Source organism: Meleagris gallopavo, chromosome Z (assembly GCF_905368555.1).
Source record: "Meleagris gallopavo chromosome Z, MGAL_WU_HG_1.1, whole genome shotgun sequence".
NCBI classification, from domain to species: domain Eukaryota; kingdom Metazoa; phylum Chordata; class Aves; order Galliformes; family Phasianidae; genus Meleagris; species Meleagris gallopavo.
Genome location: NC_139435.1, coordinates 25098090 through 25159037, shown reverse-complemented (window position 1 = coordinate 25159037; position 60948 = coordinate 25098090). Strand labels below are relative to the sequence as shown.

Genomic DNA, 60948 nt, shown 5'->3' with positions numbered 1-60948 from the left:
CTCTCTTCTCTGAGGCTGAAGCCATACTCCTCCTCCAACACTGCCTGCACCCAGGAAGCCGGAAAGAGATCACCCCCTCCCACTGCCAGGTGTCGAACCACTAGAGGAAATCTGCAGTGCCTCAGATAGGCCTGTCTTCAGTGCCTTACAAGCTTCCAATTGTGCTGAAGTGTTTTCTTCTTTTTTTTTTTTTTTTTTTTTTTTTTTTCTGCCCAGAGAAGCTGTGGTGCCCCATTCCTGGAGGTGCTCGAGGCCAGGCTGGATGGGCCCTGGGCAGCATGAGCTGGTGGGGGCAGTCCTGCCCACTCAGGGGTTTGGAACTTCCAGCCCAAGTTATTCTGTGACTAATTCTATGACTTTTCAATTACTGAGCTGTCGCATCATTTATGTTGGAAAGAGTCTTTAAGGTCACCTAATCAAAACACTACAGCACCAGCATGTAACTGTTACCTGTCAGACCTTCATACTACCAGTCTCAGAGACATGAGTTCTACAAACCAGAGCACAGAACCCTGCTCAAATGCCAGGGCAGGCAGAAGGAGCCCCACAAAGGGGCTGGCTTCTCCAGGCCACGAGAGGCAAGAGGGGACTCAGCATGAAACCCAGCTGGCCAGGTCGAGGAAATCCTCGGCCACGAGGAGCCTTAGGGGGCGGCTGACGAGTGATTAAAACAACACAGCGCTGTTCAACTGATGGGCGCGCTGCCAAACGCACACCTCCACCCGCACACCCCGCAACCCCGCAACTCGGCCGCCCATCTCTGACGGCCGAGCGGAGCCGGCGTGGGAAGCCGAGGCGACCGGAGGCCGGGGGCCGCCACCGGGCGGGCCGTCCTTGGCGGGGCGGGCATGGACGGGGCGGTGCGAGGCCACTGCCTCCACGCCGCCTCCGCTCGGGTGCTCATAGCCGGGTCAGAGCACTCAAGAAAAGGAGCTGGCTGAGCCGCTGCTCGCGGGTCGGTCGGGCAAGGGCGGGCGGCAGCAGGAAGGAAGGAAGGAAGACAGGTAGCACCTCGGTCGCTCTCTCGCCGTCTCTGCCCGCACCTGCTCCGCGGCTGTGCTGTGCGTGCTGCCGCCGCGTACGGCCATGGCGGGGTGCGGGCAGCGCTCCGGGTACTGAGCGGCGGGAGGGAGTGAAGATGGCGGGCGGTGGTCCTCGTGCTGAGGGACCGCTGCGAGGGGCGGCGGAGGCCAGGGGTTCTCGGGGGGAGTCGGCGGTCCTTCCCCTCCCGGACTCTTGGCACCCGGAGGTCAGCCTGCTCGGGGGGCTCCCCCGGGATGGTGCTTTTCCCAAACAGTGCGAAACTTGATTGCTTGTCTGTGGCTTATTGCCCAAGGGGACCTCAAGAAACTCGTGAGAGGAAGCTCTGGGCTGCTTTTGGGGTTGTGCGTTTTCCTGATGGTCACAAATGTATGATCTCGAAGGACTGTAAGTCTGTCTGCCTCTGCTTTTTGTCGCTTGATGCTCATTACTTCCTTCTATAAGTTGCTGTGGAGTGCTCTGCCTTGCTACATGCTGTGGCTTTAATCGCGTGCATGGGCCTCACTTCCCTCTCATATCTCGCTGTTCTCCCTACAGGTGCTCCCGAAAACAAGAGCTGCTTTGCTCCTGTCTGCTGCGAGTGTCTCGTAAACAGCATCCCATCACCGGGGACCCCGCAGAGCTCTTGTTAAGCGTGAGTCCTCTCCTCCTTTTCTGTATGGCATCCAGTCCATCAGCTGGTGAACTCTGTCTTGCAGGCTCCTGTCTCTGGCCACGCACCCTTTCTTATGTCAGTGTCAGGGCACCTTCCCAGCCAAAGAAGGGAGTGGGGACTGCTTGTAGACTAGTTTGCATTTTAGCTGTTTTCTCTCATAACCTGCTAGGATGATGTTGGCAGTTTCTTCAGGAACTGTAGCTGTGTCTGGCATCGGACAGAATCCCTGATGCTCTGCCAGTCCGTGGATTCCTTGTGCACATGTGTCTGAAGACTGGCAGGGTTATTCTGCTTAATGAAGTGTCCCTCTGTAGCTGTTTCCCAGCACTTCACACACAAGTGATTAAAACATCAGAGGGAGATGCATGGGAATATGGTAGTAAATTCTAGCTTATCTTAGGCTGACCAGCTGAGTTCACAGAAGAATGCCTATGCTGCCCTTGAAGCACTGCAATCTTAAGGGGAAAAGCTGTGATACACGATAAAGAACAGAAAATGTGGTGGGGGCAGATGCAGATGTGAATGGAGAAGGAAGTTAGATGGAAGGGCGGTGAGGTGGAATGCAGAGCCTGTTAGAGTTTTTGTGTGAGAGTTATATTGAATAAAGTTGAGAGAACTTCCTCCAGATAGCTTGTCCTATTAGGATTTATGGTTTAATTTCTATCCTGAATTAAAAAAATAATAATCATTGGAGAATCATCACTGGAGAATAGCAGTGGTAATTTCCCAGTAGGAGGTCAAAAATGGGAAATATGGAGGAAAAGATTTAAAAGGAAAACTGAAAGAGAGTACGTTACAGTTGTGGACAAACAGTTTTTGAAGTAGTTACATGGTTCTGATCCTTCTCCATGAGAAAAATGGATACTTCTGCAAGGAATAGTAGGAATGAGGCCTGTGGCATGAAACACAAAACGGACAGACAATAGTGTTTTAATTCTTCCAACTCCTTTTTCTTTTAATCCTCAGTTTCTGAATTCATGTAACTGCATGAGGATATTAGATTTCATGTGGGTAAATTTATAGCTCTGGTATTTGCAGTGGAAATCTTGGAAAATACAGTGGTTCCAACAGAGAGCAAGAAGTCTTGGGTTTATAAGAAAAAAACTGTACTTTTAAATTTGTGGAGATGCCCATAATGTGAAAGCTGTGATACAGCTTTGTTACATATAAAAACAACAGTGTTACTTCCTCTTCTGTATACCTAGCATGGGCTAGACTTAAAAAAGGGTAAAGCACTGTATCATTCTGTCTTATAACCAGACCTCCTTTACAGGTGATGTTTCCATTTCCCTCTTCCCTCATGCTTAACTGTCTCTTTGCTGTTGAATTCTGTTCTAGCAGACCTGTTGTTTCCATGTCCGTTCTCAAGCTTAGGGTAAATATAAGGAGAAGACTCCCTTATGTCAGGTATGCATGTGGAGATAACTGATCTAGTGGAAGTATTTCAATCACACAATCAATACAAGCTGCTTTCTTAAAATACTTCTTGAAACACAAGAAATGCAGCTTAATCTTAGGTTGGATTTACTGTCAAGATTTGGTGGTAGCACAAATAAAAATTAGTCCTCTCTTGGATATTGCAGAGTAAAATCTGTCTTTTATCCTCAGAAGCACAACAGACTGTTCTGAATGTTCCTTCTCTTGAAAGAATTAAGAAAATATGCACGTGCACATGCACTTCTAATGTGTGTTTTAACTTAATCTCACAGAACAAGATTAATGGAAGTGAAGCAGACACTGTATAGGAGCAGTGAGAGCAGTGGCTATTCTACCAAGTCAGCCTCAGCTCGCAGTTACTCCAGCCATTCTTAGCAATGAGAGATTGCACTCAGACAGGGAAGAAGTAACTAAAAGACCTAATTGAGTGGAGCAATGGGCTTGATTAGGGCAAGTCCCTTACTGTTGCTATTTGAGGTAACCAGCCAGGAGATTTTGTGGCTTCCTGCAGTGGCCTTATTGCTGTTGTACAAGAGCAGCTTGTTTCTTGCTCTTCATGTCCTGAGCTTGCTGTGCCTTTTGCTGACATGCTGCTCTTTGCCTCCTCCTGTGCTGCTTGAGGTCCAGCAGTAGAAGATCCAGTAACTTCGTCACTTGTGTCTGGCAGTTCATCCCTTTCTTTAAATGGAACTCTGCTCTATGAGTCTCTAAGTAAAGTGACTCAGTGTGTTGCCTTGTAGTGAAGACAGATAATTAGTTAATTATGTATGTGAGTGACTGGTGGGTTTTATGGTTCTGTTTTGTTTTCATCCCAGTGGGACACTGCAGTTCCTGGGAAGTGACAGAGAGCTTGTTGTGGCTGACACATGTTCAACGGTTTGCTTCCAGAAATCACAGAATAGTTTCTTGTGGAATGACTGCTGTTGAGGCATATGTAAGGAGGAGTCAGTCTAACTTGACTTGTAACTTGCAGTTGTCTGAACTCAGTGCAGGGCAGTGGAAGCTGGTAAAGGAGAGGCTAAAGGTTAGCTAATAAGCAGCTGTAGCTAAACCCATTCTCATTTCCATCTGTGACAAGCTACTCCAGTAGTTGTCCTTATGATATTTCCAAGTCATAAGCAAAGAAGACTGACCTGGGAAACTGCTGGTGTTTGGAAGAAAGCCATTAAAACACTGCAGTGCAGGCAGGCCTGAGTGCCTCCTGCTGTCAATAAGAGATAAGTTTTACCATGGTGTGCCTGGACTTGCTGTTTTCCAGTTTGAAATTTTTCTTGCTTTCAGGTAGCTCCTTGTGCAGAAGATTGCCTCTGTGATTGCAGGTATCATTCTGATCCCTGTGTCAGAACAGTACAGACAGTACAGACTTTCCTGTTAGTAATGGCAGCAGTGAATTTTTTCTAGAGCTTACTGAATAGCACTCTGTTCCAATTTTCAGGAAGGCTTTCCCTGCCCCGGTATGTCCACATCAGCAGATTGGTTGTCCATATGCACAAAACTACTACTGGCCTCAGCACTAGCCTCTGTTATCTTTTGCTTCTGAATCTAGGCTCTGACGGGCCAATGGGCTTGAAACCTTGTGGGACCATCTTTGTTATTCTTTTTAAGGCTTTCTTGCAGCAAAGAGTGAAGGTTTTGGAGCGGGGGAGTTGAATGAAGTGTGGGAACAGCATACTTACCAACTCTGACCATGGAATCAGTGAAACTTGGAGTACAATCCTTTGCATGCTTTTTTTTTTTTTTTTCTTCCCTGCAGAATAGAACCAAAAATCTTCCAAGTACTTGCTCTTGTGGTTATGTAGGACAGGAAGCTGATAGGAGAGAAACTGATAAACTCTCTTGTGCCTCTGGAAGGAGAAACAAGATCTATGCTCTGATTTATGTTAGAAGATTTACTTTGTAAAAAGTCTGGTAGTTATCTGTACTTGGTTGCATTCAGGTTCTTTCTTTCCCTGGTTTTCTTCTCCTACTGTTTACTACAGAAATTTTGCCTAGCTTTCTTCAAGGGCAAAGCTTCTCCTTGTTCCAAATATTCAGACTTAGATATTAATGTCCCATTAATCATACAACTGTATTTCCAAAGATACAGTTCGTTGAGTTGTACATCAGCAGTTGTGTTGTTTTCAATCTAACTGTAGCTGGCTTCTCATCTGTTTCAACAGCAACAAACTTAATCAGGCTCTTTATTCCATAACAAAGTTACTGCAAAAGGGAGAACGTACCAAGAGCATGCAATACCAATAGGCTCAGTAGCAAGCATAGTAGTAAAAAATCACAGTAATTCATTCTGCTATTTTTTTCTTCTTTTGTCTCCTGTATTTTCACATTCACAGAACTACCGTGGATTTCCGCCACTGAATCCTAACAGGAAAAAAAAAAAAAAAAAAAAAGAAAGAAAAAAAAAAAAAAAAAAAAAAGAAGAAACCAGAAACCAACACATCAGTCTGAGGAGATTCAGTTGTAATGTATTCAGTGACTGTTCCAGTACCAGTAGGTGAAGAAAATAATGGACAATATAAGAAAGCTACTTTTTTCCTTTTTCTTTCTGGGGCCATATTGCTCTGTGGTGGATTCTTGCTTTCAGTTTACACCCTACTGTCATGCCCTTTTGAAACCTTCAGTGACTGTAGTGCAATCCTGAAGGCTTCTGGGCCTATGCTGGGTGTAACTGGATTGCTTTGCGTTTTAATTGCAAGATCAAGGGCCAGGCTTTATAGAAGCCAAAGACAGTTGCAAAATGAGCAAATGTGTCACCTTTTTTGTTGTCGAGGGAACTGCCAGTTTGTCCAGTTTCTCATCTTTGGATTCCTGTTTTTGACAAGTGGAATGCTGATTACCATCCTGGGCATTTGGGTCCCTGGCTGCAGCCGTGGCTGGCGCAGTATACAGCTCAACCAGACTAGCAGTTCTGACGGGGACCTCCAGGGCTGCGGATTACTGTCATTTCAAATCCTGGGTCCCTTCATTGTGTTTACTGGGTTGTGTTTCTTCGTGATAGCTCATGTTAGAAAGAAGCAAAACTTAAATCTCAATGAAGAACCTTCGGAAAATGAAGAACGTACTCAGAGCCCTGAATCTTTTCAGGTTACACTAGGTGAGTAAATAATGTGAGAACTTTTAAACTTTCTATTTGCCAGGGATTTACTCTGAGTGTTACATGTTTGAGCAGTAAGCATACAGATACTGTCATCTCCCACCAGACAAGCCGATGGGCAGGTTGCTTTGTCTTATGTTTTCTGTGTGATCAGTTCAGTTGCCTTTCTCCTGAGGAGTTAACCTTCCTTTTGGCAGCATCTGATTTATAATGTGGTACAAATGAGTCCAATCTCAATTCCTTTCCCAGAAAGTGTTGCTAACACTCCAAATCACATATCTCATGGTTTCTGTGACTGGAACTCTGTTCGTCTAGAATTCTGACTTCCCACCACCCCCTAAAAAAGCTATTCATTAGCTTTGTATTATATTTCCCTGAATAATGGCCACCTCCTCTATCAATCTTCAGATGTAATTGTAACATGGTTCTGTTAATTGTAGAGCGTACTGTACTTAATGAACTATTAAGAGGGAATGATGCCCTAAGTAGTACCCTGCTGTTAATAAACCATGAATTTATTCAATATATAGATTATTCTGATAACTTTCTAGTTCTGAGGAAGGATGAATGAGTGAATTATAGCATTGCTCAACTGTCATCTGTCAGGACTTGAAGTCCAGTAAGCAAGGCAGTTGCTCTTCTGTCTGTCAAACTGCTGTACAGACCAATAACCTGATGATCCTCAAAAAAGATGAGGGTTTAGTGTCAATTTTGCATGATAAATCAAAGGGGCATAGAGAATCAGTCAGATTATTTCTTAAAGGCAGTAAAGCAAATTTTGTGGATTTCTTCCTTTCATAATTCCATCAAGAAGCATAAAACTCAAAGGTTAAAGAATGAGGACTTAATGACAGTCACCACTGTGCCAGAATGTGCCTCTCCCTAACTCAACATCTGTTATGTTCTGTGTCTTGTCAGTGCAAATGGCAAAAATAATAATAAAAATAATAATAATGAATGTTTATATGAATTATTCAAACTCAGTGACTGATACAAACTTTATTTTTAAAAAACAAAAATGTAAGCTTCTCAAATGCAAAATTGAATTGACAGGTAAGCAACACAGTACACTTAAAACTGAATTATTTATCTGTAGTTTTGTGGTACTCATGTTAGTAGTGTGCCTGAGTAATTTGGCAGAGAAACTGTCAAAACATTCAAAATCACAGAATCATAGCGGTTGGAAGGGACCTCTAGAGATCACCTAGTTCAGCCCCCTAATAAAGCAGGTTCCCTACAGTAGGATGTGCATAAAGTGTCCGGATGGGTTTTGAATATCTCCAGAGAAGAAGATTTCACAACCTCTCTGGACAACTTGTTCCAGTGCTCTGTGATCCTCAAAACAAGGAACTTTTTCTTCATGTTCACATGGAACTTCCCATGTTCCAGTTTGTGCCCGTTGTCCCGTGTCCTGTCACTGGGTACCACCAAAAAGAGGGTGGACTCATCCACTTGACCTCCCCACCGCCCTCCCTTTAGGTATTTATAAGCATTTATAAGATTCTCTCTCAGTTTTCCCTTCTCTGGATGAACACCCCCAGATCTCTCAACCTTTCCTCATAAGGGAGATTCTCCAGGCCCCGGACATCTTTGCAGATTGCAGATGGACTCCTTCTGAGTTGTCCTCTGTCTTGAACTGAGGAGCCCAGACCTGGGCACAGTACTCCAGATGTGGCCTCACCAGAGCAGAATAGAGGGGGAGGATCACCTCCATCAACATGCTGACCATACTCTTTCTAATGCACCTTAGGATGCCATTCTTGGCCACCAGGGCACACTACTGGCTCATCGCCAACCTTTTGTCCATGAGCCTTCTCCACAGAGCTCCTCTCCAGCAGGTCAGTGCAGGGTAGGGGCTGATGTGTATGGTTATTCCTCCCCAGGTGCAGGACAATTCACCTGTCCTTGTGGAACCCCATTAGATTCCTTTCTGCTCAGCTCTCCAGCCTGTCCATATCTTGCTTTATGGCATCACAGCTTCTGGTGCGTCAGCCACTCCTCCCAGCTTTGTATTATCACAACCTTGCTGAGAGTACATTCTATCTGTTCATCCAGGTCACTGATGAAGGTGTTCAACAACATGTAATCATTAATCAGGGCTATCTGTGACTCAAATGTTTTTTATTCTATCAGTATCTACTTCAAGGCTATACTTAGAAAGCGCCTGTTTTAGATGCATGAGGAAAAACCAAGTACTCATCTGCTCTTAAGTTGAGCCAACAGTAGCTGTTGTCTTTGTACATGTTTCTGAGGACAACCAAAGTATAAGAGATATGTCTCTTTGCTAAATGGATCACTTCCTTCCACTTAGTGGTATTTTCTAAAAGAAATATTCCATTTATGATTGTGCTGCTTTTTTTTTTTTTTTTTTTTTTTTTGAACGAAACTTCAGTGTACATCTGCACTGCAGAATATAACAGATCCTTATGTAGCATCATTACTTTTTGTCTTAAAAGTTAAACAAGTACCAATACTGTAATTCTGAAGACAGGAAACATTCTGAAATTCAATTAGAATAGACAGGGAAGTTCAGTTTTCCAGAGGTAGTAATTAGTGTTTCTTTTTCATAGATGATGCTGTGTTGATGTTCCCACCTCCACCACCACCATATTTTGCTAACCCTCTGTCTTCAGCTGCTACACGTTGCCCTACGTCAACTGCTTCACCTGCACCTCCACCATACCATTCCATATTCAGTGATGGGTAAGACTGTTTAAATATCTGTTTTGTTGTAGTTTGTTTGTTTTAAATTCAAGATAATTTTTCAAGGTATCCAAGATTATGTTCTTTAACAATCACTATTAACTCTATGCTAGGCACTATGAAGTTTTCTATTCCATCACTGAACTTCCTTTAAATACTTTGCTTTACTGCTATTGAAATATCCTACTATAAAAGAGGAATCACATTCCAAAATATCTTTCACAAAAGTTAAACTTTTCAAGTTTGTTACTGGATGGGATGTCTGATGATATTCTGTGGAGGTTTTTATGTTTGTGTGTATGTGTGTGTGTGGTTTTTTGTTTAAGCCTTAAACCTGTGGCCTTATTTAGATATTACTTGATTGGAATTCTTCTATGGACTGTCAAGGAAAGGTTTTCCTCACAGCAGTGCCCCAGTGACATGGTATCCATGCTGCCAGATTTTAGGAAGCCTCTGCAGAGCCAATGCAGTGAGCACTTCACAAATATCCAGATGCCCTGTGATGCTAGAAGTGTTACTTTAGTTTGTGTCCTGTTCTCTTGGTGACTCTTTTGGAAAGTCTGTGCTGGCTTTCCATGATCATTCAGTGACAGTGTGGTGTGACAAGATATATTGATAATGTGGAGGAATAGCAGAGAATGTTCCAGGGAGCTTAAAGTGAAGGTTGCAAACCCAGTTTCGTCTCAAGATAAGGAGGGTGTCCCATGCAGGCACTTTTCCACACACTGAGCATAGGTGAGTTGCTCAGTGCTGCCACCACCAAGTTTGTGCAGCAAGAGTTTCTGAATGAAGAGTTGCTTGCATCATAAGAACTTGCAGGGATACCTTCCCTGTGGGATCCAAGCAGTGGGTTCCTATCTTGAGGGTGAAAGAGGCCACATACCAGAATGGGTAAGGCTAGGAACTAGATACCAACATACCTCGAGCCCTCAACTTGTTTTCATGCTCTTGATGATTCAGCATTGAGTAGGCTTTACCCTTTGGAAGGTCCTCTTTGAGTCTTTTAGGACTTGTTCATCAGGATATCCTTAGTTTACAAGACTACGCAGCATATGAAGCACCATCAATGCAGCAAGAACCCCAGTCTGCCTAGCTGTGTCCACTTAGTAGTAGCTACTGGGTCATTTCTATAATAGCTTTCTACTATACTCCAGACTCTTCTGCTCACATGAGTGGTAAATTCCAAAGCATCCATACCAGCTGTCTGCCTCATGTCAGTACTTCAAAACTCTACCATCTTCCTCTCAAAGCAAGCAAGCACAACCTCGAAGACCTAAATGCCACAGGAGGAGATTTATGATAGCAGTGGTGCTTATTCCTGTTACCATACTGTTTCAATCCATGTTTGTGCTTTTCTATGGTAAATTCACACACAGCTTCAGTGCTGTTACAGAGAGGTGAGGCGACTATGCTGTGTTCCTGCTCCTCATGAAGAATTGTTTGGCATAGAAATGTATACGTGACATGAGATGGCTCTGAAAGTCAAACATAAAGAATGAGGTCTTTGCTTTTCTTGGAAACTGCTGAAGTGTAATATGCTGAGGGCCATCTCTAAGGTGAGATGAGCAAGGTACCAGAACAGTGTTGGTGCAACTAACTGAGATCCTGTTGTAATGGTCAGAGGAAGGTTGTGAATACCTCGCTGCTCACTTTTGCTTTCATTGTGAGCTTAGTAGTCCACTGGTGTCCACGTACTTCTGATTCTCTGTCTCTCAGCAGCAGTTAATTGCATATGTCTAATGCATTGCTGGAAAACTTATAAAAACTTCAAGTTACCCGTAGTTTAAGATCTCAGACAGCTGGGAATTTTTGTTTCAGTGATGCAGTTCTAAGTCTAGCAAATATTTTTCACAAGAAAAGTGGAGAATGGACTGTGGTAGACTGCAAAAATGAAGATGCATTAGGAGTAAAGGTTCGGAGGTTTAATAGGATTGCCCTGCTAGAAGCAGCTAATACCCCTAAGTCAGGCTATGATGTGAATTTGAATGGAGCTGTTAGCTCTTTCTTGCTGAAATAATGGAATTTTTGTGTCATAATGAAATTCTAATGCCTATGTAAGTTGTTTCAGGGATTTCTAAGAGTTGTGCATTCATATACATTCTTGCTATAGAAGAAGGAACTATATTAATACATAATTTTCTGTTTTATAGAGCGCAGTTTGCGGATGATCAAAGAACAGTTGCTGTTAGAGATGATGAAACTATATATACAATTTCTGGGTGCAGGTCACCTTTGGGTATCTCCCCAGTGCAGTTTTCCTTCTCTGAACCACCTCCAGGCTACGAAGAAAAGACATCAGTGGAAACTAATGAATATTCTCTTTCTTCTCCTCCTTCATCTTCTTCTGTAGTGACTACTGACACCAGCTCATAGAGTGCTGTCAGGTAGACCGAATCTTCAGATGAAATTGTACACTCAGATTTATGATCTTTAAATTTATTTACATTTTCTAATAAAATCAGTAACATTGCATTTGTCTGTTTTTTCATTAACAAGCATAAATGATGAGTTTGGGTTTTAAGAAATAAGAGAATGCTGGGCTTTTGAGTTGTAAGAAAGGATTCAGTTCACTGCAAGAATGCTGAATGTTCATCTTGTTGTTTCAGTTTCTGTATTTAGTTCTTTATATAATGAAGGCAGTAAGTTGTGACTATTTTTTTTTGCTTTTTTTAGTTAAACCTCTTGGAGTTTCAAAGAAGAAATCATTAGAAATTGTTTTTATTTCTGTTTTTGTATTACTTTGTGGTAAATACTTGTCTGCTGTTACTGACTTCATATGTTCTCTAGAGCATCAATGATAGCAGTCTTAAAATATGGACCACTATAACATGGGGAACTAATATGCTGTGGAGACCTTAAATCTTGGTCTGCCTGGTAATAAACACAACGTGGCTTAATTTAGACACTCTCTGGTCCTTGTGTAAGTATAATCTCCAAGAAAATAACCTTCCTTATCCAGAGGAAGAGTCCTGTGGCAACACTGAGGATGGTTAATAGTCTAACAGTTTAATTATGGTAATGACTGATTTCAGGGAGATTATACTACTGTTGCATATTGTTTGTGGTTTATACAAGCAATACCAATTAACTTCAAGAATGAGATCCACTTAACAACAGTATCTTCCAGGAGCAAACATTATTTACCAGCTAATGCAAGACATGCTATTTCATAGAAACACATACAGCACATGTTTATAGCTGACAAAGCACTTTTACACTTCCCTGTATTTCTTTCAGAAATATGGCTTTCTTTAGGCTCATCCATACCTGTGTGGCTCCAAAAGTCAGTGGTTGCTGCCTGCCGTCATAGATTGACAAGAAGGTGCAGGTCCACTTTAGATGTTTGCACCTGCTCCCAGATTGAAAGCTGTGCTTGTAGGAGTTGAGGATAATTAGCAGGAATTAAGCTGCTGCTGGCCTTTGGCACTGTGTGACTTGCTGTGAAGTCTGTTGCAATCTCCCAGTTTGAAGAAAAACTGACATAATTCTGTGCCCAGAAACTGGAGGTGACAAAGCTACTATTTCTGCTAGATTAAGTATGAACTTCTACCAGTGTCATGGCACCCCACAGAATTGGTCTGTCCTCACCTGAGTCTCTGGACATCTGCATGCTATGGGACCTCAACTGCAGTAGGACTTGTTTTCTGTCAGGATGAATTCAAGGAAGTTGACTGTAACAGAACACTCAAGCTTTGAATTAATCAATCAGGTTCCCTCCTCTGCCTGGGAAAGGCATTTGTCCTATATTTCATATGAATGTGCTTTTCACCACCAGAGTATGGCAGGGAGATGTTTATTAACTTCTGCATTTGGCCATTTGTTTCTACTTATGTGTTATTCTCTCAGCCTTGCTGGGGTAGCAATTTCTGCAGCAACATGAAGAAACAAACTGGTCGGTGACATGGAGTTGTATTTAGTCATCAATAGAGCTGAAAACCAGCCAGTTATGAGGGAGGTATACTTATTCAGCAAAGAAGCTGAGGAACTCATTTTCTGTCAAGGTTAAAAGTCAAAGACTGCTTAATCTAATACAGAAATATGTCTTTAATTGTGTCATAATCTTTTTCTCTCTTTCTTTAAAAAAAAATACAGGCATATATGATTGCTAACTGCAAAGGCCTTGTGAGCTGTCTGCAATTTGTTCAATCAGTTTTTCCTGAGGTGTATCAAAGAGATCAGGCACATCAAGTAAAATATGATGACTCCGAGCTGAGTCTTCAGGATGTGAAACAATCTTACTGTTTTTCTTCAAAGTTACTGTTCTTTGATCTTCTACTGCAGAGTCTCCTTTGTGGTTCACTTTATTTCTGAAAACCAGGCTTCAAGGAAAGCTCCTTGGAGGCAGCTGAATGCACCTGAATTTCCTGGGAGTGATGGATTTACTTACTCTTTAAAATGAGACTTCAGAACAAAAATTTCCTAAATATCATCCTGAGAAAGTTGCCCACTAAATAGTTCATCTTACAGCTGTGCAAGCACCTTCTATTTTTGAATTGAGTGGTCATTCCTTTAAAATTCCCTGGGTGTGCTCAGTGCATCTCCATGGCTTTTTGAACACTGACAGCATCAAAGCCAGGGCAACAGCATTTGCTTATTGAGTTGTCAAAATCTATTTCAGCAAGGTCGGAAAATGTGAAAAAAGACTGGCATCTCCGCATCCACCACTGATGGCCACCACTGCATGAATAACATTAGTAGGAGGAATTCTTTTATGTGGTGAGTAGGGGTAAAATACCCATACTAGAAGGGAAGCAACACCTTGAAAAACTATAAAAGTAGCTTAAAATAGTACAGAATAGCAATTTTATTGAGGAAATGACTTACTTTACTATTGTAGTAGTGATATTATAACCACCTTAATACCTTAAGGTTAGCTTAAGTGCTTGACATGCAAATTCTAGTAAGCAAATCAAGTTAGTTACTAATTCACATACTTAAACAGGCAATGTGGGAGATAAGGACTGCTTATCCTCTCTAAGTGAAGTTAAAGTCTGTTTGCACTGTCATTGCTTAGCTCCTAATGGGATCAATATGGCCATTTCAATATGAGAAGGATTCACAAATGCCTGAAGGGAAACTCTTTTCAAGGATAAGCCTCTTCCTGCATCACCAGCACCCAGAAAGTTTGAAAACAAACTCATCTGTAAAACTGAAATTGCAATGATTTTTTTAAATGGTGGCATGTTTTTATGATAGCCCCATCCTTGACCTCTGTCACTTATAGCATCATATCACACTATCCCCTTTCCATCCTACCACTTAAGGTCACCATTCATGGGTCACATCTGTGTCCAGGCAGACATTTCTGCCAATGCTTCCATGCTTCTGCAGTTGATGTGTCAGCCTTCACGTAGAACTGTGCTCCTTCCTCAACTATACATGTGTATATCTGTGTGTTTGTGTATGGAAACACCTTTTATTTGATTGGACATCTGGCATGACAGCATTCCCTGGGAGGTATAAACCCATCCTGTAGCTAGAAACTGCTGAGGGCAGCTGGCTGAACTGGCTCTATTTGGCATGTTTCAGCACTGGGGCTGGCACTGCAGCAGTATAGGACCACAGAATATGAGGCTTGCTCATGGTTAGTTGATAGTCTAACATGCAATTTGTGTTTTTCACTGAAGATGCCAAGTACAGTTTCCTTTCTATAGGAAAAAAAATTCTTTTAGTCCAACCACTGGCTCTTTAGCCGCTTTGTAGTTAAAAATCATATGAAGTTGTATTTTGTGCCTGCTCTTTTAAAATAAAACCTAGCTGCTTTTAAAGGTTCTATAGCTAAGCCCCTGATTCTGTGTAAGAAATTTAAGAAAACAAAACCTTGCTATGTCAGGCTGATGTTGTGAACCATGGAACAATTGATAGCAGATAGGAGAAAGGAAAGATGACCTGAGAACCCATGAGTATCTGCTAGGAAAACTCTTAAACTGGGTTAGAGAATCAAGAAGGTGCAGGAAACCTCAGAAGAACTTCTTCCCACAGCAAGACAGTTATGCAGAAGAATAGTAAGCAAAGCAGTGGCTGAGTTCAGGAGTAAGATCCCTGAAGCAGGCTGGAGTAACATTGGAGTGAGGTCTGAAAACAGTATCCATTTTGAAAAAGGATCCTGAAGCCAGCCTTGGAGTTACCTGAAGATAATGGGGATACAGTCTCCCATTTCTCTGCTTGACAATACTGAGAGTAATATTCTGCATGATGATCTATTATAATTAGATCAGAAAGATTTTAGAAAAACATATTCAAGCCCATTTCCTGTGTTTCACCAGACTGTTTTCACCACCATTCATTTAGCAGTTATTCCAATTAAAAGGGGTGTGTTTATTAAATCACCGTTTGTAAGTAAGTTCCCAGAACATCCATTTGGAAAAGGAAAGTATTGGCCTTAAAAAATCAGTGTGATTTGGTAATCTCTTAAGACCTTGACATCTGCCTGGCTCTGAGGAAACAGTGGGAAAAATGTGGGGAGGGTTAGAAAAAATTGCTCTTTACAAGGAAAAGTGAAATTTTCATTTAGATCTTCCTGTACCAAACATCCCATCATCAAAGATGGGAGATGGCTGATAGATGCCAAGCCCCTCTCGGCCATCTATCAGCGCTCCTGATTAACTGGAGAGGTCCCGGAGGATTGGAGGCTTGCCGATGTGACTCCCATCTTCAAGAAGGGCCGTAAGGAGAATCCGGGGAACTATAGGTCTGTTAGCCTGACCTTGATACTGGGGAAAGTAATGGAGCAAATCATCTTGGATGAGATTGCATGGCACGTGCGTGGCTTCCAGAGGATCAGGCCCAGCAAGCATGGGTTCATGAAAGGCAGGTCGTGCTTGACTAACCTCATCTCCTTGTATGACTGGGTGACCAGCCTGGTAGGTGAGGGAAAGGCCATTGATGTAGTCTACCTAGATTTCAGCAAAGCTTTTCACACGGTCTCTCACAGGCTTCCTCTGGGGAAACTGGCTGCCCATGGTCTGGACAGATATACACTTCTTTGGATAAGGAACTGGCTAGAGGGCCGTGCCCAACAGTTAGAGGTTAATGGAGTTAAGTCCAGCTGGCGACTCATTATGAGTGGTGTCCCCCAGGGGTCGGTAGCGGCGCCCATCTTGTTTAATATCTTTACTGATGACCCAGATGAGGGGATTGAGTGCACCCTCAGTAAGTTTGCAGATGACACCAAGTTGGGAGGTGGTGTGGATCTGCCTGAGGGTAGGGAGGCCCTTCGGAGGGACCTAGATAAGCTGGATCGCCAGGCTGAGATGAATGGGATGAGGTTCAACAAGGCCAAGTGTCGGATCCTGCACTTTGGCGAGAATAACCCATGCAGCGTTACAGGCTTGGGGATGAGTGGCTAGATGATTGTGAAGAAGAAAGAGACCTGGGGGTGCTGGTTGATGCTCGTCTGAACGTGAGCCGACAGTGTGCCCGGGTGGCCAAGAGGGCCAACAGCATCCTGGCCTGCATTAGAAATAATGTGGCCAGCAAGAGCAGGGAGGTGATCATCCCCCTCTACTCAGCACTGGTGAGGCCACACCTCAAGTATTGTGTTCAGTTTTGAGCCCCTCACTACAGGAAAGATGTTGAAGCTCTGGAGTGTGTCCAAAGAAGGGTAACTAAACTGGTGAGGGGTCTGGAGCACAAGTCTTAGGAGGAGTGGCTGAGGGAGCTTGGATTGTTTAGTCTGGAGAAGAGGAGGCTCAGGGGAGACCTCATTGCAATCTACAACTTCCTGAAGGGAGGTTGGGGTGAAGAGGAGTTCGGCCTCTTCTCCCAAGCAACGAACAGGACCTGGGGAAATGGCCACAAGTTGTACCAGAGGAAGTTTAGATTAGACTTAAGGAAAAACTTTTTCTCTCAGAGAGTGGTCAGGCACTGGAATGGCCTGCCCAGAGAGGTCGTGGAGTCACCGTCCCTGGAAGTGTACAAAAGGCATCTGGACGAAGAGCTGCGAGATATGGTTCAGTAGCTTGTGGTAGCAGTGGTAATGAGAAGATGGTTGGACTAGATGATCTTATAGGTGATTTAATGATTCTATGAAAATTGAAGTGACAATCAGTCTTGGAAGAAATCACTCGTATTCTCCAGCTTTGCTGTGCGCGTCCTCAGCAGGAAATATATTATATCCCTGGCCACAGACAAGGAACATAGCCCAAAGAGTGCTACAATACAGGAAATCTCTGACTCCATACAGCATCTGAGCACCACCCCACAAAAGGCCCAAGGAAGGGCTCCAGAACAACTCTCTTGTAAGTAACAGTTGCAGAGCACTTGAATGACTGAGAGTAAGAATGTGATACTACATCTCTGCATACCATCAGACAACAATCGTAATATGTTGATTTAAAGAGAATGTTGGAAAGCTTGGAAGATTAAGCAAACGGAGGCAACAATGATTCACGGTATGGGAAAACCTGACACACAGAAAGCAGTAACAGAAGTTCATTCCACTTATTTTACCAAATAAAAGGTTAAAGATTATGTAGGTTTATAATTACCAGTGCAATGATGGCTTATCTAACATTTCAGCAGTTCCTAATTTGTAGTGATATGAACCACTGCATTGCAAACCCTGACCATCTCCTCAGGTCTTTACCTGGTGCTGGGAGAAGGGCAAATCTGTGATCTTGTCAGAAATTTTGTTGGCATCCTCGGTAATAGAAAAGCCATAATGATGACTCTGAAAATTTCCTGGACATTTTAAAGGCAGTTCAGCATTAACATTTCTCAGGGTCTCTCTGCTGACAAATGAGAAGAGAAAGATGCAGCAGTATCTCAGCATCTCTTCAGAAAGTTTTGGTGAGCAATCGTGTTCGGAACTGATGTTAGAGCACAGTAGACTCAAGGCACTTTCATTAGTTGTGAAGAAGGCATCCAAAAGAAGGTGAGTTTTCTAGAGCTATTTTTGTTCCATAAACCTCAGGATAGGCTTGCTTCCCCAGAGCTGCTGGTAGCAGGAAATAGCATTATGCTTTCTACCTCCTCAGGAGTAATCTCTGTACTGCATGTGCTTCCCTGCTATGCTAATCAAAACAGATTGAGTAGTGGAAGATTCTTCTTCTGTAAGGAATTGCACAGAAGTGTTCTACCAGAAGAGACCGGCAGCAATTACTTTTGTCTGAAATCATCTGGAAACAGAAAGTCTCAATTTTCAATTCATCTGTCTGTTTAATATATGGGAGATCGGTAAGTAACCCTGGTGCTTTCTTGCATAGAGCCCCATCCTGCTGTGATATTTACTGTAGTGGGAGAAGATGGGAACATTATTCTGCTCACAGTTCAGGTGCATGCTGGGTGCAAAACAGCTGCCCTAGGACACTGTGTTGCCATTATCGCAATGCCGGCTTCAATCATGAAGGCTAGGTACTCAGGGAAAGGACAGGATATACCAGCCACACACTGCTGTCAGAAAGGATTCCAACTGATGAAATAATTTCCGAGAAAAAAATAATGTTCCAGGTAGTGCTGAATACAACATTTACCCTACAGGTCAAGATCCCTTGCTCTGCCAACATTACAGGAGATATTTCCCCACAGTGACAGGACATCTGGGCTTTATTCAGACTAAACTCTGAGGAAGGAGTGTCAATTCCATAACAGAAAATGTCTACAATTAAGGGGAAATCACAGAGTGATTATGCTGTCTTCAAACAACCCCAGCTTTAGCTGAAGGGAAACAAAATTTCTACAACAATCAGCAGTTTCTGCAGTTTGCCCTGTTCTTGCTTACCTCCCCACCCACCCACCACTCACTCCCTCTCATCAAACTCTCAGAAAGCTTCCTATCTGTATAAACCACAGAAGCTCTAGGCTGCAGGACCAGCTCCAGCATGGTCTGGACATGGCTGTAACCATCACACTTCACAGGGCTCTGAAGCACAGCAGCGAAGGCTGCATATCTTCCTGTAGACATGAGCTGCCAAATTGGTGGCCCAAGGAAAGTGAGTGAGTCATTGTGCTGCTATGGAGTAATGTATGCTGTCCATATGTTGGATGCATTGGCTGGCAGGGGGCCCAGGATAAGCTTCAGGGACCTCAGCTTCCTTTCTCTCCCATCTGGCACAGGCGGGGTGAGGAAGTATTCGTGAGTGCCAAATCAAAGAAGAGGATAATCAAAAAGATAAGTAGCCATGCAAGGGTGAAGCCGTTTCGGAAGCAGTGGTGGTAAAGCAAGAAGTCTTTAGTGGTCACTTCAGGCTCCACTTCCCAGACCTTTATTCTTGTAAGCAAAGTTTATTCTTTCACATGATGGACTCTGTTAACCATACACGCACAGCGTCCTTGTATAATTAACCTGAACCTTCAACTTTTAATGCTCTGCAGAGTACCTTGCAAACCCCTCTCTGCTGAGAAAGATTCATGATACTCGGTGATGGAGCAGAACAACAGCAACGTAGAAGATTTCTCCCTGAACGTGTTTTCTGTCACTCCTTACCCGCCGAGTAGGTCTGATGCCCTGGTGTCAGATGGGGACAAAGCTGGTGCCACTCTGCTTTTCTCAGGTGTGTTCTTGGGACTGGTGGGGATCACATTCACCGTGATGGGGTGGATAAAGTACGATGGCCTTACTCATCTGGAATGGACTCAGTTACTAGGGCCTATCCTGCTTTCTGTCGGGGTAACTTTCATCCTGATTGCCATTTGCAAGTTCAACATGCTTACATGCAAGCCCTGCAAAGAAAGAGAGGAGAACACATTAGACATCGAACAGAGCACAAGCGGACAGTCCTTCGTGTTCACCGGAATCAACCAGCCCATAACTTTCCACAGTGCCACAGTGGTGCAGTACATCCCCCCACCTTACCCAGCACTGGACAGTGCGGCCGCCAGCCCTGGCTACCTGCACCCTGTGCTCAGCTGCTGTGGGACAGTCTCCCCTGGTGTCTCTCCCATCCCCAGCCCCAGCTCTGCTCACTTCTGCCCTGCCTACTCTCTGGACAACCCTGCTTTCACCTGGGATGAGAGCTGTGTCAGTTACCTCGCAGAGAACACACGGAACCAAAGGTACATCTTCTGAAAAGTCTTAGCACGATTGGGCACGGGCTGTATGTGTTTTAAGGTGTAAATTATGCTTGCAAAGCAAAAAGCACCTCCCTTTGTATGTTCTTCTCCAGACTTTTTTTTCTCTTGGTTAGGAGTATTTCTTGAGTAGAGAATATTAAGACATAGAAAGCATTTTAGTTCAGGTTAAATTCACTTAAGAATTCCTTCAATTTTCAAACTATGGAACATCTTGTTATTTTTTAAGGTATTTGTATAAATGCTCCTGTGCCTGCCTGTTTTTTTATTATTTTTTTTATTTTTATTTTTATTATTAATAGAATCATAGAATGATATTATATTGAAGAGAACTCAAAGCCCACCCTATTCCACAATCCTTCCACAGGCAGGACTACCCTCATCAGCTCAGGCTGCCCTGGGCTCACCCACCCTAGCCTTGAGAATGTCCAGGCACATCCACAGATTCTCTGTATGGTTGTGCCAGTGACTTATGTTTGCTTGTTCTTAACATTTCTCTTAGCCTCTTCAGAAGATTGTTTTTCCATGCCCAGGCAGAGGGTCCCACACAGGCAGAATCACAGCATAGGAGAAGCCCACAAACAGCATTTTCATGAAAATGAAAGGGTGCCAGGTGTTCTCCCTGCCAGTCACCCCTGCAGCAATCTTCCAGCCACTATCACTGTCCTAGTTTTTAAGGTATATACAGCATCACTGGTATTACAGCTCAGTGTGAAACTGCGTTCATCAGTCAAAAGACAATCTTGTAGTTCTTTATTCTTACAGGAAAACATTCAAATTACAGGACTTACTCAGAATTATATCTTTTCTAGAAGTAATTCTGTTCCTTTATCAGAGTCTGCTTGCAAGCAGCTGGCAGCCTGTTGTCCTCAGCACTGTGCACAACAGACATGGGCAGCAGGAAAACAAAGGTCACCACCTGACATTTTTGTACTTCAGTAAAAGATCAGAGCCTATTGCTGAATCACAGTAAAATTTCATCTTTTAATGTTTTCCCAAGCAAAAGTCACACCAAAGTCTGGAAGTTCTTTGCCCAGAGGAGGCTGACAGGACAAAGAATGGAGGTTACTTCGTGCTTTGTATTTGATTTTTTATTATTATTTATTTATTTTCACCCTCTTCCTATTATCAGGTTAGAAGACAGCTCTGATGAGCCAGAAGAACTTCTGGAAGACCCCTGTGAAGAACTATCACCTCCCCGTTACGAGGAAATATACCCATTGTCTTCATAAAGTAACTACTGACAACAGACTCTGCTTCTGAGAGACACCAACTTCTTAATCCTTACAAATCTTTTCTTTAGCACTTGCACGATACGCAGGTGCGAGCAGAATGATTTCAGCTGTACTGAAATGTGCTTCAGTATCACTGAAAACATTTAACCAACCTCTTCTTTTTGTTCCTCATGCTATTTTCTTCCTTGCTATGCAGTTTGATAGCAAAACCAATTAAACTCAATGATGTAAATTCATTCAAGTTTTTCCCAGTGAGGATCCCGAATTCCAGACTTGCTGAAATAGTGTGAACACTGAATGCACAAGATGTCGCGATTACTCCTGGACTTCAAACATCACTAGAGAACATTTGATTTATTCTCAGTGTATTATTGCCGCTTGATTGTTTGGGGAACCTCAGAAGTGCCCATAGTGTCTTTGCTCAGCCTGATTCCTTAGAATGGCTTGCTCATGAGCAAGTCCACTCCACAGGTTTGACTTCCTCTGCTTTCACCCAACCCCATAGGCAATTTCAGAGCATTCCATTGAATCAGAGCGTCCCAGACTGGAGAAAAAATCCTCTGTGTATCACACACAGTTCCTTTCCCTGCCAATAGGGCACAAAGCATTGTCTCCCACCACAAGTACTGGTGATGGCTAGGTTAACACCACAAAAGCAAAAGGCACTGTTCTGGAGCGTTGGCAGAAATACGTGGTTCTATCGGTACCGAAGGCATTAGCAGGCCATGCTGTGACCCATAGCAGTCTCATCTTCAGGGGGGTCTGTTCAGAGGTGGTTCTGAAGCACACAGCTTAGGCTGAGGTTCTCTCAGATCACCATGACAGCTACATGCTGCAGTGGACTTTCTTGTTTGAGTCTAGCTTGCAGGACTAACAGAGTTCCATACATTACATCTACAAATGGATCTAGATCTAACAATGTGTGGGGGTTGGCAAGTGACAGAATCTTCAGTGTGAAGGTCCTGGAAAGCTCTGCTCAAGAGTTGTCTAACCTTCAGAGCAATGAGAACAGTCTGCATGGCCTCACTAATGATGATGGTGTGTATTTGAAGGGAGAGGTGCATCCAGAACATCATCCATCTACATGGGAGCTTCAGGCACACATCTGCCTCCTGGTCCTGTGTGTTTTGAGCATGCCAAGAGATTATTAGTTTAGATATTAGGAGGAAATTCTTAACTCAGAGGATGGCGAGGCACTGGCACAGGCTGCCCAGAGAAGCTGTGGGTGTCCCATCCATGGATGTACTCAGGGCTAAGTTGGATGGGTGCTGGGCAGCCTGCGCTGGTGGGTGGCAGCAGTGGGTTTGGGCTGGGTGGACTTTAAGGTCCTTTTCAACAAAACACACACTGTGACTGCAAGAGTCTACGAAAGCCTGTGGAGGGATGCAGGAGAAAATTCATGGTAGAAGTGCTACACACAGTGGTGCTGCAAATGGCACTGAGAGGCCACATTTGTAATGCAACATTTAAGCTGATTCTGAGCAGGATAAGTAGCTGCAGCAGTAGCTACTGGACAGTGTCTGCAAGACATGCAAGAAGTTTTCTCACTAGGGCAATGTGGAGCATGCTGACTTTCAGCAACCTGGTGTCAGCAGGTAGCTGGAGAGAGGCCAGCAAATGATGCTCAACACTGTCTCAGTGGGACTGAGTGAGAGAGACGTAAGGTTCCCTTGTGGAAACATCTTGCTCCCCTTCCAGAACTGACATGGAGATGAGCTCATCCTCTGCAGCAGCAAGCTGGAAGTTCCCAGGTCCCTAAGAATAGACACCTGCACTTAGCACATAGTGCTGCTGGGTCCAGAAGCACTGCGGGAGCACAGAGGATGGGTGTGACGGGTCCAATCGCAGGACTGCAATCAGCATTCCTGCCTGATATCTCTCCCCTGCAACAAGAAAATTCTTTCTGTCAAAAACCACAGACTTGCCGCCGCTCTTTTTCTTTCCCCACATACATGACATAAGCGTGATTTCCAAGGAAATCAGAGGGTTTATTTTCAGGGCATCTAATTGCACTGATGGAGTAAATAAAGGAAATCCAGAAGTTTGCTCCATGGACTTGATTTTTAAGGTTTATTTTTGAAGACGCTAAGCTTATTGAAATAGTCTTGCGTTTCCTTTTTTGGAGAGATTGCTGAATGAGTAATTTTTAATAACTATGTATTAAAATGATCCATAAGATGGATTCTGTCTGGATTCAGTTGCGGTTTTATTGCTGCATGGTTATCTGGAAATCTCCAGCCTGAGGACTTTTCCTTGTTGTTCTGATTGACTTTCAAAATTATTCTTATTTATTTAATAATGAGACAACACCCTACAAAGGCATTTCTTCTTCCTCTTCTTTCTATCTTCTACTTTCATCTTTTCTCCAATTTAACAATTCTTATTCCTAACAGCATTTTTTATTTTATTTTATTTTATTGCTTTTAGTGAAACAAGCTCACCTTTGAGCACTATGGTCTATTTCTTCCTTACGGTGAGTGACGGAATAAGCACATTTCTCCAGAACTTTCAAAACTGAAGCGAGGTAAAACCTGGGTAAAAAATGACACCTCAGAACAGCCAGAAAGTTGTAATGGAGATGTTACTTAATATATTTATCATTTATACTATTGCTTTTGAAGCAAGATTATTGCTTTTCTCAAACCACCTGCCATGCTGTTGCGCACCTTGCAGAATAACACTTTAATAAAGTTTTAGACATAAGGTTTTAGCCACAGTCAGAATGTTTGGTGTGATTGGCCATTTGGATTTTCCCCAATACGATTCCATTTGTAGTATTTCCACTGTAAGCTGGCTAATATTTAAAATTGGTACAGATTTGTCTCTTACTACAGGCAAAGATAAGCACAATGTGTTTTTTAAAGCAAAAATTCTGCACAGAGCATTTCAGGAACCTGTCTCACCAAGCCGAATGTGACATGCGAAATGCAGCTGCAGGCTGCCAGTTTCTTTTCAGATAAAATCTAAATCACAGCTCTGCTTTTAAAAGTCACATCTGTCGTATCTGAGGGCTACGGGAGCCAGCGATTGCTTTCTGACAAGATCCTAATTTCACCTGCTGTCTCCATCTCTCTTCTGCCGGTGCTCCCATATACGCACACAGGCGTAGAAACACTAGAGGAAACTCACGGCGAGGGAGAAGAGCTGAGACACTATACGGCGTTATCTTTAAACTGAAATCGAATTTCGGAAACTGGGGCCTCGGGGGTGTAAATCAGAACTCTAAATGGTTCTGCTCCCCCTCACCCACCCTGCAGCACGGCGGGGAGCCCAGCGCGGCCCCGAACCCTCGCTGGGAGAGCCCCGTCCCGTCCCGAGCCGACCCGGGCAAAGCCGCCGCCAGAGGGCGCCACCAGCCCCGCCACTGCCCGCCCGGAATCTGCTTTGCGCCGCCACTGCGAGGTTTTCTCCTTTGCTATGAAAACTAATGGACTAAAAAAAAAGCACCCTGAGTTCTCGTGGGAACGACAGTTGACTAGGAAAAGAAATACCTCATAGAGGATAACACAGTAAAATAAAAAACAGAGTATCAGGGCCCTCACTGGAGGAATGGGCTTTTTTAAGGAATTCAGCCTAGGCAGAGATGCTGTACTTGCAGCTGTCCTCCTCTTCCTTGCCCCCCTCAGCAAGGAGCAGGGGGAGCCTGAGGGTGAAGAACTAGGGCATGCTGTTTGTACACAGCACACGCTTCAGTTTGTGCCTGACGCAAGTAACACTCTTGGCTCCACTTCAACTGTCAGAGCGAATAGATGTCAGCAGGATGTGCTGAGCATTCCTTGGCCACCCCATCCCCAGGCAGGAAGCAGCAGGTCCAGGAGCAGAGCAGGTGGGACTGAGCAAGCTGGGCAGGCCTGCAAAGCAGGCACCAGGTTCTGAGATCCCAGTGTGCATTCACTGCATGTTGGAGAGCTTCTGTCAGACTCTGTCCTGTGAACTGGGTGCCTGCTAGTGGCTGAAATACATGAGCTGCTCTCCCAGAGTTTTCTGGCTTGCTTTACCCATTAGGCATTGATCAGCTCACTTGCAGCCACCTACAACGTAGGGGAACTGGAGGCAGAGTCTGTCCTGCTGTGTCATGCAGGCTGGGGGCTGGAGTCACCCACAGGAGCCTTCCTTGCCCTCACCACCACCATGTGACAACAGTACAGGGTGGGCAGACCCACACAGGCCAGCTGGCTCCTGGCAGCCTCTCCCAGTTTGCTACTGCTGCTGTCGGAACACCTCTGTGACATCTCAGGACACAGTGTTACCTCCTTCAGAGTCACTCAGAGCCTGGTTGTGGGATGCTGCAGTCCTATGTCTTCCTGAACGGCATTTACAAACTGACAGAGAGTATTTTCCTTAGGGAACAGACCAAAATGTCTCCCTCACTCAAGCAATGGATCGGGAAATGCTGTTCTTGCCCAGACTGCCAACATGTAACGACAACATGGGGTCAAGGGGAAATTAGTAACGCCACAGCTGCTTGTATCTGTGCCATGTGTGATAACTGTAATGAGCAATTGATTGCACATACATGCACTGTTTAGCAAACACCACGGGACACAATGCAGCAGATCAGCTGCTGTTCATCTTTTAACAGTTCTAGAATGAGATTATTGCTCTCCCATTTGGATTATACTGTGTCAGATTTATTTAGAACACAGCAGGTGCTTTTTGAGCCACCAGACGCCACGTGAAGCTGTACTCACGCTCATGTTCTGGTGTGGGGCTGGCCATGCCTACTGCATGGCCTGATGTGGGGATTAGGCCAAAGGCAGGGCCAGCCATGCTCTAGGATCTGGCAGGGCAACCAGCATCCCCATCACCACTGAGCCACCACTGAGAGGTCTCCCATGCAGAGGGCAAATAGGACTCACCAGGGGCTCCCTGAGCAAAACACAGACCTTCCATGCCAAAGAAAGCCTTAACAGGATGCAGCCTCTCTGAGGACGCAGGCAGTAGCAGACAGGCACTGTCTCCACAGCTATTCCTTCTTCCCACTCTGGCCGTGCTTCAGCCTTGAGTTTCAATTCAGACTTAGTGCAGGGGGAAGCAGACAGATGCCCAGCTGAAATACAGCAGGACAGCAGGTGCCACAGCACATCATAGCTGTGTTATAAGTCTTTTCAAAAACCTACTACTTTGATGATCAATTGACCATTCTCTGCTTATGCCATCTTCAGGGTGGGAGGAAAATAATTGAAACTAGCAGGACTTGGGCAGAAATTAATTTTTGCAGAACTGTGAAGATGGTTGTTGTTGCTGTTGTTTTTGCCACAGAAGAACATTTCTGTGTAACACCCTCCATGGAAATGGATTCAAAAAGGCAAACAAATTACTGTGAATGGTGCTGTCACGTAGCTCCAAATTTGTACATGTGTAATGCATTAACACTGCGGTTTTACTAATCTCGATAAAGCATTAAGGGAAAATAAAGGTTATTTTTACCACATTTGCTCAAATAAGGCTTACACATTCCCCTTCCCAGATGTTCCTCAGAAAAGCAGAGGCTTTTGAGCTCTTTTCAGTGTGCCAGCAATCCGCACTACTATAGCCTGTTCTCTGCTCTGTAGGATGGGCACGTTGAGGCTACGGAGGTTGAGCTGCCCTGCATCAGGGCTGGCTTTGACCCAGGAATCCTTCTCCTCAGGCAGAATGTGCCCCTTCACCATCTTTGCAAATCAGTTGTTCTTATATTTTGTGGACTTCATCTGTGTGTGACAAATATTGAGAGGCATGTGACCATAGAATTCCTGACAGAATGGGTGAGGACAGGACTACAAAATGTCTAATGCTTCTCCTGTGTTTGCAGCCTTCTGAAACCTGGATGTGCCAGGAAAGAGCAGGAAGGAGCATGGAGAAGCAGTATCAGTGCCTTCTATAGATCTTTCCCTTAACTTTAGCAACCTCAAATTCCATCCAGCACCAAGGAAACCACTGTACAAAGGCATAAATGGGCAAGAAAGCTAAAAGACAAAGAAATGGGGAACTGCAGGAACAAGCATAGGACATTGGTAATGGAGAGGGGATCCTCAAATGATGCAAGTGAACACTTCCTTAAGTAAAATTTCTTCAGCTCTTGCAAAGAGACATGTTTGAGATTTCCTCCTAAGCCTGTGTTTCTCTCTGTAGTTCCACTACATTCAAAAAGTTGGCAGTACAAATGTGAGAAGCATCAGAATATGTGATATACACAAAACCCAAACGCACATGCTCACAGAGCAGAATAACTTGCTTACATTACCCATCAAAGGCTGTACTGATGGGAACTGAACTAATGTAACAATTGATGAGTGGCTGCAGCACTGGGAGCACTGAAATGGAAAAGATTTGCACAGTTCCAGCTGGGATAAACAACTGCACAATCCCTTCCACTAATTGTTCAAGTCCTATGCTAACATTAGTTAGGATTTTTCCCTGCTTTTGCTGGAAGGTATGAAAAAGTCAAGAAGAGAAAGTAAAGTAAATCCCAATAGTGCAGAAAAGAGAGAACTAGTTAAAATATAGGGGGAAAATATACTCCTTTTACACATTATGCTACCTGCTTTTAATGCCTCCACCTTCTCAGCCTGTGCTCTGTGTGTTGCACTTAATATTGACAGTAAATCAAAACCAAGCAATAAATGTGTTAATGTTTAATGTTTACTTAGCCCTGCAGAACAGGAGGTGGTGACCCACAGGGCAGCATTGCTAAGATGTTTTGGTTTTACATTACATGTTCAAGTATTTTATGTTACTTTTCCATTATTTTCACAAAAAACAAGCTCTCCTCCATCTGCTTAGTAAAGAAAAAATATCCAAATGAACTTCAAAACTATGCCCCTGCTACAAAATGAATAATGAAACTTTATCCTATAAGCATAACTTCCCTCATCAGAGTCAGGCTTGTGGTTTAATTGGATAATATTTCACTAATAATATCATATCGAAATGATTATCAGCACTTGTTGGTGCAGGTGTAACTTAAGGAGTTCAGGCTCATTTTATCTGGCATTAATCTGCTTATGTTGGTATTGGGAGCATTAAGATCCCCAGTTTTTCATAGCAGGCAACAAAATCACACTTCCACAGAGAAATATAAATCAGAGACTCTCTAAGGTGCCATAAAACAACTAACAGAAATGTTTATGGTTGCCAGATTCACTGAATCACAGAACTATAGGGGTTGGAAGGGACCTCTAGGGATCATCCTGTCCAGTCCCCTAATAAAGCAGGTTCCCTACAGCACGTTACACAGGAAAGTATTCAGGTGGGTTTTGAATTATCTCCAGAGAAGGAGACTCCAAAACCTCTCCGGGCAGCCTGTTCCAGTGCTGTATTACCCTCACAGTAAGGAAAACTTTCCTCATCTTCATATGAAACTTCTTGTGTTTCAGTTTGTGCCCATTGTCCCTCAAACTGTCACTTGGCCAAGAAAAGCATTGACCCATCCACTTGACCCCTCTCTTCGGATACTTACAAGCACTGATAAGATCACCTCACAGTCTTCCCTTCTCCAGGCTGAATACTCACAGATCTCTCAACCTTTCCTCATATGGGACGTGCTACAGGCCTCAACCATCTTTGTAGCACTCAGCTGGACTCTGTCCAGTAGTTCCCTGTCTTTCTTGAACTGAGGAGCTCAGACTTGGGCACAGTACTCCAGATGTGGCCTCACCAGGGCAGAGCAGAGGGTGAAGATCACTTCCTTCAGTGTGCTGGCCATGCCCTTTTTAATACACCCCAGATACCACTGGCCTTCTTGGCCACCAGGGCACACTGCTGGCTCATGGCCAACCTCTTGTCCATGAGGACACCCAGGTCCTTCTCTGCAGAGCTCCTCTCCAGCAGCTCATCCCCTGACCTGTACTGATTCATGCAGTTATTCCTCCCCAGGTGTAGATCTCTAAACTTGCCCTTGTGGAAGCTCATTAGATTTCTATCTGCTCAGCTCTCCAGTCCATCCAGACGTTGATATATGGCAGCACAGCCTTCTTGTGTGTCAGCCACTCCTCCCAACTTTGAATCATCAGTAAACTTGCTGAGAGTGCACTCAATCCCTTCACCCAGGTGATGAAGATGTTGAACAAGACTACAGTACCAACCCGATATATCACTAGCTACAGGCCTCCAAATAGACTCTGTGCCACTGACCACAGTCCTCTGACCTTTTATATATCCACAAAGCAGAACCGGTTATAACAGGTTTTGCTGTCTATTTCCACATAATTGTTTCAACAGAGTATGGAAAGTAATGTGGAAAAGTAAGATGAATAGCCTGCTCCTGAAGAGCTCTGTCAAAGACAGAGCTGATAACTTGAACCTGAATGCAACCTCTGCAATGGAACCTGTGTTTCAGACAAGTCACATTCATAGAATGAGTCATGAGGACAGAAAACAGCCTGTGTGATTTCAGAGTCATGTGCCCATCTAGAGCAACTTGGTGTGCGTGAGTATATGTAGCTGATCTGCACACTCATGGGCAAGCCTAGTAGCTCATGACTATCATTAGTAGATGGAGACTGATAAGAACAGAAACATTTGTAAAAAATGTTTTTACATTTTGTAAAATGTAAAACATTTGTAAAAAAGTACCCTCTGATATTTTTCAGAAGTTAATATTTCTGCTCACTCTTTACCAGAGCATGAATTATTCTAATTGTTCAGTTGTAATAGAAGTTATTATGATAAGGGATACGCCATACAGCATAATATTTCTGAATTTGTATCTAGTATATGCATATTTCCCATCTTCCACTCACTAAAGATCTATACAGTCTTACTTGGATGCTACTCAACAACATACCTTTTTATTTTGCCTAGCTTCCATGCCTCTCACCTTTGCCCAGCCTGGCACTGAGAACTGAGAGAATTTCTTTTGCGTCAAAAGGGTAAAATTGAACATTGCCTGTCATGTTTCATACATGAATACATTTTCAGCCCTCCGTGAAAACTTTTATATGCTGATTACCTACCATACCACTACTAATTCAGCTGTGGTTTCCTGGGTGCACCCATTAAAAATATTGTCAGTTGAAATCAGAAAAAAAACTCACTTCATTTCAAGCATTCCTTGTCATTCACCAGCGAGCTACGAGAGCTGAAGACAACGATCATTTCTTCAAACCATTATTTAATAAAATATTCTTCAGAAAATGCCCCAGATAAGGATCATTGCTGCTGCTGTAAACAACCTGTAATTAACATACAGATAAACAACATATATGAATTGTCACTGGCTTATCTGTTTTCTTTGGGAAATCAGTTAAAATCTGAAGCAAGTGTTCCTTTAGAAAGTTCATTTTGTTTATAGAAATAGTCTTAGCAGTTAATGTCTGGAAAAGCTCCAAACTGAGAACTACATTACACTGATAATTTAAGTTTATCTTCTTAAATAGATCCAATTTTAATGTATGAATACAAGCAAAGCAGGGCAGAGCTCAAGGAATTACCTTTAACCGGGCTTTATTTTGTCGCATGAAGATTTGTGATTCCTTCTGTTTTTATTAATAGCTGTTAAGTGCTGACAGCACGCTTGGCACAGAATAAAACACAGGAGCATACATGGTTCTTGTTAAGGGTGGCCCTCAGGAGGCCATTTACTGTGTGTAACAACAACAACAACTTTATTGGGGTAGTAACCTACTCATGCAGCTGCAGCTTGGGTGTCAGGAGATGTCGCTGTTTAGACAAAATAGTGATGCGCACATGCATGCGGATATAACTTGGCCAGGAATTAATTTCTGTGACGGGTAATGGGACTGTGAGCTGAGCAAACAAGACCTTTGAGGGCAACTGGAGCCCAGAGTGCCATTTTTTAAGTTCCCTCCCTCAGCAGCAGACATACAGAGCATAGGATGGGCCAAGCAGTTGGTAGCATTGCAGTGATGGGCGTGCTGGAGGGACATGGGGTGATGAAGGATGACCTGCAAGGGCAGAGTCAGGAACAATGTCGGGTGTGGGTTGAAAAGAAATGGCAGAAAAGTGCAGGTGGGAATTTCAAGTAGAAGACTATTAATGCTGCCTCACATTGTTGGCTTCATTTTGATCCAGGAGCTGCGGAGGCATTGAACAAAAGGGATTTAAAGGGACTGGGAAGATAGTATGGGAAGCGGCTGCAGATGCAGAACCTAGGTGACACGCAAAGACAATCCAGGTTTCTGACATTTAAGTTCCTGAGAGACGACCCTGGTCCAGTCAAGGTCAGAGTTCTTCTGCATCATCACACACAGAAGATAGAAGAGAAAGAAGATGCTCTGGCACCAAAACTCTACCCAGAAGGCTGACACTTGTGGACACACATGAACAACCAGTATGGCATTACACAAGTCTTGCTGGAGGATCCTGGATTTGAAGAATCAGGAGCAAAGCTCCCCAGAACAAGCTGTTATGCCATGTAGGATGCATTTTATCCTTTAACCTAAGTGTCTTGAGCCTGATCACTGCTAGCAGCAGCAGAAAAGCAGGTCCAACCAGCTTAAATGGTTCTCCTGAAACTGCTGTTTCCCCTTGGTTTCACAGTAAATGCCTGGCTGGCTTGTTTCCTGCAGCACAAAACCCTCAGTTCCCCTTCTTCATCATCTGCTCTGGAACACAAATTCTAACAAGCCTCATCCCCTCTTCATTGCCTCCTTCCTAACACTGATTTCAAATACATCTGCTTTTGATATACCTTTGCCAAATAGCAGCTAGATTGTCAGAAAATGCCTTATAACACTCTATAATCCATATAACTTTAAGCTGAGTATTTCAAGAATAATGAATTCAGACACCTAGTTATTTATTTCCTCAGCGGGAACATGCTCCCATACCTCCCATAGCAGCAATTGCAGGCTGCATTATTCACAGGCAGCCTCCATAAGGGAGATTTTTCCAAGGCACTGAAAAGACCTGAGATCACAGGTACCCTGCCCAGGCTGCTAGGACCTGCTGCATGATCACGGCCACTGGACGAGTGGCCAGCAGTCACATACAGCTGGTTCCTCGGGTTCTGCAGCCATGTGGTGAGACAGCATGAAAGGCTGAGCAAGCTGTTTGGAAAGCTGAGTAAATATTCAAACAGTTCATCCATGATGCTACAGCTGGGTTAGTTGGATTATCAGTGCTGGTTTTCAGCTGTGCAGCATCACAGAGTTGTGGCTGTGGAGCTGATGTCCCCCTCACTCCTTGCACTGTTGGTGGTGCTGATACACTCTAAGTCTAAGGAAAGATGAAAGGTCAAATATGCAGATCAACAACGGGATAGGCACAGCAGTAAAGTATATGCTACATGATAGTGAATAGGAAGTACTTTACTGAAGAGTTTGTTGAGTATCTACATTAAAACCAGCATTTGTATATCCTTGGTTTCTCCTGTCTTCCAAAGAATATTTTAAATTTAAAAGACTTTAGGCTAGAAAAGTTGTCTCCCTCATGCTTGTTCTTTACTGCTGTTTGCCTCATTTGACATTGTTCCTTAAGCCCAGTGCACCTAGCTGATCCACAGCTCTCTCCTCCATTATGTATCCATTTGAAGTGTCTCATACCGCTGTTTTTTGTTCTCTGCTGTGCTCGAGGAGGGTATGTTTGACTTGTTTCCTTAAACACTAAGATCTCCTACTATGATTACTCCATTATTATGATAAGGAAAGCATCCTTGTACTTCTACCATTCAAGTAGTCTCTCTATTTTGTATTGTGTTAGTAAGTTACCTAGCATCTCAAGGTCATGTTTCTCACTTCTCTAGTGTTGTTGCAGATAAGGTCATAAAGGCACTTCCAAGCAGCCTCTGAGAAGAATTAAACACTGTTGCAAAGCATCCTTATTAAGACAGAGAAAGACTCTGGCAATCCTCATGGTACAGCAAATAATTTTCTTCCTATCTCTTAAACTCAATAATTTGCAAATCACAACTGTATTGGAGAGTTATATCTGCTATAACTTATGTCAACTTGGATTCCCCCCTCCTTTTTCTTAAACAATGTTTGGCAGCCAACTGAGTGTGGAAACTCAACTGTTTTACATTAGTCAGCAGTACATTTAAATCATTCTTACCAAATGATTTACTGTGGATTACAAATTCTTATATGGCATTTTAAGTTAGTGATTAGGCAAAGTAATATATCACAAAAATGATTGGGTGCACATGTATTTTGCTTTGATGATTCTAAATTTCTCTTTGTTTTGGAGGACTTCTGTACTCTTATTTTCCCTAGTTGAAGAAAAAAAATATTTTTAAGGGAGAAGGGGGCAGAAGACTCCATCATTTCTTCATGTTTCCTTCAACTGTTGCCTAAATCAATAGAATTTTCCTCCCTGCAGGAGAGTCATGTCAGGAGGAGATGCTAGTAAATTGCATAGTTCTCTCCAGACGCATTTGGCAGGTGTCAGTATTGCACAGCATTTCCATGTGTTACCATGTCCCAAAGGCATGAGAAAAAGATGGAGGAGAATAGATTAAGACATTTTTTATAAAATGAAAGAGTGAATGAGCCATCGGGAAAATAAAAAAGTGAGTGAGACATCAGGAAAGACCAAATATTGAATCAGAACTTGTAAAGAAAGTATCTCATAAGAAAAAAAGAGACTGTACTCATTCTCCTTCCACAGATATTTCTGCAGGCTTATAAAAAACGTGCATGTCCTATGAGAGTAGAAAAAGGGGGGTTGCTGACTGTCTAGCAAGTGGACTTTGAAACCAAGATGAAATAAAAGTAGAGTACACTAATAAAATGATGTGTGCCAGATAATTGGCATCCTTAAGACTAAATAGTCACATAAAGTAAAACATTTTTTTATTTTATGGCTGTGGGCCAGGATTTTGCAAAAGCTCAAAGATAACAAGCAATTTCACAATTGCAGCATTAGTGAAATAAGGGAAACAATTTCCTCTACTTCAACAAAAATAAAATAGAATCAGTAGAAAGTTAACATTGTGTAGCTGTGTGCAAATCAGGACCTGTGACTCTGACATTGTAACCTGTTGCATGCAAACAGTTGCATAGTTATTGGGTCCCACTGGTTTTGTTGGGGTTGTGTGTGGCTGAAACAGCCCACTTGTTTGAGCCTCATGCTTGGAGTAGCAAAAATAGGCAAGATCTAAATTGTATGCTCATTTGGGCAATAATCACAGCTTTCATCTGCAGTTTCAAATGGCTGACAGATAACAAGCAGGATAACTGCAGTGTTTATTTCATTTGTTCATGCTCTTAGCCCTTGCTCAAAGCACACAGCAAAAACAAACAAACAAACAAACAAAATCCCCAGGGAGAAATCTGACTTTTATCATTAGCATCTGCTTGGACTCCTTATCCTTTCTCAGGTTTCTGGCCTCTCTGTGACCAATCAGACCCTGTATGCTCCTCAGAAAAGTCCATCCCTGGTCATACCACAGGAGACAGGCTATTTCCAGCATCATGGTTCTTCACCAAATGTTTTTAAAGATGGGTATCTCTCTCCCATCACTGAAGGCAGAGATGATAGCTCTTCCTCCTCAACCAGGACCAATACTGAAGAAGTCTCAGGAGGTGGGAGGTATTTGCAAGGACACAATTTCAGATCATCAGGGCAGGCCAATAGTTTGAGTTGCTCCTAGAACAAAACTGAGAAGTGCAGAAAGTCAAAGGCACAATGTTGTCTGATGGAGAAGCAGACTGGGGCAAGAGAGAAACTGAATCCTGAAGTGGACAAAACCAGAATAATCATAGTAATGTGAGCCTATTGGGGAAGAAAATCATAGATTCCCAGTCTGAAAATGATGAGATGGTTGTGCAATAAAGAATGAAAGATGTCACAGATGATGGACAGCACCTAATTCAAATCTGAACTGAAATCTAGAATCCAGCCTGAAGTGTCCAGGCCTTACAAGTGCATAGACACCTCTGAAGATGGCCCCAGCTCTTCTGACATGGAGCATGGTGTTGTAGAGAATGGACTAGCAAGGAATGGTAGGGACGACAGGGCACATAAAGTCCTGTTGGAACTTCTGCAGTTAAAGGATATCTATGTAGGAAACTACCTACATAGTTACAGAGTAAGCTACCTCTGCTTACTCTGTAAGTAACACAGCCCACCACCCTTTCTGGGCCATACGGTTCAGAGGGAGATGGGGTTTTGCCTCAGGTGAAAAGTATGTCATCATTTGCTATTTAGTTAAATAAAATAATAAATAATATAATACAATATAATATAATATAATATAATAAATAATATTATATATAATATAAAAATAATATTTTTAAAAGTGCATTACGGCACTTACTTTGGGAGAAGCAGAGAAGGATGCTTTTATTTCCTATTTTAACCCAGTGAATAGTGGCTTACATCTACATCTCTCTTATTCATAAAAGTGTCAATTTTTATTCATCAGCTGTATGGAATGAAGAATTTGTGATAACAGTGAAGGAGCATGACTGTAGCCTCAAAACCTGCTCACTGGATGTATGGGATACCTGAGGCTTTGAGTCCCCTTCTGAGGAGTTAAAAGCATTGCAATAAAAGTAATAGCAGGCCAAGCAGCGTGTACCAGAAGCATCCATGGAAGCCCAAAACATGAAGATCTAGAGTTGTGCTCCATTCCATGGAGTTTTGGATTCATTTCTGCATGTTTCTGCAGCACAAATCATTTTAAGGATAGTGGCTAAGGTGCTCCTATGACAATTAGGAATGTAGATCTTCATAGGACTTTTCAGCCCTTTGGCTGGGGAAGACATCGATCTCAGATCTCCCACTTCTGTCTCAGCATGGTGCAAACAATGGGCTCCATCATTTAGTCCCATCTTTCAAGGATATTTTGTCTGAATACTATAGATACATTAACTCTGAAGATATATTAATATATCTGAAGATACATTAAGTCTGAAGTCAGATTTTCCTGCTGTCTCTTTGGTGAGCTTAAAAATTACATACTCAAACTGGATGTGTAGGGAAGGGCTATTGAGGAAGAAAGCTTGAGGAAGTTTAATTTCGAGCTGACACTGAAGTCTCAGGAACCTTATTGCACTCATCAGCACTTGGTAGGGACGAGGAGGAAAAAGACAGGGCTGTAATCTCCTGGAAAATTTTGTGATGGTGCCCATAATGGCTGCAAGGCCTCTTACCACATCAGCTCAGACCACCATTGGTTGGAACACCCAGGTTTCTGAATTTTGAACAGACATAAATAAGAACAATGGATTCGTGTTCCAGAGTAAAGTGGTTCGGAGTAGGGATTGTAAATGTAAACATCTGGGGTGTTACACAGCCACAAAGACGGGGTTTTGTGGGACCCATTAGGCATCCAGTTCCTTCTCAGCCCTCTCTCCCATACCTATGTATTTAGTTGTGTACTGCCCCAAGAGATTTCACATATATTGTTGAATGTTATGCAACGAGACAGTGATGACAAGACGCATCTAGGCATTAGACTGCATTTCTTCTGATTCCAAAAGGTAAAGTCTGGTTACAGCTTTGTGTGCACCACTCTGTGAGTTAAAAGAAGCATAATATTTGCTGAATAGACTCTCTAAAAAGGCCCAAGACACAATCCTCTTGGATTTTTTTTTTTTTTTTTCAGCTAAGACAGCAGGATCCAGCCTTAAAGTATCTTTGTTAAACTAGTTAATAGATTATTGTCCAAAGTAAACATATTTCAGTAAGTGCAAGACTGTTTTTTTTCCTCCCTCTTTCCGTCTTTTGTTCGACTTCAGCTCAGCTATTTATGATTCATTTCATGAGACACTAGGTTTTCTCTGAAGGCACTAAAACCGGCCAGAGCTATCAAACAGTTTTAGTGACTAGTACCAACAAGGAACTGTTTTCCTCCATGCTATAAAACAGACACTGTCAATAGACTACAACCGGCAATAAACTATTAAAAAAGGAATTTATGATGGCTACTTATTATCCTCCTGAAATAATGTTGTTACAAGGCTGCCCTTTTCAGTCAGATGCAAGGATCACATGGCCTATGCCTAACAAAGGGTAAGGCCCAGATCCGCGGGGAATGGCTGCAAATAGTCCAGGAATTGCCCCACGCTATGTGGCACACACTGCACCAGGGTTTCAAAGCAGCAGAGCTATTGTCCCACACTGGACTTAAACTCCTTAGACACGGGCACTGGATTTAAGGTGAAATCTTGATCTAGTTAAGAGTAGAGGTTGTTCGATTATTTCAGTGGCTAAATATCAAATTACGTAGGAACACCTATTATTGTTTAAGCAAGAAACTGGTGAACCACAGGGATAAAATAAAAAATGGTACAAATCTCAAATGGAATCAGATCAGCCCCCTTCTTTGTATTTCAAAAAAAGTTCCAGTTCCAGTACTCATCCCTTCCCTTCAGTCCCATAACAGGCTTTCTGCTTTGCTGAAATGTCTGCCTCTGTTAGCTGACATATGACTATGGTACAAATCTGTTGTGCTATAAATTGTGGTATACCACTGGCAGCAACAGAGCTGCACTATCTTACTCCAATTAATGAACAGTTGTCTTTGATAAAGTCTCTAAAAAGAAGGGTGAAATTATACAGTTCAACTTTCAGAATCATTTGGGCTATGTGATCTGGACCTTTGTCCTTTGTCCACCATGCCTCTAGAGTGAAGAACTTCTCACAGTTCCAGGCTGGAGTCCTGTAGGTCAAAGCTGAACATATAACACTGAAGAGATGCCTACACATAAGAAGTGATGGAGTATGTCCAAAAGTCTGCAGGGAATGGATGATGGTGTTTTGAAAAGCCAAAGGAAAAAATAGTTTTGAGGTCTAAAGAAGTGAAAATTAAGCTGGTCTGGGGGGGGGGGGGGGGGGGGGGGGGAAGCAACAAAAAGAGGATGAATGGGATGGAAAGGGTGTAGTCACAGGTAAAAGATGTAACACAATTGCATCATCAACCTTTCTGAATGTGCTTGTCGCTATGGTAGTGTTATATAGAGAAGGAGTCTCTCTTTCTCTCTTCCTCTCTGCTCCTGAACACGAAGCATGGCTGCCCAATATCCGACGCTGCAGGCAGTTCATCTGGAGAAAGGAAGAACAATGTATTGTAATGTCCGTTATTTATCCTGAGAACACGGGGGGGGGGGGGGGGGGAAAGAAAAAAAAAAGCTATTAAGGATTGTTAAAACCCAGATTAGTTAATTCTATTAATTCCAAAAAAAGAACATACACTACAGAAAATCGAGACATTAAAAAAAAAGGGGAACTCAAACGAAAACGGTCCATTTTACTACGGAAACATTTGTACAAATAGAGCCTCTGTGCTAAGAGCACTGGTGAGCATGAGTTAAACTGCTGCTGGGCTTATAGCGCTGTGTTTACAATGTGCTGGTTATCATTTCACAGCGAAGGAGACAGCCCTGCCTGTGACTGTCTCTTGCTGGCTTCTTGATTTAACAGCGCAGCTGTGTCAAGACCGCATCTTTGCAGCATGAGGAGCACCAAGTCCATATGAGAAGTCATACATCCCGCAAAACCACCGAAACCAGAAGTTGTCATTTGCACCTCGCAGCGCCTTTTTATCTCACTGCCTCTCAGGAAGTTTAATGACGATAATGACAAAGCCACCTTTCGTTCACCGCCCCCGCGAGGCTCCCACGGGGGAGTGGGAGTGCGGGGGACGCGGCTCCGCACGGAGCTCAACGCCCGTCCTCGCCAGACCCTGCCCGAAACGCGCTCATTAATCATCGTGTGACTCTTCTTGCCTTCGCTTCGATGCCCGAAACCATCACCTTCCGTTTATCCCTAAGAGAAGTGCAGAGAAAACAAGCAAGAAAGCAAGCAAGCAAACAAACAAACAAACAAAGGACTCTGTGTCATGGTAGTGTTTTTTTTTTTTGTTTTGTTTTGTTTTGTTTTGTTTTTAAGCTTTAAGGGGCTTTCGAGGCATGTTTAAAAAAAAGAAAAAAGAAAAAAAAAAAAAAGAGAAGTGTTTAAGTTGCACGAACAGAGAGAACCGTTTAATTGAAAGCATGAAAGAGGACGAAAGACCACACTCGTTCCCGCTTTTTGGTAACATATGCCTATCCTATAATTGCCTGTAAATAGCCACCGCAAAAGCAACTCAGATTAGTGGCTTTCTGGGCGAGGGATGGAAACTCTGACGACTTGAGCTGTCGAAAACTTACGTGAACTTGTGCTACACGAGAGGAAAAAGAAAAAAAGAAAGAGAAAATAAGAAAAAGAAAAGAAAGAAAAAAAAAACCTATGGAAACGCTGGTTCGCAGGGATATTTTTCCAATTATCACCTTGGCAAGATATAGATCCCTACTTACAAAGCTGAACTCTCCCTCTCGGCGCGGGTTCTGCCCTCTCCCGAGTCTGCTCGGCTTCCCTCCCTCCCTCTCACGAGCTTTCCACGGATTGTACAAATCTCCCACAAAAATGCCCCCCGGGGCTCGCCCCGCAGTGCTCGGCGCTGTGTCAGAGCCTCCCCGTCCCCCGCACGGCCGCATCCCCGGGTTCCCGCGAGCCGCCGGGCAGACACAGCCTCGGGGACCCGCGCAGAGGCGAAAGCCTTTGCCCGGTGAGAGGGGAGGGGTACCCTCTGCCCAACTCTTCGGTAAGATGCCGCACATTTGAGGAAAGGGCTGCGGAGGAGAGAGGAGGAAAAGAGCAGAGATGTGCCCACGAGCAGTCCTGCAGGAGCCTTGCCAAGCCCGCTGCTTCTCGAGCGGGCACAGACAGCGCTCCGCAGCCGTGGGACCCCTGCAGTATTCATCCCTGGTCGAGTCGGGGCAGGCTCTCACCCCTCGCCGCGGGGCAGCGGCCGCGGCCAGCGCGGAGCTCCGCTCCCCTCCGGGGCTGCGGCGGCTGCGAGAGGCGCGTTGCGAGCAGCGCTGCGGTACGCACGGCCCTGATTGCCGGGGTCCGGGCGCTGGGCTACGGTTTCCCGAGGGCATCGAGCTGGGAGATCGGAATTTATACCGAGTGGTTCATACAGTACATACACCGCTGTATTATGCTAGAAGCTACCAGATTATGTGACCGCATCGGCAGTTTACTCCAGGCACAAATATAACTGAGGATGCCAGGTTGACACGAACTGTCCCATCCCTCCACTTCACTGCTGCGGTTCCTCCACGGATAATTCGGGAAGATACTAGCTGCAGAAAATTCAGCTGCGGGTCATCGGTGCGAGCTCCCTGGTCCTGAACGACACAGTCGAGGTCCTTCCGCTGTACTTGTGGCACCGGGCAGGTTCCGGAGATGGGGAGCACGCAGACCTCGTCAGCACCATCTGACCATGAAAATCTAGTCCCAAGTACGCGGGTTTTTTTGCAAGACAGTTTTCCATTACCTGTTCACTGGGAGCACGTATACAGAGGAAAGTTTCGATACAATGCTGTTTTCGTTCAGTAAATCCCATATGTTGCAGACAAATTCTTACCAGCTGGGAGGGCCAGAGCAGTAAAATCCAGTAATTCTGTTTCATCATAAATCAAGTTTATGAACTGTAGCACAAGGTATATAACTCTGGAAGTTGTGCTTTTTAGTGGTAAATGGCTGTTGAAATATTCGTCTGTGGCATTGTCAAATTTCCTTTTCCACCTAAAACTTGACACAAGCTAATTCTTACAGCGATCAGCGTCTCTTACTTAATTTGGAAGAAAACCGCCTGGCATAAATTGTATTAGACAAATAGAAAAGGAAACCTCAGAGTGGAGCATGTGGAATAAAATCCCCGGGCTGGATGCCGCAGCCTGCAGTTCTTTTTCGCGCATTTGTAATCAAATGTGTGCAGGCTGCCGGCAGCAGTAGGTTGCCACGTAGTTGTAGCCAAAAAATAAGTGACCTCATTTAAAAAGAAAATGTAAAAATACGCGCTCAAATTTCGTTTTAAAGAGGTCTTTCCCCCGTCTCTACGCTTCCAATGTGTACAACGAGATTGATGTGTACAACAGAATGATTCCCGCACAATATATTCAAGGCATATCTCAGCACGCTGTACGTGGTATTTTCTCCTCGCTTTTAATTTCCTATTGATTGATTCCAAAGAACTTCAGAAAAAGAGGAGGTGCAGGAACAAACCTGTGGTGACCTCCCATTCGTGGTTACAGGTTCCTTTCGAGTAAATTGAGGTGATTGTGCCTCTCTCTCGCTCAAACTTTAGATTAGTATCTACACCGAATATTCTTCTTTGCTTGTTGCTACAGTAGGTGGGAAGGTTCTCAAAGAGGTTCTGGAGAAAAGTAATTTTGCACATTATTTGCTCTTGAATTTTTCATAACTATTCTCTTTATTTTTGAACATTTTTAGAACGAAATACTTTGTTTAGAAATACACCGACGGTTACTATTAATATAATTTCAACCAACTACTACCGATAATACACATCAATTCCACAGTGCAGAACACCGCAGCACAGCGAGATAATTAAAGATTTCAGCAGACTTCTCTGGGTCCCGGGAGACCGGGTAGGGTCTCTAACGGGGCTCTGCAGCTTGTCAAAACCTGTCTCATCAAAGGAAGCGAAAGTGAGGAGCGAAAGGATCGGGATTTTACCGTGCAACTTTGGAGCTGTGTTGGAGATAAGAGCCGAACGTGGCTTGCCCATGCCAAACCGGTGAGGCTGCGGCGGGCACTTCGGCTAGGAAACACTGACGATAAATTGTCGATTTCCCTCCCTCCCCCATAGAATTATCCCAAAGACTCTCGTGTGAAAGCTGCTAAGGTTTTATCCTTGGGGGAATGAAAAAAGAAACCACATGCCACACACCCCCACATCGCATCTCAACGACAACCTGCTATATGCCGGGGACCCCCGGCACTCTCAAGGAGGTATATCTAGCGTTCGAACTAATTTAGAGACATTTCCAGCTAATTATTGTTCTCTTTAATAATGGCTCGTATTTCTGGACCCTCAGAAGGAGATTCAGTCACCGCAGATATCCCCAGCCTCCTCGAGAAAGCACAGAGTCGTGCTGCATCTTTCCCTTTCAGGGGCTGAGTTTTGCCTTTTCCTCATTCGAACCTGCGTTCATGGCTGCTGTGCGGCACCTCGAGCAACATGCGGGCGCTGCGGAACGCACTGCGGTGTGCGGCACCCGGAGCTGCTGGCGGAGCTCCCTGCACGGGCTGCTAAGGGGCTGCGCACGCCGAGCGCTGACGCGGGCGGCTCATGTGCTGCGTACTTGCGAGCTGCAGGAATAGAGGCGTTGTTTATCATCATCATCATCATCGTTATTAATTCTCTAAAGCATTTCTTTATTTAAAAACATTTATGGCGGTCAAAGACTCAATGTATGGATTAAGCTGCTGAAGAAGTCCAGGATAAACAGAGAGTTGCTATCGCTTGTAAGATCGTCGTAACACTGTAAAACAAGATTGGGAGATTAAAATCCTGCAATCCGTTTTATTCCTCGCTGCGCTCTCAACTCGTCAGGCTCCTCAGTGTCTGGGGTTGCAGAAATATTTTTTACCGAGGCGAGCTCTACCAGCGGGGTCTGCCCAGCTGGAATTAGATATGTGACCTTTCCCAGTTCCTCGTTTTATCTCTCTTGAATTTAATGCGAATTACAGTTGAGTCTGCGTTAACACCGCCTCGCCAAGAAAGCCCACCGACACGCCCTGCTTTGCGTTATCGGGCCGCAGCGCCCGCGTACGGCTGGCAGCGCGGTGCCGCGTCCATCCGCCTGGGCACGCAGCTCCAGAGCAGCGACGGCACTCCCGCTTTGCCTCCCACACGCGAAAGCGGAGCGCACGGAGCGGCTGCCCGCTGCTCCCTGATCGCCCGACGGCGCGCACGGACGGCTCAGCCCAGCGGCACCGGCTTCAGTCGGAAAGGTGCAAAGAGCGCCGGCTGGGCACTGCTGTGACGGGACCGGGCAAGGGACGGGAGGCGACGGGAAGGGCTTTATTAGATAAGTACATTAATCTGGATCCCAGCTGCACTCGCAGTGTTTTCCAAGAATCCTTTCAAAAATCTTTCTTGTCGGATGTGGGTTTCCCTAATTAATCACTCATGCCGTTGTATACATTACAGCTCAAGAGTGTAATTTTAGTCAGTTGTTTTGAAGTGCTCAGCCCTCCCCATCTGATCCGCATTTGCCGGTTAAGCCTACACGAGACCCAGCGCCTGCAGACGGGAGCCCGCTATCCGGCGGCGCGGAGCCTGCGGCCGGAACGCCCCGCGCTGCTGCCGGGCGGGCACCCACACGGCCCCCGGGGCGCCAGCGCCGGCGTGCCGCAGACGAGGCGAAGCCAGCACGGGCACAGGGCCCTTTATGGGGCGGCCAGCCCGCTGCGGGGCTGCCGTGTCGCCCGGGGACTATGCAGCGCCGGGGGCACCTCGCGCGCCCACCCCGGCGCTGGTTCCGCCCGACGGAACGATGCCCGCTGAGGCGGAGCCCAGCGGAGGGCGCGGCCATCTTGGGGCGGCGCGGCCATCTCGGGGCGGCGCGGCCATTTCAGGGCGGCGCGGCGGCTCCGCCCGCAGAGGGGCGGTGTGAGGTGGCCCCGGCCGCCCGCCCCGCTGCGCCGTGCTTGTCTGGGGACGTCTCACTTCATCTGTCACCAGTCCTGCTCGCCTGCCCAGCTGTCAAAACAGGGGGTGTCTTTTTCATTCCAGCTCACAAAGTACCAAAGGGGAAAGGGGCTTTAATGCCTGTGTTTGGACACAAGCAATTATCCCTAATTATTGTTTTTCTTTTGAGCCTGCCCGTCCCGCTGGAGAGCCAACAGATGAGCATGCCCTAATCCTCCCCAGTCGGTTGATCTCAGTGGGTTTTGCGGGACAAACCGGGCGAGAAGGCTCCGCGACTTTCATCTCGATGTGAGTTTTGAACTGATTGAAACTCGTTGCGATGGGAGAATTAACCTCGGAGCCCAGGCTTTCAATGGCCCCTGATAAGAGATTATACGTGTTGATGGCAAGCTTTTCTTGGCAAAATGTTTTCAAAGGGCTTGGAGCTGTTAAATCAAAGCACCATTGAATTGATGGTAGGCCTCTTTACAGCGTTCTCTCCTTCTTCATTCCCTGGTACTATGCGTTGGTAATTACTGCCAGGGGTGGGAGAAGGAAAACAAAATCCTCTCCGAGATGCGCATGCATGCAGGCAGGGTGAGAAGCAATGCCGGACACAGAGCTATGGGGAAGCCAGAGGAAAATTTTCCTAATCCCGCAGAAGATAACTACATAAATACTCAGGCCAGTGCAGGATAAATCCCGTTCAGCTGCAGTCTCCTTTCGCATATCTGCTTCTTGTGTTTGCTGGATTGCCATAGCAGTGCAAGGATCCATGCTTTGATGTTATTTCTCAATAATTCACTCTTACAAAAAAAAGAAGAAAAAAAAAAAAAAGATGTAAAAGAAAGGAAATTCACAGGAAAACTAGAGGTTTGACTAAGCCATGACTAAGTGTATATCTAAGAAAATCTAGGTAATGCTTCAGATTTGCAGAAGCCTCAATCAGTTTGCTTTAACCGTGAGCCACTTGTTCTTTAAGTTTCCTTCTTAACCATCTCTCTTCAATTTGTGTCCTGGATTCTGGTTTTACACATCTTGTTAAAGAGTCATCGTAATTGTGAAAATTTGAATCACATTTGGCTGAACATTTTCTCTCACACTGTCTGAGAGCAGAGAGTTTGAATAGCCTGAGAGCCAAAGCAAAAGCTGTCTGTTCTGACCAGAGAATCTCTTCTGCACTGATCCACCCTGTAGTTCATAAATGAAAGAGTGCTTGTTAAGTTTTGGGATAATGGATGTAGTTCTGATTTTCATTACGGAAGGCTAAGGCCAAATAGAAGAAAAAAATAGTGGTAAATGAGGAGGAGATAAGCATTTTCTGTTGGACAGATCATACACTTCAAGAGGAATGCCTACAAGAACGAAGCACACACTGCGGAAAGCCATTGAGCTGGAAAAAGAACATTCAGCTCTGTACTAGAATCTGTTGGCAGGCAAGGAGAGGTTTTTGGGCCAGACCTTTTTTTACGTGACTATTACAAAGGACTTAAGGACATTCTAATTAAACTAACATTCTCGTTTGATGTTGAGAGAAATAAGACATTGATATCAGCTTCCTGAAGATGTGTATGCAAAAGGTCTGCTCAAGTCAAGGTCTGCCACCGGTGAGAGCAGCCTCTCCAGTACCATAGATGCCCTGGTAATGGAGGGGCAGTGGAAGCAACAGCCATATGGCAATAGGTAAACTGCAGCAAAGGAGGATGGGGTTAGAAAGCTGGCAGCAGACTGTGGACAAGCAGAGGGGAATTGGAGTTTGAGGAAAGCTATCGTTCGGGAAGTTCTTGCACTGAATCTATCAAGAATGGCACTGCAGAGCCGGAACTCCTGTGCAAGTCCCCCTGCCTGGTCCCTGTATTTTTTCTTTTTGTCTACTTTATGGGAGAGCACCTGGAAACTGACTTGGAGAAAAGAGATGAGCCTAGCCAGGAGCTGGTTTGCCTAGACAAGGACCAATGAGGCACTACAGCTAGCTGCCTCAGCAGATAGATACTTGTCCAGATACTTGCTGAAGGAGGAGGTCTGGGCTCAGAACTCTTGGAAGTACTCATGGAAGGCTGATAATCACATGACTTGAGCTGCTAGTTTTCCAGATGTATATTTTATTATATTTTTCTCCAATGATGTTATGCAAGTATCTGAAGTGAGGAAATACTGTTTTTTGAGTGCTCTGCCACTGTGCCTTAGGTTCCAACTCCTGATCCAAGATTGAGCCAGTGCAATTTACAGACGGCCCCAACACCTTGAAATCACCCTTTCTTAATGCCTATAAATATTTGCCAGAAGAGAAACATTTGTTTATTTGTTTGTTTGAAAGCTTGAACAGTAATTATTAAAATACTAAGATTAATGTGGAAGCAATTTCACAGGCACTATCAGTGTCAAAACAATAATTTCTAAGTAGCATTAAATTGTAAAAAAAAAAAAAAAAATCCAAGTTTTTGGGAATCCTGTTCTTAGAAAACCATTCAGCTTGCACATACCATGAATGTTTCCTGCTGGGAGACTGTCTAGTTGGAGGTTTGGTAGTAAATTGGAAAATAAGTTTGATTATTAGAGTGTTCTGCAAGGGAACCTCAGGAGTTCACAAGCTGTGTATGCAGGGTTTCAGTAGAGTTTTGTACATTGTACAGAACCTCTTCTTTCATGAAGCTCCCAAATCATCAGTAAACTGTTGCAAAGCTTGTCAAGAAGAGAGTACTTGGAGTTTATACTCTCCACAGAAGCAAATAACTGCAATGTGGATTTTATAACTTATGTGGGATGAAAGAAACCTGCAAGAGTTAGAGTGTATAGAATAAAGTGGCTTTATATATATTTGGCAACCCTGAGAGGGCATCTGGGGCCAAAGCTGTTTCATTAGTCATTGTTACTTCAGAAATGCCTGCAAGTCCTGTACAGTTAGAAAGTTTGCCGCATAAAACACTTTGTGTCCAATTTATAGAATTAAAGAGATGGTTTCAGCTCCAAAGACCTTAACATTTATATATTCAGTGAAAAGCAGTAGTTGGATTCAATAAACATACGACAGAAACATGGTGTAACAGCTACACCTTTATCAGACCCAGAAGCAGCTAACTGCAGCATGCAAGCTCTCAGCCATGGTTGCAAACGGACGTCATCTCCATCACCAGAAGAGAAAGACCCCCAGTGTTTAATACACAGACAGAGCTTAACACACAGATGGAACTTTTGAGATTTTGGGGATTGGAAAGATACTTTGCTTCAATAACAGCTTCTGGGCTCTTGGTGTGTGGAAGAGCAAAATCTTTTTAGCAATAAGTCAATTTATCTTTTCAACTCACATTTATTTTTTTAGCAACAAGATTATTTTTTGAAGTAAGAGGTAAATATTTGTAGTGTAATTATTTGCTCAAGGAAAATTTTACCAGGCAAGATTCTGTTTCTGTATAGCTTCATGCACTGTAACTGAATTTGGGAAAAAAAAAAAATCAATCCAATGTAATCTGGAAATGCTTACAAGAGAGCTCCTGTGGCAGGCCATTTGTTCTTTTTCATGTGTCTGCTGAGGACCAAAAGCCAAGATGCTCCAACCTGTAGTGGGTACCGTAAGACACAGAAAATATTACGAGTCCTTGCATGCAAGTACTGCAAGGAAAAGGTAATTTGAAAGTTACAGCTGTTGTTATTGGGTTCAGACATCATTCAGTGATTGAAAAACCTTTTGCTGATATTACGTTGGGTACTTCGTTAATTCTGGCACACTGTCCGTGGGTTATCTTGACTATCTTACAGAATAATGTGCACAGAATCAGGTATACTTTGCAGAAGCAGAAACTTGGATTGACTCACTATTCTGCTTCCTATATCCATTTGAGAATGGAATCTTTCCACAGAATCTTTTGTTTAGTGCCTTTAAAAGACGGTATTAGACATTTTGTTTTAATTTTCCTTTTTTTCCTTATTTTTTTTAATTTGGGATTATACTTACTGAATCTGATCAGATTCTTAATTCTGACATTTAATCTCCATGCTTACCTTTGCTTCTGTTTTGATACTATTCCTTGGTCTCCCTCTGCTCTACTTCTTTGAAATACACCCTGCAAATTTCCATGGGCACATGACAGACCTGAACGGGATGCTTTGCTTTAGAACGTAGTCACAGCAAGTGCTGAGTGACTGGCTGGCTGAAGGAGAACAAGTGGAGCTGAACTAGCAGACTTGTGCAGCTCACTGGATATATGCAGAGAAACACATTTTTACATGGAATTATCTTGCGATGGCTCTGAAACCAAGATGATGGCTGCACTAGGTCTTACATGCTCATGGACACGAGAACCTATGCAGAAACAAGGGAGAAAGTGGTAGACTTGAAGCTTTCTTGCATTATAATGTAGCCCTCAAAAATACTGAGAGGGACATTGGAAACTAATGGATTTCTTACAGAGTAACCAGTCTGCAGCTCACAAAGATTGCGTGCAAATGCAGCTCAGCTCCCACGCTTCATGATCAGTGACTAGCTTTGTGTACCCTAAATCCCCAGTAAGCTACAGAACAGTAGGTAACAAAAGGTCTAGAAATGCAAGGTCATTTCAGGGTGCAGCTTCGTATGCAGTCTTGACATATTTCCCAGTGGAGCAGCCTATTGCATATCTCAAGTGCTCTGTTTCCACCTCCTCAGAAGTATAGAAATGTGTGATTTGTGTCTTTAGCTGTCAGTTCCTGAAGATCCTAGCATACCACTTGTAGCATGAGGTGCTGCTCACACCTGGCCTGAAGTTAAAGCTCAAAGTTGGGAGGCCTGTCACAGTCCATAATGTGAGCTTTAGTTTTTCTTTTATAATCCCAGCAATCTCTACCCTCTGCAGAAAAGCAAGGAGTAGAGTTTCAGTAAGCCTGCCAAATGAAGGTGCTACTATAAAGCACAAGCCCAGGCTTGAGTCTCGTCCCCATTTGTGACCACTGTCTGAGAGAAGGGGAAGTGTGAGTCTTCCTAAATAGAATATAATAGCTGTAGAATGCCCTACAGGAAAAATACCTTTCTTTTTTTTTTTTTTTTCTTTTTTTCTTTTTTTCTTTTTTCCCCATTGCTGAAGCCATAGCACATCACATATTTCTCTTCAGTTGAGTTTTGGCACATCTTTCAGTGCATTGTGTATTTCAGATATTTTCATTCAAAACACCAATGAATGATATCATTTGAGAAAAAACTGATAGTTACTAAGATAAGTTCATACCTCTGTGATAGAATGTTAACTAAGATGGTTGTATAGTTTGTGTAAGTCATGTTTTCTTTACTACAAGATGATTTCTAATAGTCAATAATTCAGAAAGAAATGCCCAAGTGCACTAGCAACAATTGTTTTAAGACTGTGAAACCGGTGTTCTTTGATCTATAAGACCAGCAAAGAAAAACTTTTCCTGTTAGGTGATAGGAAATGATTTGCTCAATTGCATTATTCCAATTTAATTTTTTAGTCTTTCACCGCATTTCTAATACGTGTTTTTGCATGCAGAGGAGCTCTAAGATGCACTATAGTTAACTGTGTGAATAAGAACAACAAATAACTAATGTGATGAATGTTGCCCTTTTGTCTCAATTCTACTGGAATTATTTTAGCAGATGTTGGCATTTTGGAAACAGTTTTTATTAGAAGTGGCTGAGCGTATCTTGTGAAATAATTGTTGAACTTTCAGCTATTATGATCAGCTGCTGTGATCATGTGCTGTAGATTAGAACCGAAAAAGCAGATTGTTCTAGATATGCTCAGCTTATGCATGTAGCTCTGTTATTTTTTGGTGTTCTAGGGAAAACCATTCAAAGATACTCAAATCATCTGCTTATCCTGTTAGTGCACTGGATACTTATCTATTCTTGCTCTGTGTATCAAAATTTAGTCAAAATTTGATCTGGAGACTCTTTGATCTAAGGATAAGATGATGTTACTTTTTTAAGTTGCAGATGCTTTTAATGTATACTTAAAAATTCAACAAAACAGAATATTCTGGTTATTACGCAGTAAACACGACAAGCATGAAATGAAGCAAAATAAATAAAATGATAGGACAGTCCGAAAAATTTATCCTGAAATATCAAACATCCTTAAGAAATTATCTTGATTTAAATTTTTTACTTTTCTGAGTCTCAAGGAATTTTAAAATGTATTTTTTGTCATTCTATGGAAAAAAGATTCAAAGTCTCACTACAACCTGTAGGGTGAAAATCCTGAGTGCCCTCTTGCTTTGACCATGCAAAGTACTTGATACAAATACCAAAAAGATGCAAGGTACAGGAAAGATAGGGAACTTTTGAAACACATCTCTGAAAAAGACAAGGAATCCTCTAAAAGTGAGTGTAATTGGAACAACAGGAGGAGAAAAAGCATGGAAAAACAGAGAGGAGGAAGGCAACAGCTAAGTTTATATACTCAGCAGGTGTTGTACATCATGTGAGAATTAAATAAATATTTTCTACATCTTTATGGCAGAACTGAGAGGTGGCTTACAACAATTAGAGATCTTTGCAATTTTGTTTTTGTTTTTGTTGTGTTTTTTTTTTTTTTTTTTTTTTCCCTGGGAATATCCACAAAAGTGCTGCTCACGAATGCACTTGTTTAACAAATTGCACGAACCCATTTGTCACAGACTGAACTCCCAGCTGCTCTCAACACTGTGTCCAGCCAGCAAAAGTGATTGCCAGCATCCCCTGGGTCAAAAAAAGCCCCATTAGAAGCACTGGTCTCCTACCCATCTGCTGAAACTGTTATTGGTGCAGCTAATTATATGTTTCATTCTTTCACTTACAGGATCAAATACATTTCTCAGCCTCTGTATCATTGATTACATTAACTGGAAATACTAGCTGTAATCATAGACAGTGAACTTTACTTCACCCTGAAAATAGGAGGCAGTAGACTTTCCACTTCTTATTTTTTCACTTTCTAAAATTGTTTAGAACGCATAATAAAAGCAGTAACAGTAAATACACTGTAGATAAAAAAATAATAATAATAATAATCTGAGTGTTGCTTATAATGAGTTTTACCTTCTAGATAAAATTGCACTTATCCTTTATTTTCATGCTTTGTGACCTGTGCATTGGTAGCTGTTTTTGACCTTTTTAGTACAAATTACCATGTTTCAGAAGATAGCACAGAATAGTGCTGATAACACTGTGTAAGAGGCAAATAGTTCTCTGCACTGTGAACTTGTTAGTCTCAACTTAAAATGGATTTAGTGTGTGGATGGGAAAATTTTCTCAGCAGTGCTGAGTTGCACTTAAACCAGTTCTCCTGAACTATGCTGAAAGGCAGTCTGGTACAAAGCTAACTGTGTAACCACGTCCACCCAAAAGGGAGTTGCCCCAAAATCCTGCAGATAATGGGTTTACCCTGCTGAGAGATGCTACCATTGATTAAAATAAGACTGTGATCATTCATGCTAATTGAAGCTGGAATTACAATTTCTAAAGGATGGAAAGAGTTCTCCAGATGGTCCAGCCAGAGTTGGATTGAATTCTTGTCTGCTGTTCTGCCTCTCTTCTCCTGTTTTGGCAGCACACATACCTTTCTGCCCCAAACTCTTCTAAACAGATGCGACTCACTTTGTTTCGCTCATTAACATACTTGAGCATTGATCAAAGGCATTTCATTTCATATAGTCAGTGTCCTACTAATTGTTCAGGAAAAATGTTTCCAAAAAGACAAGCTGTTTTTGTATACAAATTAGAGCATTGTCCCAATTCCTCCCACGTGCCACATAATGAAAAGATCAATTACCTGTTATCTACTTCTTGTCTGACTGACAGTTCTCAGTATTGCTTGTGAGCTGATAACTGGAACATGTTCTATCAGATCATTTATATGGGGCTATTTCTTTGTTTTCCTTTTCCTTGTTTAGCAATATATTTCTGTGGTGCATGGCAGCAATAGGGAACTCACTGTGAATGTTCCAGAAATGTAGTGATTTCCATAGAGTGGACCAGCAGTAATAGCTTAGGGATATGAAAATTGTCCTGGGGAATCTTTGCTAGATAATTTTACTGGTAGCAGATGAGCAAACAGGACTAGTGGTAAAGCAAAATCCCTGACAATGAGCTGTTACATACAGCTTAAACTGCTAACAGCACTTTTATTGTCATTGTACTTTTTAACCTTCGTGACCGGAACGGCATTATCAGCCATAAAGTAGTTGGCTGTCACAGCTGATTGTACGTTACAAATAATTAGCTAATAATCAGTTATCAGAGCATTGCTTGCACGCTTTCCAAGATGCAGTCTTAAAAGAAGTCCATTGCTTAAACCAACAGAAATTAGTACAAATATGTTATGCTTTTCTCTGTGGAGAGCTGGCCGTTTGAGTCCTGTTAGAGAATGGCATTATTTGTAAGCTTTCTTAATACTGTTTACCATTCTCACTGTCCAAAGAAATGTAAGATGTAGGATGTAGCGTATGTTTTATGATCTTCTTTATTTGGCTATTTTTTCCATGGGAGTTTTAATAGAAAATGCCCAGGTGAAGATGGCATGAATTTCTGAAGTCATTGTCTTAAAGTAGATTAAATATGCAGATAAAGCTCCTCCCTTTCTCTGTCAGATCTTCTTAGATTGGATTCATAAAGTTATTTACGTTCTTACTTTTACTCCTTGCGTACAGTGTGTTTTTGCATGATCTGATGGAGTTTTACTCAAATTAAAATAGAACAGGGCAAGATATTGAACACATTTTTTTTCTAGGAAGAAAATTTTATGTACTTTTACATTAAATTTAAATATTGACTTTCTTGAAATTCTTCAAGACCAAGCTAGAGAAGAATCCTGGCGAATGCTCATAAATGCTACTGCTGCATTATGTCAGAAGTGACTGAAGCAACTTATTACCAGAAAGGTGTTGGAAACTTGCTTTTTTGTGAGCCAGGGAGCCTTAAACTGTATTAAAATTGGCCCCACTTGAGGATGACTAGATTAAGAGCACAGGACAACTATAACATGTTTGAAATGCTTGCATAGTGTCCTGTTGGATCTTCAGATATCATCTATGAAATCCTGTGATATGAAAGGCATAATTGCAGACAAAAGCTGCTCACAATAAGCTCATGAAACACTTATTAAATCCAATGGGAGGAGGATAGCTGAGTAGCTCTAAAGGTAAGAGAAGGGAAAAGTGCAACTTCTTCAATATGCAGTAGGTCAGAATTTACTTAACCACACCAGCATATTTTGCTTATCTGCTGGTAGATGTGTGTGTTATCAGCCGTGAAATTGGTTACAGCACTGGAAACAACTGCTTTCAGAACACTCTCTGTATACTTTTTCTCTCCACAGGAATTTTGAAAATACTCCTTACCTGGCTGCTGGCAGATATTTGTAGTACTTTGCTGACACATGAGTAAAAATACATATGAAATCAGTTTCAGAATTTTACACCAGATTTTACCCTTTCCTATGCTAATATTAATACAGAGAAAAGCTACTGCTTTCTACATGTGTAACCAAAAGCAGAGTTTTGCCGTAAGCAACATGAGTGCAAATGGCAAGATATTAAAAACACAGATGTACCAAGAGAGGTCCATGTGTGGAAATGCTTTACATTAAGAGGCAGATGCTGAAGCCCATTTGGTCCAATATTTGTCTTTGTGAGTAGTAGTTTTAAGGAGGTCTGCCATAAAGAAAATTTGTTCTACCTACCTGTTAATGCTTCAGATCACTGCCCCTCTCCTTGCACCATTTTATATTTTTCCAGGCTGATGCTGGACCAGACCTGAAATCACAGAATCATAGAATGGCCTGGGTTGAAAAGGACCACGATGATCATTTCAACCCCCCAGCTATGTGCAGGGTCACCAACCACCAGACCACATCCAGCCTGGCCTTGAATGCCTCCAGGGATGGGGTATCCACAACCTCCTTGGGCAACGTTTTCCAGTGTGTCACCACCCTCTTTGTGAAAAACTTCTTTTTAATATCTAACCTCAACCTCCCCTTTCTCAGTTTAAAACCATTCCCCTTTGTACTATCACTACCCACCCTTGTAAACTTGTTTATACTCTCCCTTCAAGTAGTGGAAGGACACGATGAGGTCCTAGTTGTCCAATATACATAGTTAGCATTAAAACCTTATTTTTTCACACCATCATTTCCAGTGAATCAAAAATGTTGTCTGTTGTGACAAATGTTTGCAGAGAATACATGAAACCTTTATCTTCCATGTGTATTAAAGGCCTACTAAGTTATCTGCACAAAATGTCAGTGTTTCATTTTCAAACCTGAACAAATTTCTGAGGAGAAAGGCTTAGTGTTAAGTGAATTCAGATCCCCTCATGTTGGATGAAGATGATAGAAAATATTATACAAACTGACTTCCATTTTTGATTGCTTGCAGGCAACCTTGTCATCTCCCTTCAGTATCTCTAACGACAAGACAACAATAGGTAAGTAATAGTCCAGTAACAGAGTAGCACTCTAAAGTTAGATGAATAATATCTTATTTTTTGGTTACCTGTCTGAGATGTATATTTTGGTCACTGTGGTCAAAGCTTCCTTCATCTAAGCATTTCTCAGGATTGTAGCTGATTGCCAAAGAAAGTGTCAAGCATGGAGTTAATGCAGTTGTTATAATTCCAAATTTTGCATGAGAGGCTCAAGAAACCTGTAGCTGTGGTAGTTAGGGACATGATTTAGGGAGTATGTTATTGGACTAAATGATCTTAGAGGTCTTTTCCAACTTTAATGATTCTGTAATGTTGAAATTTTTGAACATTTGATTTCTTTAGCCTGATGGTCTTTTCACATAATTCAAATATTAGGAAAATAACAAAATATTAGGAAAATAAAAATTAGGAAAATAGTTAATTCTAAGATGCCTTGTGCTGTCTGCTCAGTCACAGTGCTCTGTGCTGTTTCCATTGATTCAGCTATACTTACATCTCCACACAGATAGAAGTCCCTACATGATCTCTGTGCCTGGAGATTGAGTCACTGCTAATGTGTTCTGCACTGAAAGATGCTATTGTGCCTGTGGTGTAGGTGGATCTCTTGTTTTTATTTACTGCCAGACTGAGTTTGAGTGTTCTTTGAGGTGTGTGTGTATAAGTGGACAAGTAAAATGAGCAGAGCTCTAGGCACATACCAGACATCTTCAACTTGGTTCCTTGCTAATACTCTCTACAGTAGCAAAACAATAATATATTTGCCTGAAAATTGTGCACACAATAGAGAATAATGTTTTATTCATAGTAACTCAAATCTGTATGCTCTGATGATGAAGATGAAGAGAAGGAATGTATGAAAAGCAGAAGTTATGCCTCTCTTCTTGTTTAGCTTCAGATCTTGTTGGCTTTGCCTTATCTTATCTGAACTGAAGAGCCTAGAAAACTGAGGAAGCATTCCGAATTCATTGTCTGTGTCCTCACCATGTGAGTTCCCTGCCAAATATTGTGGCCCATTTGGCAAGCAGCTTTCTGCTTCTCCTATCATGGCAATATCACACAGGCAGGTAGTACACATAGAGGAGGCTGGTCAGGCAGACATTTCTAGAGCTTACCCACAGTGCAGTACGGCGTGCTCCTGAGTACGTTTTAGTGCACATGAAATTTTCCCTGAAACATTGTGAATGGCACCAAGCTGGATCAAAAGAGATTTGATTCTGGGGGGTGTTTTTTTGACCTCTATCCTTTTTCAATAATCTGAGCAAGTAGCCAGAAACCTCTCATTCCTAATCAAGAAGCAGTAGCCTGTGAGTTCCAGATATCTGCATTGGTATAGACTCTATATATGCTTAATTAATTATTATCATAAATAGCAGCATCTACAAGCATATGCAGAATTTCTCATTACATGGGAGATTCAATAAAGCTGCCATTATTTCTTGCAAATATCTTTCTGAGTGTGTGTCATAGCGTGGCGCCAGAAGTGAAATTAATTTCACTGCTTAGCTTCTTTGCTGTGGCTGATGATGACTTCAGGCATGGCTGTGAGCAATACTTCATTCCCAGATGAAATGTGTATACATGGGTTATTTGTGAAAAATTGAGGTTTTCCAGAGATGCATGGAAAACTATATGAAATAGATAAAGGAGTGAAAGTAATCAGAGTGCCACACTGAATTTATAACATATGGCAAAGGACGTTTTTTGACTGTAAAGTCTCAAACACTTTTGAAAAGTAATAGGTACCTCAGAGATATGCTTATTACATCAACTGGCAATAAAACTGAAATCAGAATGAAGAACATTTATGTGAAAGCTTGTATACGTACAGATGAACTTCTCAAATACTGAGAAATGATGTTAGTAACAATGAAGCTACCAAGCTTATACTGCCATATAACTGGACTGTGTTATTGATCAGGTAACATGCAAAGAAAGCCTAGGACAGAAACAGCTGAAATGAGAGATTATTCACTCAAGGTCAAGTACAGACATAAACATAAAATGAAACAAACCAAAGAAGGTTTTGTGCATAGAAAAATAAGTAATATAGATGTTACTAGAAAACATTTAATAGTCACTTTCCTCATGATCTTGATTCCAGAAAGAAATCACGAAACAAAAAGGTATATGTAATGTTAGAAGCATTCCCCTCCACAGCAAGTGGATGGTGAAGGCAACATCTTTTTTTGGTGGGTTTGTCTTCCCTAACATCTGCAAATCTTAAACTCTGTGTACAAGAGCTGTTTCAGCCATCTAGCTTAGCCTATTGCATAGCGAACTTTAAGAGTAACAGCAGGATGAATTGACATGAGAAATCTTACTGGCAAACTGGCACAATGGTATTTGTGGGCAGGTGTATTGGAGTGACATGCACTAACAGACCTGATAAAATATAGGTCCCACAGGTAGCAGCTCCAGAGCACAGTTGGGAACCAAACGGAGCCCCTTCCCTTCATTTTAGAGGCAGGAAATGGAATGAAGATCTTCAAACAATGCAACTTAACAGTAATGCCATGCCATGTATGAATCCAACTTAGTATATTTTACTAAAGACTATACTTCACATGTGCAGGAATGGTTTTTAATACAACTGATACCTTGAAGAGCATCACCTGAAAATCAGGTCTCAGTTGAAATTGCCATCACTGAATGGCAATTCCATTCAATAAGAAAAAGATACATATTGTCAGCCATGTGGAGATGCACAATCTTAAATGAAAGTATACAACTAATAAAATGGGTGAGCAAAATGGTAGCTATTAAAAAATAGAAAAATCATGTATGTGTATTGTTCAAATCTAAGATAAAAATCACATGATGAGAAATAGAACTGCCCCGTTATTAAATTGTTAATTGAATGTGTTCAGTTTCCTGTAGAAAAAGAGATGTATACTGGTTCAATACATCAAGTACACTACTCCTGCATTTGTATAGTTCATATTCATGTTAACTATTTATTGACACAAAAATATGTAGGAGTGTTTGTAGGCTAAGGAAAATTGAAAAATGTTCCCTGAATGCAGCTGCATATGCATTTCCAGTGTTTGTAAAGTTTTTGAAGGAAAAAAGTATATATGCAAAAAAAAGGGGAGAAAGTTGATGTAAAAACCCTTTCTATGCTAGTAAAGGAAGAAGGGCACCCCATGTGTATGATCCGAAGCACACCACATGGATCCAATTCCATGCTTTTCCTCACAGCACTACTGAAGAGAAATCACCAAAGTCAAGACAAGGCGGTTCCTTCACCTGTTGATTCCTGAACCAACAGGCACACAATGAAAGCCTCAGCTCAGTGTCTGGGAAAAGTAACAGTGTCTCAGGAAGCTGAGCCACAGTGACATATGCAGAGGAGGTCCTCACAAGGTGGTCACCAAAACCAAGTGTGGAGCATCGCTGCATGTATGCTTATGCTCCACCCTGGAGTATGCTACTTGGATTACTTGGGATTCAAAGTCCTTGGCTGCCCAACTGAGTCAGTTGCCTTGTCTTCGAAGGACAGATTCCAAAGCTACTGCCTGCCAGCTCTTGGTGGCCTATGAGCCTGTTCAGATGCTGGTGTGCAGCCTGTGAAGAGAGAGCCCATCTTTTACATTCTGGTGCAGGGGAAATGTCAGAAATAACTTTAACCTCTGCTGTAGAAATAAATATACAGCCTGTGTAGCTGCTACATTGCCAGATCCATGAGACCTAGTGTACACTGGTAACAAAAGCATGGGCATTCAGGGATAAGTAAGTTGGTACACAGTTACTCAAAGCCCAGAGAAGTTTTGCAGCTATTACAGTGTGGATTTTCTGGATTATATTCTTGATTTAAGTAATTGTATCATTTTAAATGCCTTTTTGCTCTTTAACCACTACCCTTTAACCACTCCAGCTACATCTGCACATTCTCTCAGAGGTTAGGCAAGGGAAGCACCCAGAGCCCTGTGCGGTTCTGACCTGGGCCCTATATCCATATGGAAGCTGGTGAGACTCAAGCATTTTCAGTGGTTCCCACCCTGCAGTACCTCCACATTTGGATGACATTACCACACAGGAGCCTCCCTGCCAAAATGTTCTCCCTAGCGTGCTTCCCTAGGAAATTTTACTGTGAGGAGAAACCCCTGCCCCATCTGCTGTGAGATGACAGTGACATTTTAATACCACATTTAAAAATATGATGCAGGCTTCAGAGCCAGGCTACGGAGTCATGCAACTTTATTACTTGTTTAATTTGAAAACAACCTAGAAAAAAAATCAGTTCTACTCACTTGTGGCTTCCCCATCTGGAGGGCATTGAGCTCATCTCACTGAGAGAGCTGTCATAAGCATATTGGGTGGATCAGATCCCTGTTAATGTCACTGGGACGTGCACACTATCACTCATTGATTCTATGGGAGTTTTTAGTACAAGCATCGAGGAGGGACTATGCTCTTCCACTAACTGACATTGCCATATAAATTAGGATCTCCTAGTGTTTTGAATTTATGAGCTAATTAAAAACAAAACCTACATGTACTCCTCAGTTATACAATTTATTTTCAGTCTCACAATCTTTTCTAGTTCTAGGTGTAGCTATAGCAACATGCATTTCAAGCACAGTTAGAAAACCAAATGACTGAGCAAAGTGAGAAAAGAAGACATAATTCAACATGGCTAATGGAGAGAGCCCTGCACAGAGAGCTTGTGCCACTTAGCAGGGCCAGGGCCCTCATGGTCCCAGAGGAGTTTTGCTGTGGCTCAGTGCTGTGCACCAGGGCATTCAGTTCTGTGCACCACGGCACTTGGTGCTTCATGACAGCTGCACCATGGTCCTGGGTGCTTCATGGAAACTCAAATGAGCTTCCTTTCAGCTGATCTTGGGTACCTCCCATTCTGTGCCCAGCTGGAGATCTAGATTCCTTTATGGTCATAGAAAACTTATAGAGAAAAATCATCTCACTTTTTTTTTTTTTTTTTTTAAATTAAAGAGATGAATTGCATTCAGAAATGCTTTTGTTCCCCTTGCACTGTGAAGGAAATTGGTATTGTTTGCTTGATGGGCAACTTATTTAACAAACAATTCTCATCCTTGATACATGAGTTTTCATAGTAGGTGAGCAGTCAAATGGTAGGCATTTGCCAAATCGTGCAAGTGCTCCACCCAGCAGCCAGATTGTTAGTGCTGACCTGCAAAGTAATGTATCATTCTAAGAACTTCCCTCACCCTGATTTAGAATGAGGATTGAACACAGCTCTCCCACCGCTCAAGAGAGCAGACCAACTGCCAGTCTCTCTTGTAGAAGCAGTTCTGTTTTGTATGAATAATTAACTAGTTATTGCAGAAGAGATTCGGACCTGACTTGCTGACATCCCAGATGAGCAAGCTAACCAGAAAGCTGGAGAATTACCGGTTTGCGTTTCCCATTCCTCTTCTTGGCCAGTGAATGCTTAATTATTTCTACAAAGGGATTTATTTAGTTGAAGGAAAAGAAAGTCTAATTTTGGGATGGGAGACATTAATCTATATCTTTATTCTAAATCAAGTCAAAAGAGAATTTATTAGCTGGTCTCAGTCATCAGATAAGCTCTTGCACTGGGAACCACTGAGTCTGTCTGTGTATGCAAGAAAGCACAAATAAAGGCCTTTCTCCTTTAATTATGGTAGCAAGAAGTCTCTCTGCTTGCTTGCTAAAGAGCTGACAGCCTTCCTCAAGACCAAACCTTTTCCAAAGTGCATGAAGGAAGTTAGAGTTCTGGCTTTGGGAAAGGGAATCCAGAGTTCTAAATCTCTGTTGGCTGTTTCCTTGTTCCTCTGACTCCATAGTTTGAGTACAGGGGTGCAGGAAATTATATCTGAGCCTCAAGATGCTACTGTCATGTTTATTACCTGATGCGGACTTGAAGTCTCAGCTGAATGGATGGCTACACCCATACTGTCCATGCTCAGGTTTCTTCCCCTTGTGACATACAGGGTTGTGCTGCATACAGCAGTGGTATGCCAGTATGGTATGCCATTTGTTTCTACTGTTTTTTCCAAGGAAGTCATGAAAACGTTGTGGCTCTCTCCACGCTGTTGTATGGACATATTTGGGCAGTTAGGAGCTGGGCTCTCATGTAAAGTAAGGTTAACCTGAACCATGCAGCAGGCAGAAAAAAATCCAACACATGGTCCTGCTGTGCACAGATACTCTGATGTGATGTTTTAAGCAGTGTCTTCCAGAGCCTTCACTGTGCTTTGTGGGAAGACCAGAAGATAAAATATTTTTGATGATTTCCTGATGTGTTCAAAGCAAGTTATTGATGACACGAAGCTGAGTGGTTGACACGATGGAAGGAGGGGATGCCATTCAGAGGGACCTCAGCAGACTTGAAAGGAGGGCCCAGGTGAACCTAATGAGGTTCAGCACAGCAAAGTGCAAGGTTTTCATTTGTGCCAGAGGAATCCCAGGCATTTATACAGACTGGAAGGAGCAGTCCTTGAGAGCAGCCCTGCAGAGAAGGACCTGGAGGTCCTGATGGATGAAAAGCTTAACATGAGCCAGCAGTGTGCTCTTGCGTCTTGGAAAGTGAAAGCTATCCTGGGCTCCATCAGAAGAGGAGTGGCCAGCAGGGACAGGGCAGTGATTGTCCCTCCCTACTCTGCTCTTGTGAGGCCTCATCTGGAGTACTGTGTCCAGGTCTGGAGCCCTCAGTACAAGGAAGACAGGGAGCTGTTGGAGAGGGTCCAAAGGAGAGCCACAAAGATAATCAGGGGACTGGAGCACCTCCTCTACGAGGACAGGCTGAGGGAGCTGGACTTGGTCAGCCTGGAGAAGAGAAAGCTGTGGGGTGACCTCATTGCAGCCTTTCAGTACCTAAAGAGAGCCTACAAAAAGGAGGGGAATCAACTCTTTGAAAAGACAGATAACTGCCAAGATAACAGACAAGGGGAAATGGTTTTAAGTTGAGAGAGGGAAGATTTAGGTTGGATGTCAGGGGGAGATTGGTGAGGCGCTGGAACAGGCTGCCCAGAGAGGTTGTGGATGCCCATCACTAAAGGTGTTCAAGGG

The 60948-nt window shown here is 43.0% G+C and overlaps 2 protein-coding genes across 4 annotated transcripts; both read left to right on the top strand.

Annotated features, from left to right (window-relative positions):
* Nucleotides 1-793: 793 nt before the first annotated feature.
* On the top strand, nucleotides 794-11399 carry TMEM171 (transmembrane protein 171). 3 transcript variants are annotated; one of them, XM_085213577.1, is made up of 6 exons: nucleotides 804-1004; nucleotides 1579-1675; nucleotides 5464-5624; nucleotides 6129-6224; nucleotides 8795-8927; nucleotides 11078-11399. In XM_085213577.1, exons 3-6 carry the CDS (start codon nucleotides 5594-5596, stop codon nucleotides 11298-11300), a joined length of 483 nt encoding a protein of 160 aa, XP_085069703.1. In that variant the 5' UTR covers nucleotides 804-1004; nucleotides 1579-1675; nucleotides 5464-5593; the 3' UTR covers nucleotides 11301-11399. The 3 variants fall into 3 exon arrangements, with proteins under 3 accessions (XP_085069700.1, XP_085069703.1, XP_085069701.1); XM_085213574.1 differs by having other exon boundaries at nucleotides 794-1004; nucleotides 5464-6224; XM_085213575.1 differs by lacking the exon at nucleotides 804-1004 and adding an exon at nucleotides 1096-1249 and having other exon boundaries at nucleotides 5464-6224.
* Nucleotides 11400-19276: 7877 nt separating this feature from the next.
* TMEM174 (transmembrane protein 174) lies at nucleotides 19277-21249 on the top strand. Its single transcript, XM_031557170.2, has 2 exons — nucleotides 19277-19922; nucleotides 21070-21249. Exons 1-2 carry the CDS (start codon nucleotides 19291-19293, stop codon nucleotides 21167-21169), a joined length of 732 nt encoding a protein of 243 aa, XP_031413030.1. The 5' UTR covers nucleotides 19277-19290; the 3' UTR covers nucleotides 21170-21249.
* The last annotated feature ends 39699 nt before the right edge of the window (nucleotides 21250-60948 follow it).

Excerpts from the sequence above, each read along its gene's own strand:
- TMEM174 (XM_031557170.2), top strand. The coding sequence starts at position 19,291 with ATGGAGCAGAACAACAGCAACGTAGAAGATTTCTCCCTGAACGTGTTT. Across the intron at positions 19,923-21,069 it reads GAGAACACACGGAACCAAAG|GTTAGAAGACAGCTCTGATG; the intron begins GTACATCTTCTG and ends TCCTATTATCAG.
- TMEM171 (XM_085213574.1), top strand. The coding sequence starts at position 5,594 with ATGTATTCAGTGACTGTTCCAGTACCAGTAGGTGAAGAAAATAATGGA. Across the intron at positions 6,225-8,794 it reads ATCTTTTCAGGTTACACTAG|ATGATGCTGTGTTGATGTTC; the intron begins GTGAGTAAATAA and ends TCTTTTTCATAG. Across the intron at positions 8,928-11,077 it reads CATTCCATATTCAGTGATGG|AGCGCAGTTTGCGGATGATC; the intron begins GTAAGACTGTTT and ends TCTGTTTTATAG.